Source organism: Gorilla gorilla, chromosome 6, assembly GCF_029281585.2.
Source record: "Gorilla gorilla gorilla isolate KB3781 chromosome 6, NHGRI_mGorGor1-v2.1_pri, whole genome shotgun sequence".
In the NCBI taxonomy this organism is placed as follows: domain Eukaryota; kingdom Metazoa; phylum Chordata; class Mammalia; order Primates; family Hominidae; genus Gorilla; species Gorilla gorilla.
This window is the reverse complement of record NC_073230.2, coordinates 38,086,134-38,146,732: the sequence shown is the minus strand read 5'-3', so window position 1 is coordinate 38,146,732 and position 60,599 is coordinate 38,086,134. Positions and strand designations below refer to the sequence as shown.

Genomic DNA, 60,599 nt, shown 5'->3' with positions numbered 1-60,599 from the left:
CGTTGCTGGGCAGGGTTTCTTCTACCACCAGCAGCCTCAGAAAGTGAAAGGCTGTCTAGAGGAAACCCTGCAGGCTCAAGTTTTTTGTTTTTTTATTGTTGTTGTTTGTTGTTAACACCTTCCATTTAGAGGGATCAAGTCCAGACTTCTTTGACCATTTAGGCTCCCTTAGATGGGGTTCCCCAAAGGTGAGGATTCCTGTGCAGGGATGTGTAAAGAAAATGTTCCCAGGAGTGACTGGTAAGAGACGAGGCAAGGCAGGACAGAGAATGGAAAAGATCCCAGGCAGAGTCCCGGCCTCTGCCTGGTTCCACAAGGAGTTCTAGAATGTCCATTACACTTCAGAGTTCCTTCCACCTCCAGGCAAAGGAACACCAATCACTCAATGCTAAGGATGCCCTTAGGGGGTTGGGAGGATATAAATTCCTGGGTACTGTGTGCAAAAAGTGGTTCTCATTGCCCCAGGAGAGTTCTAAGAAAGTTCTAGGTTGTGAAAGGGGACCTATTTAGAAGCACAAGGAAAGCCAGGGGAATGGCACTGACATGGATTGAATCTGTGTGCCCCCACCCCCCAGATTCCCAAGTTGAAGCTTTAACCCTTGATGTGATGCTATTTGGGAGGTAATTAGGGTTTAGGGTTAGGTGAGGTCATGAGGGCAGAACCCCCATGATGGAATTAGTGCCTTTAGAAGAAGAGGAAGAGACAAGAGTCCAACGTCTCTGCCATGTGAGGAAACAGCAAGAAGACGCCACCTACAGACCCAAGAGAGGGCCCTCATCAGAACCTGACCATGCTGGCACCCTGATCTTGGATATCACCGCCTCCAGAATAGACAGAAATCAATGTCTGTTGTTAAGGCCACCCAGGGTATGGTACTCTGCTACAGCAGCCCAAGCTAAGACAGGCACCCAGAACACCCCCCCAAGAGAGGAACCTGGGCTAAGCACCACAGTGCCTACTGCTACCCGGACCCTCCTAAAGCTGCAGAGAATCTGGCTTCCCTCCAGCTTGCCCCACCCAGCCAGGCTCCCAGCTGCATGAGACCTTGCTCCCTGCTTCTGCTCAGGAGACTTCCCCATTTGCAGTAAGGGTCTCCCCTTCCTCCATCTGCTTAAACCCTTCAAGGTGCTCCTGCAGTACCTTCCCAGGAAGTGCCCTCTCACTCCCCTGAGCTGGCCCAGCACCTGTGCCATGTCCCACCTCCCATCAGTTATGGATGCCAGGTCTCATGGGTTCCCCATGCCTCTCCTTCCCATGTCCCTGCACACTCTGAGGCTAGCCTCTGCTCTTGGTGCCTGCTATTAGGCTGGCCCCTGGAGACCTACAGCTGAAGGCTGCTGAAGGGAACTGTCCCAGCCATCTTTCAGAGTCTGCCCGGCTCTCAAAGTCCTTCCCAGCTTATGATGTTTTGTAGGAGGTATCCACCTTCTACAAGGAGCCCTCTCTGACCAAGCCCATCTGGCTGGGTCCAGGAAAGCCAAATCCTGCCCCAGGACTTGGGATAGGGTTTTCACCCTGCCACCTTCAAATAAATGAGGAATCTGATCAATTCTTCCTCCATTTTTCCTATAAAGATTTCCCTGTACCACTGAGACTAAGCTCTGTACAAAATAGGAGGGAAGGGAGAAGAAAAAACAAGGAGAGGAAGGTTGGGGCACATCCACATTCATCCTTATCCTCCCAGAGCTTGGAGAACAGTCCACACCAGCGAGGCAGAGCTTCAGACTCAGACCTGTGAGATTTCACAGGAGAGGGAGGTGGGAGCTGGAACAGCCAGGAAGGCTGCCTGGAGGAAGGGGCTGAGGGTGGGGAGGAAGCACTCAAGGACAGAAAAGTGTCCCATGTCTTAGATAGGGACACCGGAAGGAGCACAGAGTGTCTGAGTTACTTAAATCGGGACTGAGTTTTCCAAGGTCTCTCTCCACCATGCCTGCATCTCCAGGAGAAAGCTTGGTGCCCCACTAATCACATTCCTCACATGCTTTCCCCTCAGATCCTAACAACAAGCAAGGTGCAACTGTGGCTTAAGCTTTTAACCCCCCTGCACCAGGCCCACCTGTCAGGAACAGCTCCTAAGGAGGCTTCTGAGGCTCTGGAGGAACAGACCTCACCTCATGAGCCCTGACCCAGCCCCAGGTTGAACCTGTCCCCGCCAAGAACAGCACTGCTCAGCCACCTGATATCAGGATCCCTCGCCATTTCCTGAAATGGCACCTGGGCCCCATACAGACAGACACCTGGGCCCCATCCCAAGCTACTTCATTGGAATCTCTGGGTGAGCCCTGCCATGGCTGTATTTGCTGTCGGTTGGGGTTTTTTTTTTTTTTTTTTGAAAGCATTTTATTTTGATAGAATTTCAAAAGTACAGAAAAGTTGGAAGAATGATCCAAAGCATATCCATATATCCCTTTTCCAGATTTACCAACAATTTACATTTTGCCCCATCTGCTCTCTTGTTCTATCTATATATCTATCTGAGTTTATTTCTGAACCATTTGAAAGTATGTTGGAAACATGGTGCCCCTTTAATCCTAAATGTGTATTTTCCAAGAATGAGAACATTCTCTTACCTACCCACAGTACAGTATCAGAATCAGCAGATGTAGCATTGATACAGTACTGTCTAACCCAGCATCCACACTCCCATCTCAGTCATCCCAGTAGGCATTAGCACCTGTTAAAAGCTCCTCAGATAGGTGTTAGGCAGTGCTGGTTCAGCTGAGACCCAGGGCAGCCCAACCCTGCGCTCAAGCAGGGACCACAGCCTAGGCCCTTCCTGCCTGTCTCAATTCCTCTCTCCCACCTGGGGAGCTACAGCCCCGGGCAATGCTGGCAGCCGATAGAAGGCATTAACCCCTTCTCTGCAGGCTGGATGGAGAGCATAGCCCCTTGGCTGGCTGGGTAGCAGCAGCTGTCTGGGACCAGCTATAAATAACCTGGAGGCTGTGGGCTGTGGGGCGGGGTCACCACTGCCCTGTGGAAGAAGTGGGTGGAGAATACCTCCTCGTGCCCAAGGCCTTACCTTGGCCTCCCCTCCAGGGCCGGGTGGGGTGGGGCTGGCCAGGGTGTGACCACCGTGCCGGGCAGCAGGCTCCAGTCCCTAACCCCCAGCCACTACTGGCATGAGGGGTCCCTCAGGGCCCCCAGGCCTCCTCTACGTCCCACACCTCCTCCTCTGCCTGCTCTGCCTCCTCCCACCGCTGCTCCAATACGTAAGTGCAGGGAGTGGGAGTCCACGAGGTGGGGCGCCAGGAGCACGGAGCTCCCAGCTTTCATGACTGGGGCGGGGGCCTCAGGGCCTGGTGGCTGGGCTGGATCGGGGATCCTTGTGTCTGATGATGAACTGGAGATCCCGTGCCTGGGTGAGGGGGCAGGGGAAGGGAAGATGAAACTGTGAGGCTGGCCAGGATGAGACTGGGAGACCCCTGTGGATAAGCAGAGGGTTCTGGGGTGACATCCTAGCATCCAGAACTTGACTACCTCAGGGTCCAAGATTCCCTGTCTCCTATCCATTCTCTCCCCACCCCCATGACCCCCCTCCATCTCTCCTGCAAGATCCTTGACTTCTTTCCCCAGCCCACCCCTAGTTCTGACCCTTACCCCCAGGGACCCGCAGAGAGCCGCCTCCTGCCCCTGCTGCCTTGTCTCCATCCTTCCTCTCAGTGCCTGGCATCAGGCAGCCCCCAGTACCAGATGAGCGATGGGGACAGAGTGGGCTCTGGGAGAACCAGCCTCTCCATGGGTTTCTCAAGACTCAGAGCTTCATCCAGCCACACCCCGTGGCTTTGTCCAGAGTCAGGGGCCACCGATGGAAGGTGGAGAGAAGGGACACAGAGCGACCATCAAAAGAGAGCTGAAGAAGTGGGGGAGAGGCTGGTGGGAGTGGTCCACCTCCAGCCTTCTCCCCATTTTACAGATGGGGAAACTGAGGCTCCCAGTGGTAGGGTGACCTGTCCTAGGCCTCACAATCTGGGAAGTGGTGCCAGAGTGGAAGCTAAGAGGCCTGTCGCTGTCCTGACTCTGCCACAGACCAGCTTTGGGGACCATTCTCTGGGGCTTAGTGTCCCTATATGTATAAGGAGGATAATACATTCAACAGTAATTCAACAGATAATTGCCTACAAAACCAATCCAAATCCCTGCTTTGCTGCTTAATGTGTGACCTTGGACAGGTTACTCAAATCCTCAGTTTCCTCATTAGTAAAATGAGGATCACAACGGTGCTTACTGAACAAGCTTGCTGTGAGGAACATTGAGGTAATACAAGTAAAGCAAGCAGCATCATGCTTGGTGTGGTGTGAGCATGCAGTGAATGCCAGCTATGCTTTTGTGCCAGGCGCCACAGATACAGCATGAGGACATGAGGGTCTCTGCCTTCCTGGGGGCCTGGCCAGGTGGAGGAGAGAGGTGGGAGGCAGGTAGTATGCTGAGCTGTGGTCAGTGTCCCATAGGCAGATGGCCCCCAGACCTGCTGAGTCCTTTGAGTGACATTGCAGACTGCAATTGGGATGGGTGACGGTTGTACAGGGGGCTCACCATCCATCCCTCTGCCCCCGAGACATCTTGGGCTTTGAGCTCTCTTGCCCTCTCCCACTTGTTTTCCAGATAGGTGCCTTCCAGGAGATCCAAGTGTTGGGGCAAGGGTTGCCCCTCAGCCCGTCCCTCTGGGGTCCATGCTGCCAGCCACCCAAGCTGGTTAGACGGAGGAAGCTTCTGCTGGCTGCTCCAGAGGTGCCCTAGAATTCTCAGGGCAACACTGTGGTCTCAGCTTCCCTTGAGGTCATCCCAGGCCCTGCGCCTAGCTCTCCTGCGGATCCCGGAGTGGGACAGAGACCAGTTACTTACCCACAGCCACTCAGCATGTAAGCAGCTGGAGAGCACTTAAACCTCGGCCTTTCTGACGCCAAAGCCCAGCCTTCCCCTCACGGGGCCTTCATGGCAATGGGACTTTTTCCCGGGTCCTGAGACGATGAGACCTGGAGCAGGCAGTGGGGAGGGAAGGCAGCCCAGGAGAGTCCAGCCTTGGAGGCTTCTCAGTTATTCATCCAGTGTTTAAGGAGGACTGCCCATGGGGAGGATCCAGGGTCTGAACGCTAATCTGGTTCCTATTCTTGTGGTGTTTATAGCCCAGAAGTGGGTGTGGCAGGAAAGAAAGGAGTCTGTGTTTACAAGTTCCAGTAAATGGGCTCAGAAGAAGCATGTGTAGGTGTGAGGGCCCTTGACAGGATGGGGGAGCCTGGTGGGAGGTGGGCAGCATAGCAGGGTTGGAGATGGGTAGTCCAAGGGAAGGGATAGGGGATCAGGTTGGGGGTAAGGCCCCAGGGCCCCAACCCTGAAAAGACATTATGTGGGAGACTGCAGAGCTGTATGGGTCCTGGTGGGATCTGAGGACATGGGGGGCTCTCTGAGCAGGGGAGGGGCCTGGTCTGATCTGCAATTGTAAGGGTTCCAGCTGGTGCTTTTGAGTGAAGAGGATGCCCTGGCCCAGGGCACACTGAGGGCCTGGAGGAATCCACCCAGCCTTGACCCTGGTGCTCCCTATTCCCCGTGGAGGCCTTCGGGAAGCTGGTCCGGAGGCAGGTGGTAATCTAGCAGCTGTTAAGTGGTGTTAGGCGCCTTACTCAAACACCGGGAAGGTGGGACCACTTATTTACAGACAGGAAACAAGTTTAAAGAGGCTCAGCAATGCCACTTGCCTCCCACTCTGTGAAGATCGCAGGAGCCTCTCAGCCCCTGCTGACTAAGTCCAGCTCCTTGGAGCTTTGGACAGCGAGACACCCCCCAGGGTCTCAGGATGGTGCCTCTGTGACCTCTTGCCCCGGGTCCTGGCTTCTGGTGGGCCCATCTGCCCCAAGAAGGCTCAACAAAGAGAACAGAACACAGAGAAGTCCCTGGCAGTCCCTGGACCCTCCCTGACCTGTCCGGCTCACACCAAAGACCGAGTCCACAGTGTCCCCTAACACACACACACTGAGGGTCTGCAGAGCCGGGGCTCCAGGGCCATTTGCCAGCAGCTAATGCATTGAATGACTTTTCCCAAAAATTCAACTCCTTTCTGAGCGTTTTCTAGCCTCACTAGCTAATTTAGTCTCTAGTTTTGCCATTTTGTTGGTGTTTCAGTATTTTTTTTTAAATCTGTCTGAGGGCAATGCCTACTTAATTTTGTATTCCTCCTAAGTCTCAAATTTGCAGCACTTTAAGAATTATGGGACTACTCTTTATCGTCTTAGCTGTCATATTCTACCATTAATTCTACCATTAATTTAAACCATTTTATCTACAGCTAGTTTATCTACAGTCACTTTTCCCAAAATTCTAACTTTTTAAATTTTAATTTTAATTATTTTCTTTTATTTTTTTGAGATGGAGTCTCGCTCTGTTGCCCAGGCTGGAGTGCAGTGGCACAATCTCGGCTCACTGCAACCTCTGCCTCCTGGGTTCAAGCGATTCTTCTGCCTCAGCCTCCTGAGTAGCTAGGACTATAGGCGCCTGCCACCATACCCAGCTAATTTTTTTTGTACTTTTAGTAGAGATTGGGTTTCACCATGTTGGCCAGGATGCTCTCGATCTCCTGACCTCGTGATCCACCCACCTCGGCCTCCCAAAGTGCTGGGATTACAGGTGTGAACCACCGCGCCTGGCCTTAATTTTTATTTTTAATTTTTGTGGGTACATAGTAGGTATATATATTTATGGGATACATGAGATATTTTGATACAGGCATGCAATGTGTAAAAATCACATCATGTAAAATGGGGTATCCATCCCCTCAAGAATTTATCCTTTGTGTTACAGACAATCCAATTATACTTTTAGTTATTTTTAAATGTACAATTAAATTATTGACTACAGTCACCCTGTTGTACTATGAAATACTACGTCGTATTCATTCAATTTTTTTTTGGTACCTGTTAGCCCATCCCCTACTACCCTTCCCAGCCTCCGCTAACCATTCTTCTACTCTCTATCTCTATGCGATTGTTTTGAATTTTAAATCCCACAAATAAGTGATAACATGCGATGTTTGTCTTTCTCAACATTCTAATTTTTAGTCATTGCAAACCCATGGAGGACAGATTATTCAATAAGCTTATTTTATTTTACTTAGCAGCCCTACAGGGCCTATCATGGGCACTGATGCACCTCACCTATTTTTAGCTTCACACCAACACCCTGAGTTAAAACCATCCTATCCCCATTTTGCAGATGAGGAAGTGAGGTGAGCTCATGTGCCCAGGGCCGCTCAGCTGGTATGTGGCAGGACCAGGATTCCGGCCCACAGCCTGACTCCAGATTCCTTTCCTTTAACAAAATTTTAATTTTAATCTTATTTAATTTTAATGTCAAGTTATTTTTAGGACATTCAGACAGACTCCAAAACAAATCAGAAGAGATGTGACTTTTATGCAAACTGGACATTAGATGTGTTGATAATTAAGGAGATAGCTTTAGGCCAAGTGGTCTGTTACGGGACCTCCTGCTGGCCAGTTCCTGCCCCTATGTTGGGCCAAGTCACCTCTCCCTCCCCTCCCCTTTCCCCTCCTACTCCAGTCAGTGTTCAGGGCCCAGGGCTCGGCACAGGTGAGACAAGCAGGACTGAGGGGAGAGGGATTCATGGGCGTTCAGAGAGAAGAGAGAACAGCAGAATGAGAGGCCTAAAGCCTCCCAGGGGAGCTGGAGGGGAACTGGGAAGGAAGAGTGGGGCATCCTAGGAAGACGAACTTGGCCGAGCACAGACTCAGGAACAAGAAAGCCGCTGGGAGCTGCCCAGGAGGCCAAGGGGATCCTCACTCAACATCCAACACCCTACAAGTTAGAACTGAGTATCTAAAGTCTCCTCTTCCAAGGAGCCTGCCTGGACACGCCAGAAAACAATGACCCACTTCCCTCATCTGACACCCCACCCCTCACCCTCCCCTCGGCCAGTCTCAGCTCCCATTACTGCCCCCTATGTCTGTGCAGGGCCTGACTGCCTCCTCCTCCCCCTCCTTCCTCATGTCCACCTTCCTCCCCTCTTCCCCCTCCTCCCCGTTTCTGCATCCTTCCTTCCTCCCCCACCTCCTCCCCTTTCTCTTCCCAGTCTCCTCCACCTCCTTCCCCCATACTCCTCTTCCTCCCCTTCCTTCCTTCTCTCCTCCCCATTCTCCCCCTCTCCCTTTTCTGACCCCTTCTTCTCTCCTCCTTATCATCCCCTCTCCTCCCCGCTCCTCCTTCCCCCTTTCTTCCCTTCCCTCTTCCTACTCCTCTGCACTCCTCCTGCCCTCTTTTCCAGTCTTCTCCTCCAAGCCTTCTCCTTCTCTTCCCTCTCCTCTTGCTCCTTCCTCTAACTCTGTGCTCCCTAAGGGGCAGGGCCTGAGCTCAGGCTCAATGAAATCCACTGAATGAAAGCAAACATGGGGTGGAATCCTGCCCCTCCCAGCTGAGTCCTTCTCTGACCTTGGGGAGCAGAGGGAGAAAGCAGGGAGGGAGCTCACCCCATTCCCCTCCGGTCCCTGGCAGCCTGGGCCCAGGACACGTGGTCCTGTAAATCTCCCCAGCTTATACCATGGGCTAAATTTAGACAGAAGCTTTGTCGCCAGGCCCTGGAGGGAACACTAGACTGGGCCAGACCCCCAGGCTCCAGGGAGGTGATACCTTTGAGGCCTGTTGGGGCCCCGGGCACAGGTTCTGTTTGGATAGGACCCAAGGTGGAAGAAGAGCAGCTGGAGTCTTGGCTCTCACTCCTGCATCCTTCCCCAGCCAGGGCCTCTCCTTTGCCTCTTCTAAGGTGAGGGCCTCCCATGCCAGGCACTGAGAGGCGGGAACCAGGACCTGGGCCCTCACACAGGCTAGGCTCAGAGCAAAGTTCAGAGAGAAGGAAATATAACAAGCAGGAAAAGCCCAGAACCTGGTCTCCCGGGATTAGGGGTGGGGATGTAGCTCTACCTAGCTGAGGGGGCCATGGTTTCATTAATCCATCCAAGCAGTCAGTCAGTCAACAAACATTTATTGAGCACCTGCTGTGTGCCAGGCTCTGAACTAGGGACTGGGGACACAGATGTGGACCCTGTGCTCCCACAGCCTACAGTCAGTCTCATGGGCTGGGGTGTGCATGGTGGAGAGCTCTCTGCCCTAGAACAGCCAAGAGCTAATCAGCACAGGTGTCCAAGATGTTCCCCTCAGAAGAAAGAAAAATGGAAACAGGAAAACATTCCATTTCTTCTCTACACTCTTACACACCTCTGACACCAAAAGTGTGGATTTTCTGCCCCAAGCAATTCTCCACTTCTCTGGGGACCCCAACTGGGTGTCCTCCAATTCAATTCAATTCTGATGCTATCTTCCTGGAGTTGGCATCAGCCCCCACAGGTAAAGCCTCAGTCCCACAATACTGCCCCCAATTCAGATGCCAGTCGCAAGACAGGGCTTCTCATTCTCCCAACCGACAGGCTATATAAATCAAGAGTTCCCATGACCCTCTCTTTGGGTTCAATAATGTGCTATAACATTTTGCAAAACTCAAGGAAACATTTCTATTTACAGGTTTATTTTAAAGTCTATCACAAAGGATATAGCTGAACAGCCAGATGGAGAGGCATGCAGGCCAAGCTGTGGGGAGGGCGCAGAGCACCGTGCCCTCACTGGATGCCACCCTCCCAGCACCACCAGGTGGTCACCAACCAGAAGCCCCCAATCCCACCTTTGAGGGGTTTCACGGAGGCTCCATTACAGAGGCATATTAACCCAATCTCCAGCCCCTCTCTCTTCCCCAAGGTGTAGGAAGGTGCTGAAAGCTCCAACCTTCTAACCATGGCTTGGTCTCTCTGGTAACCAGCTGCATTTGGCAGCCCACCAGAGTCACCTCATTAGAACTAACGACACTCCTGTCACCCAGGAAATTCCAAAGGTTTTAGGGATTCTGTGTCAGGAACTGGGGGCTAAGACCTAATATTTATAATTCCTCATCTCTCTTGGGCAAGGTCCTGCCCACTGGCTGGGTCTGCCTCCTGTGACCCAGGTCTCTGCCTCCAAGGCCCCTGTTCCTCTGTGGCAAGAGAGGGGCTTCTCACTTGAGCGGCCTCCTGAGCCCCACAGCCACCCATTCTGGGGCTGGGGTCCTCTCAGCATCCGTGACCCACAGGTCTTCACTTCCTCACCCAGGATCAGCTCTTCCCATGGGTACCTGACCAAGCCATAACCTACCAACTGACTGGGCTTGAATCTTGCCTCTGCCCCTTACCTGAAGCGGGACCTTTGGTGGGTGACTTCGCTGCCCTGGGCCTCAGCAGCCTCATCTGTGAAATGGGGTTATTTGCAGCTACCTCAGAGATTGCTGTGAGGATTAAATCCGCTGTCTTCTATAGGGCATTTAGAGGTAGGTCTAGCACTAGAGTAAGTGCTGACTTCACGTGAAAGAAGCCTCCCCTTCCTGCCTGTCTCCCCTCTTCTTCTCTTGGCACCTCCATACCAGATGGTGCAGTTTCCTGTGTGGGCCCTGGGCTCACCTGCCTCTGAGGCTTTGCTTTCTCAGCTTCTACCTGGGTCACTTTCTCCTCTTCTTACTGCTGTTCCTACGGCCCAAGTCCTTCCATCCTTTTAGATTCTGCTCCAATGTCCAGTTCGCCGAACGGCCTTCGGTTTCCTCAATGAGCATTCACTGAGCACCGCTGAGGGGCGAGCTCAGTGGGGGAGGTGGAGGCTGCACCTTCAGGGGCCCATTGTCCAAGGGAAAGCTGCTGAGGGCAAACGGAGTCCCACACTGACTGGAGAGCTGGGGAAGGGGGGCACAGGGTTTCCAGGAAGCTTTTCTGGGCAGGAAGAGCTTGAGCTGGGCCTTGGGAGTCCCGATGAGGGGACTCGTCCTCCCATCACTGAGCTCTCTAACTAGCCCCCTCCTAAAGTCCTTGCCAAGAGTCACCATTCAGCATGCGCATTGTACGTGCCAGGCTCTTGACCTACAGTAATTTGTTGAATGCACACAAAATCCTGTGGGATTTGTATTATCCCCATTTTAAAGATGAGGAGATCAAGGCTCAGAGAACTTAAGTGGCTTGCCAAGGCCACACAGCTAAGCCCAGCATCCCCAGAACTCTGCACGCAGGGATGTGTGCACTCTACCCACTCTGACAGCTCTTCTCAAGTCCTTGGAATGGGATTATCCAAGATGTGTCTGTCCCTGACTTTCCTGGACCATGTGTTTTCTGAGGACAGCAGCCTCTCTCTCCTCCTCCTCCCTGCCCACCCATCACCACCACCACCAGGGGCTCTGCCCAAAATTGACACCTGCATGGTAGATTACGACTTCGGACTGAGTCAAATCCACCCAAACAAGCCCCTTGAAGAGAATGAGTATCTTTGGCTGTGTCAGCTTTTGGGGCCAGCAGAGAAGTTATAGGAGATGAAGCCAGGATCCGGGATTACTCCAAAAATTACTTCTGATATGCCTGTACCAAATTTTGCCCAGACCCAAAGAGCAAGCATCAGTTGCAGAGTATGGTAACCCTGTGCCCACTCCCCACAAAGTGCTTGCTCAGCCAGAAGATGACCACAGCCTGAGACCACAGAATCCAAGGCAAGGACCATCCCACATTGCCTGAGTCCTGGGGGAGGCTGCCCTGACCCCACCATGGGTTCAAAGCACGTGTCAGAAACCCCGGTAAAGTCAAACAGGAGATCACCTCAGTGATGGGGCTACAAATGTCACAGCTCAGGGGCTTTGAGAGAAGGCACTAACATCTGAGATGGAATGGCTGCGTCTGCCTAAGGGCGCACCGTGGACACTGCATGCGTCTGGGTTGCCCGTACCCTGACATCCAGAGGCTGGGATTCACTGGGAACCCTCCCACAGAGGGCATTACTAGCTGCTTCTCAAACAAGGGCGATGGGCGCCATAAAGAGGGTGATGGGTCAGACCTAGAGCCCTCACTGTCCCCAGACCCAGCCAAAAGTATGGCCTGAGAATTCTTCCTGGAAGGTCTCAGTGTCTGGAGTGTTCCCTCCCCTTCCCAGCCCCCCAACCCCTGGCAGTGGCTCACTGGGTCAGCAAGGTCTTCCTGATGCCCGAGAAGCTGGAGCTGAGGAACTCTCAGCAGCTCCCTTGATATGTGGACAGCAAGACCATGGCCCCCAGTGTTTGTCCTGCAGGCCAAGAGGCCAGAACTCCTGGCTGACAGCTCAGGAGGCCCCCACAGTGCCGAGACACACACACAACACACACACCTGCTCCCCTGCATTTCCCTCTCTACCTCACATCGTGGGGTGGGAGTTTGGCAGAACACAGGTGCAGTGAGTGCCTCCAAGTGGTGTCTGCCTCACCCTAGGCTTCCGGGAGGGGTGCAGGGGGCAGCATTCTCCTGTCTGAGCAGGTGGGATCATTCATTAGAAGCTCCAGGCTGACGTGGTGAGGCTGAGCATGCAGCTTCCAGTCCCAGCACAGGAAATGGACTGAGCCCAATGTGGAGAACGTGATGTTTGAGGGCTTTTGGGCTCTGGCCCCTGGGGACATCCTGGGGCAAACATTGACCCAGCTGCCAGGAAGAGTACATCTGACAGGCAGCAGGAAGAGAAGGGGCTGCACACTGATGGAGCAGTGTCTTCTGGAATCCCAGAATCAGGAATATCAGGGTTGGGGGGGGCACAAAAGTCACACACGTGTGTGCATGTACTCACACACACACGCTGACCATAGAGCAAGAAAAGGAGTGGTCTTGGGAGGAATGGGGCCAAGGGTTAGAATTTAGAGTGAATTGGTCTCGTTCAGTCATACACCATGCATTTTCCAGCCTCTCTACCTTTGCACATGCTGTGCTCTCTACCTAGAATGCCCTTCCTGGCCTGATCAGCTTGGCAAGCTCCTACTCACCCTTCGAAACCCACATTAGCATGACCTCTTCTGTGATGCTACCCCTGCCCTCCTCAGTAAATCGTACATGCTGTAAAACTGTACATCCTATCCATCTTTCCCACCAGAAGATGGTCCCTTCACGGGTGCACATGCCCACATCTACTTTATCCGTGCACATCCAGCACCCACTCTGATGATTTTTTAGGAGATGGGATCCTGGGTGCTTTTCTATCTTTTGGATGGAATTGCCATTATTGCAACAATCACATCTCTTCCCTAGTGAGTGCCTAAGCTGGCCCTATGGTCCCTTCTTTTGTCCCTACTCATCTTTCTGGTTGCCCCAAAATGCTACCTCTCCCAATAAGCCTTCCCTGTCTTCCTGAATCCAGGTTAGGCACCTCTCTCATGTATTAACCTAATGCTCTTCGTTGCAAGTGCCTGCTTACCTGTGTGACAGGGAAACAAAGTTAAATCATGCATTTGCCTCCTCTTCCTTCCGCACTTTCTAAGTCTAGAGGATCCCTACCTGTCCTGGGACTACCTGAAGGACGCCCATCAGGTCCCCCAGCCAGGGCCTGACACACAGTAGGTGTTCTGCAAATATTTGTTGGTTGAATGAACAACTAATGGAACCCACCTCCCACCCGGCTTTGCTGACAGAAGGACACAAGCCCCATGACAGTGACACATCCCAGCCTGAGGAGGAGACAGCCTTGGGAGCTGAGGGATGGACAGAGCAGACCCCTGCCTAGGAGGCAACACTGCACTGGGCCACTTCTGAGGCCTTTCTTCGGTCCAGCCCAGGCCAGACTGCTGCTGCTCCATGTGGCCATGGGCATCTCCCTCCTTGTTCTCCCTCTCTGTACTAAGAGGAGTAAGGGATGAGTGATAGGATAGGATGGGGGCAGACAGGCACTGTCAATGGCTAGCCTGGGCCTGATCTTTGACCCTCATCATTGCTGTCCCCTAGGCAGCCGGGCAGAGCCAGGTGCCCAAAGACCAGCCCCTGTGGGCACTTCTGGAGCAGTACTGCCACACCATCATGACCCTCACCAACCTCTCAGGTAGGTACCCTCTGCCACCACCCTGCAGCAGCCCCTGGAGATGTGGGTGGGCCCTGGGGGAGGAAGAGGCTTTCCTGGGGCCAGCCCAGGTTCAGCAGGGTGGTAGGTGGGGTGCTGGTTTCCAGTCCTGGTTTGATTTCTGCCTTGCTGAGGGCCCTCAGGCAGGCCCCTTCCCCATTCTAGGCTCAGGCTTGCCACTGATAATGAAGGGCTTGGCTGGGAGGCCACTCCCCATTCCCAGCTCCCACGATGGAAGTCAGCTGGGCTGGCATTCAGGAGTCCAAGAAGGGGATGACCCCTCAGCTTTCCAACTCCAGGGAAACTGGCAGAAGGTGCTAAACGTTCTCTGGTTGCCGTGGCTACAGGTGTGACTTCCTGGTAAGGACTTGCAAAGCAGCAGCCCGGCCCTGAGTTCTGGCCCCTCAGAGGTTTCCAGTGGCTGATTCACGGGGTCAGGGCCAGCCACTGCAGAGCTGCACAGAGCCCTGGATTCTGCTGGGTTCCAGAGAGATGTCTCCAGTGTCCCACCCTGTATCCTGGCCTTCCCAGGTCTGCATCCACAGGATGGGAGTGGGGGTGACCCTTGCTCGGGCCTGGGGCCACTGCCAGGGCACAAGGAGACAAGGGTGCTGGCCAGCACCCAGACCCAGCCTACAGGCACTGCCCAAGCCAGGTGTCAAAGAGAAAGTCTTGCTGCCTATTCTCCTTCCACTGGGGCAGTCAATAGCTCCGGTGTTGGGATCAGGTAGATCCAAGTCTGGATCCTAGCTCTTCCACCCAGCGGCCTCGCCCAGCCCCTGGAAACTCACCTAACCCATCTGTGTTAGTGTCCTGGGGCCACTGGAACAAAGCACCACAGACTGGGGACTTGAGCAGAAGCTGATTTCGTCACCATTCTGGAGGCTGGTAGGCCAAGATCAAGCTGTGGGCAGGGTTGGTTCCTCCTGAGGCCTCCCTACTTGGCTTGCAGATGGCCATCTTCTCCCTATGTCTTCATATGGTCTCTCCTCTGCATGTCTGTGTCCCAATCTCTTCTTCTTCTAAGAACACCAGTCCTATCGGATTAAAGCCCACTTACCTTACTTTACTTTAATCACCTCATCGAAGACCCTAAATCCAAACAAGGCCACATTCTGAGGTACTGGGAGTTAGGACTTCAACATACGAATTTTGGAGCAACACAGTTCAGCCTGTGACACCATCTGAAGCTAGTTTCCTCATCTGTTTAGCAATGGATCTAAGTCCACCTCGGAGGCTCACAGTGAAGGCTGAATGAGAGCCCACAGGGACACCCAGCACAGGCCATGCCAGCATCAGACAGGAAATGGAGGCCCCTCCCTTCAGGAAAGCCCAACCTTCCCTCACCCTCAGAGGCAGCGTGGGTTTGTCAGCAGACCCATAGCCTTCTCCCTGCCTTCCTCTGCCCTCCCTCCAGCAGGTGGCACAGACCCTTTCCTGTCTCCCTTGGTGGATGGTCCCCCCTCTGAGTGCAGCGGATAGGGTCCCAGCTTCTCCAAACATACAGCCTTGCCTGTTCAGCTTCTAACAGCATTCATCCATTTGCAAAAGGGATCCACATGATTTCTATAAAATTGGGCACAAAAAAATTTAACTCAAAGGAGAAGACAATAAGTACTCATTCGCCCACAACCCAGGAATTTTTATAATGCCTCATATCCCTCAAGAATTTATGCATTCATAGAGCCTCATGTTCAATTGTTTTTTTATTTTCTTTTTCTTTTCTTTTTTTTTAATGGGATAATAGTGTGTCCATAGTTTCATCGCCTGCTTTTTCCTCTTATAACTCAGAGTGAACATTTCCCCATGTCATTAAATATTCAACCACCGCATCGCTTGTGACGCTGCCTAGCAGCCACTCTGGGGATGCATCACCCCACATGAACCATGACCGGATGGTGGATGTAGAGGCTGCTAGGGAGCCCCTCGAGCTTCGGGAATCATTTCTCAAGTCCCCAAATTGATAATGACCTTCTTTTCAGTGTCCACTGCTTGGGGAAATGCATCATGACTAATGCAGAGTTCAAAACCAAGTAAAACCAAACACTATATCTTTTAGATGTACATACCTGTGAGAAAACTGAAAAAAAATATGAGCCAGAGGATGACAAATGCAATAGTCAAGGGAATGTTCCCTCTGGGGAAGGAGAATAGAAATAAATAGATAAGTGACTGGTAATGATGTAGTTTCCAGTTGGGTGGTAGGCTTATTATATTGTCTACTACATACAATAAAAAGGCTAAATAAAATAAAGATTAAAAAATAAAGTTAAGCCATGCATGGGCTAATGCACAGACTAATAATGACAAAGGGTTATGAATCTATGATCAATTCAATTGTATGCCCCTGAAAAAGGAAACGCATGCAAAATCACAGAGCAATTATGATTTCAGGCAGGCTTTAAATAGATTATTTCTATTTTATTCATCACAGAGGCAGCTACATATATTTGAAAAATATTAGGGCATATATTATGAGGCATATTATTTATCCTATCCACAGATGATATAAAAATCCAAATGGACTATTTATTTATTTTTTATTATTTTTTGTAGGCTGGTCTTGAATTCCTGTGCTCAAGCAATCTGCCTACCTTGGCTTCCCCAAGTGCTGAGATTATGGGTGTGAGCCACTGCACCTGGCCAAGAATCCGAATGGATTCAAAGATACCTTGAAATAATTCCTCAATGCAACACACACACATATGCCAGGGTTGGTCAAATGGGAAGAGAGCCTTGGCCTGAAGACAGGGACCTGGGCTTTCCTCAGCTCTTCTGCCAAGGTATCTGTTCTTTCTTAGTGACTCACTGGGCTGAAGTCTAGAGCATTCCAATGGGTGCTGGGGATGGGTTAGTGAACAGGACCAGCCCTGCCCTTGGGGAGGCATGGGCTGGTAGATGAGACAATGAATAAAAAGCAACCTGGATGTGACATAGGCCAGCACCCAGCAGATGGGGTCACCAAGGACCTGCATATCTGAAGGATGAGTGTGGAGCTGTAAGGCCATTTCCAGTGCAGAAATACAAAGAAGGAACAGAGATAGCGAATGGTTTATGGTAGTGACACATTGTTCTGGAGGGCCTTTCAAATGAAGCAGGAGGGTGAGGATGGGGGACAATGATCATGAAGAACCTTCTTTGCAATACCAAAGATGGTTCCCAGGAATGACATGTTCTGGAGGGCCTTTCAAATGGAGCAGAAGGGTGAGGATGATGGATAGATGATTACGAAGGACCTTCTTTGCAATACCAAAGAGGTGGTCTCCATCTCAAGGGCAACGGGTTGGCGGCACTCCTATGAGGAAGAGTGACAGGATCGTAATTATAAAACATCGTTTTATCTGCCATGAGGAGACAGGGAGCCCATTTGGGCTGCTGCAGAGATGAGGATGGCCTGGGAGAAGTAAGGGAGGGAAACCTCTTTTCCTTGTCTAGGAATCCTATTGTCCATCTGTAAAACAAGAATGTGGGATTGGATGTCACTGAGAGTCCTTTCTGTCCCCACAGCTTAGTCCCATGGTTTGACATGAAGACACCAGGCCAATTCCTCTGTCCTGCAGTGGAGTAGGATAGGGTGACGAGGGGGTGCCTGGCCTGGGACCCCTGTCTCCAGTGCTACAGGGCAAAAGTGCAGCACCTTCAGGCCCCTCTGGAACCTCTGTGCCCTCAGCAACCCCGTCGTAATTCCCAGGAAGCACCACGACTATTCCAGCTGTGCCTGAATAGACTCCCTCTCTATGTAGTCTAACCAAGGACAGTCCCTTAGAGAAGCAAAGATGCATCCTGTCCCTTTAAATCCTGTTTTCCAGCTGACATTTGAGTGGTAGGGGATGAATGAGAGAGAGAATGTGTGTGCATGGTGAAGATGCATAACTGTGGCTCTGTGTGTGATTCTGTTGTGCCTACATGCCTGTTTGATGCCATGTATTAGGCTTTGCAAGTGTGTCGGAGCTGGCCTTGAACTGTCCACTGCTGCTGCAGCTGACATCAGAGGTGGGCCATGGGATGGGATGCAGGGCACCAGAGGCACCCGCCTTACTCTACTGCTCATGGTACACAGGGGTCTTCCAAAGTACCTGTCACACTTCCCTGAACCTATTTGCCAACCTGTCCCCAACAGCTTGGGGACACACAAACTGTTCCAAATACTTATCCCCTAATTCCTGGCCTCCAGCTGGGATGGGGCTGGCCTGCAGTGCTGGGAACCCATCACTATCCCAAAGCCTCTAATCTACCTCTGCTTCTTTAGTTAGCAAAAATGCCCCTGTCTTTGTTTGTACTTGGATTTAGTAAAATTGAGGGAATTTTGGGGCTCTTCCCAATTTCTTCCTCATTTGCCTATTTGCAGACACTAAAGTGAGCTGTAAAATCAATTTGTTCCCAAACTGCTACCTTTTCTAGTTTTCCCTCTGTCACATCTAGAATGACAACTGTGCCTATAATAATAAGATCCATGAAGAAATGGCCCCACATCCAGGGGACCTTGGGTCTGTGGGTCTGTGGGTATGTGCTCAGACCCCAACTGCTCATTCAGGATGCAGAACAGCCTTTGACTCTGCCACTGAAATGGTCACTTCCCAGAAGAATCTTTGGTATGTGAGCTCTCCCAGTTAAGAGCAATCCAGTTCACCCAGGCCAACCATCTGTTATGAGCTCTCCCAGTTAAGAGCGATCCAGTTCACCCAGGCCAACCCTCCGTTCTGCCGAAATCTGCATGAGATGAGAAGTCCCTGGCCTCTGGTCATTGGGAGCACACCACCTCTTGACATAGCTGCATCTATAGGTGCTTTAGGCACCACCTAGGTGGTGGCTTCAGTAACGAACAAGGATAATAACTTAAGCTTGGCTTAGGATTTCTCCCTTCCTCCATGCTGCACTGTGCTGTGTGAAGGGCTATCCCTTGTATATGAGGGACACTATTGCCCTGTGAATACATGGGCTGACCTGGCCAGCCACACTCTGGCCTGTGTGGGACCCTGGGTAACAGGGCTCAGTCTAGGAGCGGAGGGTAGGACTCTGCCTAGGTCCTCCCCTGCTCCTGGCACTGGATAACATGAAGACCAAGGAACCTCTACCTCTGCAGCTGCCCAGAGCTGAGCCTGGGCTCTCACTGTCCATTCAGGAGGCAGAGATAGACCTGGCTGGCTGCTCAGCATCTTGTACCTGCCAGTCAGCAGGCCCTGGAGAGATTCCAGGGCTCAGCCCTGGTCTTAGTGTGGTCTCACTCGCTCTGCCTGGGCAGTGTCAGCACCATTAATATGGAGGCTGGTGAGAGCAGAGCACACAAAAGCAGCCTGCCTGCTGCTTCGCCTCTCTCTGCCCAGGGCATGGTGCTAGTTCATGGTGGTTTCAGCCTTTCCTAGCAGCTTAGGTTTATGTGGAGGATGGCAGGGGAACAGGACTGGTTTCTGAGACTAGGTTCCAGCTCTCCTTGCCCTCTAAAGATAGAAACAAACAACACACAACACATGTATGTCTTCCCCAGACTCTCCGTCTCATAACTCAGAACCAGAGAGTCTCAGAGCTGAGAGGGGCCTCAGGGAAGATTTCACTGATGGAGAAAGCCCCAGAAGAGAGGGCAAGCATCCTGCCTGGGGTACCGTAGCAGGGAGAGCAGAGTCAGAGGCTGGACCAAAATGAAGCCTGAGTGGAAGCATGCCTTACCCCAGGCCCTGCTTCCCGAGCCCAATGCCCCACTCAGGTGGCAGACACAGCAGGCCCGCCCTGGGCACTCTGAGGATGCAGCCACAGCAGATCACCAAGGAGGCATTCTGGGCCAGGGTGGGGTGGGGGGCCTGGGCAAGTTCTCTGGGAAGGTTTCCAGCTCCTCCACACCTGCTGTAGGGCCTGATTCTCCCCGCCCCTGCCCCGCTACTGGTGTGGAAACCAGGGTCAGGTGAAGCCCTGCCCAAGCCTCGAGGAAGAGAGACACATTCTCACTTCTTCCTTTATTCTTTCTGGTGCCCAAGGCACTAACAACTGGGTGTATAAAGCCTTCCAGATAATTTCAGCCAATTTCTCCCCTAGACTTACTCCATCTGATTAAATGGCCACCCAGTCACTCAAGCAGGAGACCTGATGTTATCCCTGCCTCTGGGCTCCTACTTAAAACCAGCCAACCACTCCAGTTCCTCCTCACCAGGTCTGGCTGCCCCTCCGAAATCTCTCTCCATTCCAGCTTCCACGGTCTGATCCAAGGACTTCAACCCACTCGGGCCACTTGATCTCATTAGACTCCTGGGTGTCTCCCTGCTTCCCTCCAGGCCTCCTCGATACATTTCCTTCCCAGAGGCTATGGAGGCTTTTGGAGGATGCAGATCTGCCCATGGGCTCTCCGTCCCTCCCTCCCTCCAGTGTCCTCGCTCAGGGAGGGGAAGCTCAGGCGGAGAGCTGCCGAACTTTGGGTCGCGGCTGTCCCTCGGTTAGCAGAGCTGCGGTGTTCTCCTCGGGCAGGCGGGCAGGTGGGCGCGCTTTGCTGCCCCCTGCAGCTCGGGGGCCTGCGATCCCCGCACAGGGCATTCCGTCACCCCAGGCCCACGCTCTCCAGCCCACCGCCCTCCTCTGGACGCCGCGAGTGGAAGAGAGCTGCGAACTGAGAAGCCGTACTTTGGGCAGGGTGGAGGGCCCGGGGGCTGGAGACTGAGCCCCTCCGAGAGGAGCCGCCCGGCCCCGCCCCCCGGCGCAGCCATTGGCCGCGGCGGAGCGGCTGTACCCGCAGCTCCGTGCACTCGGCGGCTCCTCTCCGGGAAGGTCCCCACTTGACAGCTCTGGGCGACCGGAGGTGGCGCCCAGAGGCTGCCCGGGAGATCGGGGCTGGGCTGGCGGGGGCCAGGACCCCGCGCCCTCTCGGCCGCTCACTCGCGTCCACTCCCTCGCAGCCACGCCGGGCGCGCACTCCCACTCCCTCTCCGCACGCGGCTGCCGGGCGCGATGGACGCGGCACTGCTCCACAGCCTGCTGGAGGCCAACTGCAGCCTGGCGCTGGCTGAAGAGCTGCTCTTGGACGTCTGGGGGCCACCCCTGGACCCCGAGGGTAGGCGGGAGGCGAGCGGTCGGAGGCTGCGCTGGCTCCTTCTCTCGCGCGCTGGGTGCGCCCCTGACCGCGCGCTCCGAAAGCCCCGCGTCCCTGCGGGCCCCTCTGAGCCCTACTGCGCTCTCTCCCGCCGCCAGGTCCCTACTCCTACTGCAACACGACCTTGGACCAGATCGGAACGTGCTGGCCCCGCAGCGCTGCCGGAGCCCTCGTGGAGAGGCCGTGCCCCGAGTACTTCAACGGCGTCAAGTACAACACGACCCGTGAGTGCCCCCGGCCCTCGCTGCCTGCTCTACACCGGCCTCCTGAGAAGGCGGTTTAGGGAGTAAAGAGGATTCCGGACCCAGCGGCACAAAGCTGCTGACTGCCGCGGTACCGCAGACCGCTGGCGTTAAGGACCCCTTACAGTGTTGGGGGCGCGCCTTCTGTTTCTACCCCCAATACAGCGTCTAATCTCAGTAAGCCAGTGATTTGCCCACAATTCCCGTGCTCCATGCGGTGACAGCCCAAAAAGGGGAGAAGGAAATACTTCCTCCTCTTGGAGTGTAAACCTCCTTCCCTCATTGTAGGTTCCCGTTGCCTGAAGTTCCCCATTAGGGCTTCATTGTTTAGACAATGCTTCCCCTGCCCAGGAGGGGGACCTATCCCAGGAGGGCGGATATGCTAAGTCCCAAATCACCCAGAGTGAGTGCAGTGACCAGACCCTACTACCAGAGAGGAGGAGGAGGGTAGGAGGCAGGAGGGCTGGGGCGAGCGCATGTTTCGTGGAGAGGACATGCAGGCGTAGGTTCTGCTAAGCCGGAGGGTGCGGGGTGTTGCATCTTCCCTAATCCGAGGTCCCAGGACTGACCTGCTGGGCTGAGTCAGGGGCTGTGGGCAGCATTATTCCTGCGCCCCCATAATGAGTGGTGTCTGAATCAGCACCCCAACACCATCTCTCAAGGAGAACAACCTGTGCCTGCCTGTCTCCTGGCAAATCATGGACTGGCTTGAGGCTCTGGGGAAAAGGGCAGTAGAGGTTGCTGGAGTTACACAGCCTCCAGGTGGGGTCGTTCAGTGTGGGTTCTGGGTGTGTGCGTGTGGGTAGGTGCCTGTCTGTGCCCTGTGGAACATGGGATGGGAGCCAGGTGTGTGGTCTGCGGGAGGCTGTGGGGGCAGCAATCACTGCCCCACCTAGAACCCCCCTGACATCTCCAGCCGGACCCCAGTTGTCAAGCACGCTGAGACCCTATCTGGATTGTTTGTCTGAAGCCTCTCATCCTGGAAACATCCTCAGAAGTCGTCTCAGAGTGTCTGTGTCTGAGTGGTGGCTCAGCTCCACCTCCACCACACATACACACACACACACACACACACGCTTTCAGAAGCTGAGGCTGAGGGCTTTGCCATGAGAGATGGTTAGAAGGCAAGAGAGATGTACCCGCACCTGATGCCAAGCCGCACTCTCCTGGCTGCACCAGCTGAGGGCTCTGGTGGGCCCAGGGAGCACATGCTTCCCATCCATGATTAAAACAGATCTCCCTAGAAGGAAGTAAGATCCCCAAGCTAGGAGGTGTGCAAGCAGAAGGAATGATTTCCCTGTGCCTTCCTAGTCCTGACCTTATAAAACTGTATTTTTAGGAATCCGTGAGCTGTGTGGGTTGGGGCAATGGAGATCAGCATGCCTGATTCAGACTGGGCCCAGAGATTAAGGGCCATCCAGGGTAAAGTGGGGTGATGGAGCATCTCAGCCCACAGCCTGTGAACCTCAGGGAGCTCTGCTTTCGTTCTTACCCCAGCCTGGGCTATGCCTTGTTCTCCCCGACCAGCCTGGAGGCCCCCCTTTCCCAGGGCAGGGCCTGGGTCTCTTTTTCATAGCCAAGCTGAATACAGTAATACTCAGTCAATTTGTGGAATACCCACTATGTGCCAGCCACTGCACGGGCACTGTATTGAGGCTCTCACTCACAATTGCAACAGACAAAAAGAACAGAATGATGAATGCCCTAATTAGGGGGGAAGCACAAGGTCTATGGGATTGGGGTGTGGGGGCGGGGTGACAAGGAAGACTTCCCAAAGGTGCTGCAGACAGCACATATCAGGCCATTCATATCAATTAAGTCTAATGAGAAGCTGATAAAAGGTTGGGGCACCACCCAGGCTGGTAAAAGTAGGGCCAGTTAGCCCCTGATATCTAATGAACAATTTTCTTCATTTAGACCAAAGTGCTGCCTGCACTGCAACTGCTGGAGAATGAGAGGAGCTTGAGGAGGGTGGGGAGCACTTCCCACTAACCAGCACCTGGGGTGTGAGGTCAGCCTAGGTGGGAAGAGCAGAGGCTGCTAATGGCTGTGGAAATGCATGATTGATTTCCCTCCTCCCCTTTCTTCACATCAGTGCTGCTTCCTTCTTCTCTGTTTGCCTTTTCCATGGGATCCTTCCTTTAAAAAGAATGACAGAGGGAGAAACCTCCATGAGCAGCCTAGGGGAAGAACAGGAGCATTCAGGCTCCACTTCCTGCCCCAATTTTGTTATGCTATAGCCAAACCCGCATTGAAGCCTCATTCCTTAGAGAGCAGGAATCGCCCGGGTGGGGATAGCAGTTTAGATATTAGTCTCTGCGATTTTTCACCTCAGCTGAGCACAGAGAATCTGCCACAAAGCTATCAAGTGTTGATCATTTTCCAGGTGCCAGCTACCACTGAGAGAGCTTTGTATCCATATCTCAGGCATCCATAATCCCACTCGCCCACACTCCCTCTGAGATACGTACTGCTTTTATGCCCATATTGCAGGCAAGAACACTGAGTCTCAGACACATGAAGTAACTTATTCAAAGTCCTAATCAGCTCCTATGCACCAATGCAGGCAGGTGAATCCACAGGCCTCACTATTAACCATGGGGCAGTACTGCCTCCACAAGAGGCATTCGGTTTGCGAGGAGAGCTTAGAGGTTTGGAAAGAAGACTCATACCTCCGGCCTGGAGGATCAGGGAGGACTTAGCCCTCTGAGCTGGACTTCTGGGGACAGGTTGGATTTTAGCAGGTGAGTGTAATAGGCACAGGAGAGGCCCTCTAGGCTGAGGGGACTGAGCAAAGGCAAGGAGACAGGCTGGGCTTTGTGCCTTGGGAGGAGTGTGTTGTATGGAGAACAGGGAGTAGGAGAAAGAAACAATGAGGCTGGGGAGGGGCATGGAGGTCAGGTGATGCAGGGCATTCTACAGGGCTTCACCATCTGGAGAGGGAGCCTGGGTGAGCTTGTGAGCAGAGAAGCTCAATTTTGGGAGCACACTGTCCTCTGGAGGGAAAGGAGAAGTAAGGGGATTTCTGCACAGACCCAGGTAGACCGCAGGCTGTAGGAGCAAATGAGGTTGAAGACGCCAGCAACCTTGGGCATTTGAAATTGACAAGATATGGTGAGAGATGGCAAGGTAAAGGTTGGGCACACAGGAAACAGCTGAGCACAGGTGGGGATGTGTTGACTTTGAGGAGCTGGAGGGACAGCTGAGTGGAGATGTTCATGAAGCAGCTGGTTGGGTGCTCAAGAGAGCACCAAGAGTGGAGATAAGGCATTTAGAAGTCCTCAGGATGTGGGGTTAGCAAATAGCTACAGTGTGTGAGTTTGGGAGGCTGGGTCAGAGCCTTGAGCCATCTTACCCAGAGTTATTTCCAGGTGCAGCAGGGCCAAGGGAAGGGAAGGGACTAGTGCATGGCCACATATGTTAGTCAGTGGCAGAGCCAAGTTAAGCACACGAGTCTCCTTGGGTGTCCTCTACACAACCTGTGCTGGCGCTTCAGTGGCTGAGCTTCCACGTGTTTGTACTGTGGTTTAACTCATTTAATCCTTGCACCATCGAGTGACAGAGACATGGCATTATCCTCATTTTACACATGGGGAAACTGAGGTGTGGAGCAATTAAGTCACTTGTAACAGAACAAGGATTCAAACCCAGGTTCTGCTGCCTCTCAAAAAGCAACTCTGCTAGGTTAAGCAGAGAAGAAATTTTTAAAAAAGATATTGGGGAGCTTATGGAATCACTGAGTGGGCTAGAGAACCAGATTTGGGGCCCCAAGCCAAGAACACAGCGTAGAGCTGGCCCTGTGAGGGGACCTCCCTCTCCCTGAAAGGCCCTGCCAACACCACCAGCCCTGGCCACCACTAGTGGCGTGATCAAAGATCACTGCAATCTCAAACTCCTGTGCCCAAGCGATCCTCCTGCCTCAGCCTCCCGAGTAGCTGAGACTGCAGGCACATGCCACCACACCTGGCTAATTTTTAAATTTTTTGTAGAGGTGGGATCTTGCCATTTTGCCAGAGCTGGTCTTGAACTCCCAGACTCAAGCGATCCTCCTGTCTCTGGCTCCCAAAGTGCTGGGAGTATAGGCGTGAGCCACTGCACCTGGCCAACCTGGAGTCTTAAGCTTCCTGCAGTTATCTCTGGAGAGGCTTTCTCCCTGTCTCCATCTGGGGGCCTCCAGTTCACTAATTCCCTCGGGTAGGTGCATCTGATGGGTGGGGGAATATGTGGAGCCCCAAATCCCATGCCAAAGCTCTGGCTACAAGGGATCCTGGGAAGTAAGGATCTGGCATTTTAGCTCTAGGCGGGGAGGTAGCCTCGGTCTTACCCCAGGATTCCCCGAACCCAGGTTCAAATCCTGGGTGGCTAGAAACAATCCTAAATGTCCATATACAATTTAATTGGGGCAAGTCTCATCCCTTTTGTGGGTCTGTCTCCCTATCTGTAGGCAGAAAGGAAGTGGATTAGCATGGAAGTGGTTTGGCCAGAAGTGGGGCACTTATATTCCATTTTCCTCCCACCTCTCCCCATTCCACACGGACTCCTCTGAGCCCATCTCTGTGTGTACATCTCTGTCTCTGTGTCTCTCTCATTGTCTCCCTGTCTGTTTCTGTTTTTCTCTATGTGTGGTTCTGTTTCTGGGTGTATGTTTCTGTCTTTCTCAGATTCTCTCATTTTCTACCTCTCTCTCTCTTTCTCCACCTCTCCCTACTGCCTTCTTCATCCCCCGACTCCATCTCCAAACCCACTGTCTCCCCACTCCCATCCCTCCTTCTATCTGCCCTCCTCCTGCACCTCATTTTGCCTGTCCCTACGGTCCTTTTGGCTGCAAAGGAGGGTCTTGCCACCTCCCTCCTGGCCATGGTCTGTTTTCCTTCTGTGGAACCACTAAGTGCAGCTTGGCTCAGCCTCAGCCTCAGCCTCCTTGACCTCAAGCTCCGCAATGTCCTACTGGGAATGGCTGGGGTCATCTGTACTGAGGCATCTGCCAGGACAGGGGAAGAAGGGGCATCCCATCTAACCTAGCCACATGGGGAGGTTAGGGGTCCCCACTTCCCAGAACCCCATTCTAGAGACATGCTGAAGCACTGGTTGTGTTACAATGGAAACACATAAGCTGAGTGGTCTCCAGCCAGAAGGGTCTCTCCCATTGGGTCTGCCTGCTTACGCAGGAATCCATTCTTCAGCCCTAAGAGTCAGAGGTGATAAGAAAGGCTGAGACCTGCCCTCAGGAAGCCCCAGGCTGCTTATCAACGAGGCTTGTGCAAATCAACAGTCAGAGATCGGGAAGATGGGCTTGGTGGACACTGGGACATTCCTGGGAGGCTTTCTGGAGGGAGTGGGGGTAAACTTTAAAGGTCTTGGAGCAGTTGGGATGCCACATTTGTTAAGGACAGGCACAGTGCAGGGGTGCAAGCCTCAGGAGGACCCCAGATAGACCCTGCCTTCTGGGTTGAAGAAGTAGAAGCTGTAAATCCGGAAACTCAGGTCTGCATTCTCAGACTCCAGCGAGACCTGATCCCCCCCTGACTCTATTCCATTCTCCAAGGGCCACAAGTTACTCCATGTGTGAGAACAACTTCCCTGCTGGGAGAGAGGGAAGGTGGGACAGGCATGGCCATCACAGAGGTTTAGCTAAGAAAAGAAGGAAGGAAGAGAAATAGAGCAGAAGTGGATGCCCTTGTGGCCATCCAGACACCCCAGAGCTGCCCGGCTGCAGAGCGCTCTATGTTCTGAGTCCAGCCTTCCCCTCCCCACTTAAGGGTAGGAAATGACTGGCCAGGAGAGGGAAACACAGCTGCTCAGAGTTCTACAGCAAGTCTGGGCCCTGATAGGCCTCTGCTGGCTCTGGGAACTCCTGGCTTCTGCTCTAGCTTCTACCCACCTCAGCATGCATCTTGATCTTTCCTGTCTCCTGCTCTCCCCAGGAATCCTCCGGCCACCTAATCGTCTTGCTCAGGCTCACCCCTTATTGGGGTTCTGAGTATTTTACCCTTTCCCCCAGAAAGAATTGAGGAGCCTAGAGACAAGCTTTTCAAAGATGCATAAGACCTGAGCCTGCCTTCCAGGGGCTCCTGTTCTAGAAAGAGTGACAGACAGGCAGACTCTCAAAGAGAACTTTTTGATATAGGCTCCCAAGTAAAATAGCACAGTGAAGACAGTCAGAGCACATGGAAGGGAGTTATTCCAAGAGGAAGGGAGAGTAAATTTGGAAGACTTCATGGAGGAAGTGTTGTTGAACAGTGCCTTGAAAAATTGAGCTAATGATGTGTCAGATGGAAGGGAGGGTGGGAGCAGAAGTGGAAGAGGAGGGAGGGAAGAAGAAGCCAGATCATGGAGGCCTCAAATGTTGGACCAGGGCATGGGCCTCGATTCTGCTGGCTTTAGAGACAGCGGCTGCTTATCCGTAGCCCTATGGTACAGGACCAGAATACTCTGGAAGGATGCTGCTTGATTTTCAAAATATGCCATCTAAATCTCAATCAAGGGCTGGCTGGGGACCTGGGCCTTGGCCCTTTCCTCTCCTCCCTCCTGCTCCTTAAGTCAGAGGTCCCAGCATCCTTCCCTGTGCACTCCTTACCACCAGTGCCACAGCAGAGCCTGGAGCCCTGAAGACGGGCTGAAGGAGGAGCCCCATCTCAGTGATCCTCAGGGAGCTCCCCACAGGGCTTCTTGGCTGGGCCCCAGGTACAGGCATTTGGGCCCCTCTGACTGCCCACCCTCACCAGGTGCTTCAGAGTCAGGCAGGCAGTCCCTTTCACACACAGCACCTGCCAGGAGAGCAGCTAGGGCAAGGGACAGTGGGAGGAACCTGGGCTCAGATTTAGCAGGGCTGGATCTAAGTCCTGGGTTTGCCATGACTCACCGAGGGACTGGCAGGCCCTCCTTGTCCAAGTCCCAGGTTTCTTATCTGTGTGAAGGGGACAGAGAACATGCTGACCTCGTGGAGCCATGGCACATAGGGGAGATGATGCTGCTTGGGGCTCCCTGTAGACAGCTAAGGCATTGTCAGCAAGGAGAGGGGAGTTGAAGGTGGCCTGGGGCCTGGAAGGAGGGGCCATCATGTCCTTGGGTAGGGGAAATCCCACTCACACCAAGAATGGCTATCCTCATTCTGGGGTGGTGGTCTCCTGCTATCTCTGAGAGCCCCCAGAACTCTGTGGCTTCTGGGGATGTCCTGGGAGGGAGAATTCTGTCTATCTAAATTGAGAAGGTCTGGTCCCTAAAAGCCTGTAGAGAAAGGCAGCCCCTTGCCCCCCTGGAGGGATGCTGCTGGCATCCTGCCAGCCAGCTGTCTTCTCCCTGCATTACTTCACAGGAACTATGAACTGAGAGCCAGATCTAATTCTGGCCATCCTACTGACTGCTTTTCTCACTTTGGGCAGGTTGTCTCCCCTCTTCAGACCTCAGTTTATCTGCACCAGGTGGGTGGAGGGCTTGATGAGTTCTAGTGATGTTTCTCAGTTCCAAAGCAGCTTCTGCCACAGGGGCCCTCTGTTCGTCCTCTCCCCACTTTCCTCCACAGGCCGGCGTCATGGCGACGAGCCCACTGAATGTTGCTAGGATGGCTGGAAGGAGGGAGCCCTGTACAGTAGAGGCGGGAGCATGAGGTAGGGGCCTCCTCCTACTGCCCCTCTCTGGGGAGGGCAGAGCTTACACAGTGAGCTGGGTTCCACTCCCCCTTCCCTTTTTCATAGACCCAGTATGGTCTCCATTAAACTGCTCAGTGCCTCTATGACTCAGTTTCCCCACTGTCTCCTGTAAGTGTGCTTACAGGTCCTGCTTAAGGACGGCAGGGCACCATGAGTGAAAAGTCCTGTGGAAATAGGGAGCTGAGGGTCTCTGAAGGTCCAGAACAGGCAGTCGAGGCTCAGAGAGCTGTGTCCATATAACACTAAGAAATGGAATCCAAGCTCCCTGGCCTGAATCCCAGACATCACCAGCAAAGGGCCCTGGGGATGCCTTTCCCACCCAGTGGCTGGGGTTGGCAATAGTAGACTCCCAAACTCAATCTAGCACTTCTACGTCAGTCTGGGTCTGAGCTTGGGTGAACATCACCAGCTGCCTGTTCCCCTCTGACCACCAATTTGCTGTGATCGGATCAAGACAGAAATATGCAAGGTGGGCCTCAAAGTTGGTCAGTCCTCCTTAACCTGCAGTGGCCTCCAAGCAATGCAGGATGCTGACTCAAGGAGATGCACCTCATTTGGGAAGCTCAGGAAAACCATGCTGTTCGTACTAGGACTGTACGTCTGACCACCCCAGCTCTGTCCACCTTCCCCAAAAGTCTCTTAACTGGGGATGAAAAGCAATCCAGTCCAGGAAGTGGAGGCCAAGCTGGGAGGAGACATTGGTTGAGAGGTTTTTCCCACAGAAAGCAAGAAAGATGGCCAGGCATGGTGGCTCATGCCTGCAATCCCAACATTTTGGGAGGCTGAGGCAGGAGGATCACTTGAGGCCAGGAGTTTGAGACCAGCCAAAACCACGTAGTGAGACCCTGTTTCTACAAAACAAACAAAAAAATTAACAAATGATCATGGCATGGTGGCACATGCCTGTAGTCCCATTACTCAGGAGGCTGAGGCAGGAGGATCACTTGAGTATAGGAGTTCAAGGCTGCAGTGAGCTAAGATCACACCACTGCCCCCCAACCTGGGTGACAGAGTGAGACCCCATCTCAAAAAAAAAAAAAAGTAGGTAAGAAAGGTGACTCAAAGTCATGGTCAAAGATTTCTCAACTAGGCCCCAAGCCAGACAAGAAGATGGCTGGATCTGGAGTGGCCCAACTACAGGCAGTAAAGGGAACTGAGGGTGGGATATCTGGCCCCTAAGGTATTATCTTCTGGGGATCTGGACACCAAGTGGCAATGACACTGAAGAGGTGGCATAACTGGCTGCACCTGCTGAAACACCGGGTCACAGGGAGAGCCTGTCTTTCCTAGGTACACCGACTCCAGGGTCTCCCGTGAGGAAGCATGTCCCAGGGGAGAGAGATCTTCTGCCTCTTCATGGTTGAGTGACCCCAGATGTGTCAGTTTCTCTCTTCTGGTCCCACCAGACCAAATGCAGAAGTTGTCTTCCTTCCTAATTCCCAAGGAGATGCCTGATAACTCAGTTTCCAACTTGCTTCCCTTGGAACAGTCAAAGCTTTCATGGTAGGAACCTGGAGAATGCTGCCCACAGGTTTGCTGTTTGAGACTGACACCCCTCCCCCATGTGGGGTTGGACTGCAATGTCTGCAGTTTTGGCAGCTGGGCCAGCCTACCCATGGTGTCTTGGTGTGAGACCTGGCTTCCTCCTGCATGTATGTGTGACTGTTTTGTATTTGCCATGCATCTTGGTGAAGCATGGGCATACAAGGTGGCAGACTGTCCTCCTGGCCCACTCTGAGCCTCCTACCTTCAATGAGTTCCCAAGTAACCTAGGAAACAGCATCAGCCTTGGTCCATCCTGAGATCCTGTGTGCTCAGCTCTGTGCAGTGCTTAAGAAAAGGCCAGAGATGACAGCAACCCAGGACATGCCTTTAGGGGCTCTCAGCCTTGTACAAAATAAGGTAAACTTCTGCTCCAGAGAACCTGGGCTGGTTAGGAAAGTACAACACCTTTACAGGGGTCAGTGAAAGAACAATCCCAGCCTAGCATGAGCCAGGCAGTCACAAGCAGCTGGACCCTTGGGGAGCTGGAACAGTCATGGAAACTACCTGGAGGAGCTGGGGCTGGAGCTGGGCCTTGAAAAGGGGCATGAATTAGCTTGACCTCAATGGGCTGGGCCCATGGCCAAGGTCGGAATATCGGGTGGGAAGGCTGGTTCTTAGGAGCTCTCCGAGGTCCCCAACGTTAGAGATAGGCAGGGATGAAGAATGGAGTTGTGCTGTCCGCGGTGCTGAAAGTTCCGATTCCCATGTGGTGACTTCATTCCTTCTGTAAATATTGCTTCTGGCCCTCCCCACCTCAATGTCATCACCTTCTCTCCCTCACCACTACTACTACTACTAGTACTACCTCTTCTTCTTCTCCTCCTCCTCCTCCTCCTCTTCATCCTCCTTCTTCTTCTATCATCATCATCATCATCATCACAGGGTCTCACTCTGTCACCCAGGCTGGAGTGCAGTGGCACAATCTCAGCTCACCGCAACCTCTGCCTCCCAGCCTCAAGCAATTCTCTCACTTCAGCCTTCTGAATAGCTGAGACTACAGGTGCACACCACCAGGCCTGGCTAATTTTTTTTTTTTTTTTTTTTTTTTTAGAGATGGGGTTTCATCATGTTGCTCAGGCTGGTTTCAAACTCTTGGGCTCAAGCAATTCACCTGCCTTGGTCTCCCAAAATGTTGGGATTACAGGCATGAGCCACCATATCCAGCCTCTCCCTCACTTCCTGTCCTTTTCTTTGCAAATAGCCAATGACCCCATTGTTGTGCCTTACCACAGTCCCATTAACTCTTTTCCCCATGCCTACCCCTATTCCTTGTACTCCTTCCCCCAAAACTACCACCAAAAATAGTCTCTCATTGTTCCTGTCTCCTATGGTCCATGTCTTTCCAGAAGGTATCAGAGATAGAAGTGCCAACCATTTGATGGAGATGTCAGGATGCTTGGAGTTGTCACAATAGCTTGAGGGTGCTAACTGGCATTTAGTAGACTGGGGAGTCTCACATAACATCTAATTGATCCACCTGAGATGCCAATAACATCATAGAGAATCAATTTACTGTAATTTTTCTAAGAGGCAAAACTGAGACCAAGAGGGAAGGGGCTTAGTCATGGTCACCTAGCTATCCAGAGACAAAACTACAGCTAGAATATAGGGTCTCATGTCCCAGCCAGGCTTCAGGACCACCCCAGGTAACTGCCTGAACCAGGAACTCTTTGCAAAGTGTCAGCATCTGAAACGGGGAGAGCCCATTGTAATGGGGGTTTTTGGCAGGCCTGGGCCACTCTGGGCATGGAAACCAGGCCTCCCAGACTACAGAGTCCTGCAAGAGAAGACCCTGCCTGCATCATTCAGACCCTAATGCCCCTGGAAGCCCACACTCCACATCATCAGCACTGATCCTCAGCAGAGGCACCTGTGTTGCTATGGTAATGGGCACCCACCTCTCTGCATCCAGCCCCACAATTCTAGCCTTGCCATCAGCCCTCAGAGTGTGTGCCCATCCGTCTACATTTCCCACGGGGTGGATGGGATTCTTTCTGTCTTACTCCCTCCTGTCCGAGGCTGTGCCTGAGGGCCCAGTGCCCTCATTGGCCACAGCAGACAGCTCACCTGAAGAGTGGGGCACATCTGTCCTCCAGTCCTTTGATACCCAGTGTCTGTAACCAGAAGCTCATCTGCAGGCAGGGCTGGGCTGCCAGAGACGGAAGTCCCCTCCCGCTTCTGCATCCCACCTGCTTTCCCAGGGGTCAGCAGGTCTGAGTCAATTCTGTTCAGCTGACATTTCCTCAATGGCTCTGTCCTGAGAGAGATCTGGTGGCTCCAATATGGCTTCTACTTACTTGTCTATCCCCAAGGAGCTCAAGTCCAGTAGCAAAGAAAAGAAGGATTAGGTCCAAAGAGATGAAGTTCATAGTGAATTATGGCAAATGCACTAAAACAGAATTTGTGTTTTTCAAACTATGGATTGTGACACAAGAGTGGACTGAGGAGTCAATTTAGTGGGTCATGATCAGTGTGTGTGAAATGAATAGAAGACATTAGAATAGGCTGGAAAGGAAAATAGTACAGCTGGATTCTGTGTTTGTGTGTGTGTGTGTGTGTGTGTGTGTACTGGATTATAACATAAAATGTATGTGTTATTGTGGTTCAAGGGCAATAAAGTGGAAAAACTATGTTACAAGAGAAGGGAAGGGATAGAGGAGGAAACAAAGAAAGGACTGCTTCAGACCTAAGGGTGTTGGGGATGGCTCCATGCAGGAGGTGGCATTTGAGTGTGGGGTTAAAGATGGGTAGGAGTTCATGCGTGAGCAGTGGGTAAGAAGGAGGAAGTGCTTTAAGTGGTGGATCCACACAAAGAGGGTATGTGCCAAACCTATTTGTGCCAATGCCAGTGGCCATGTAGAATGCTGGAGATGGGTCAGGACAGTTAGGCTGGGACCTGGGTGTCAAGGGCCTTGACTATCATGCTAAGAAATTGGACTTTATTCTTGAGCACAATAAAGAGCCACTGATGGCTTTAAGCAGAAATCAACATGGTCAAGGTGGCAAGAAAAGAAGCAGGAGGCAAGAGGAGAGGAGGCTGTTGTAGCAGTCCAGGCAAGAAGACTAGAGAGCATATGGAGGGATGGGAAGGAGGGGAGTTGACTCTGGAAAAAGAAAAGGAGGAGACAGAATCCATGGAACTTGGGACCCCATGGGCATTGGTGTGAGGGAGAGGAAAGGTCTCTGATTTGCAGCATTTCTATCCTGACCCCCTCCCACCTGCAAGCCCACCCCATGATCAGTGCCACCATGAGATATCATATTCGGGAAACAAGTGTTCCAAGGCCCTGTCCTCAGGGAGCCCCCACACTGATCAGAGTGATCAGACTCACTCATCTAGACAGCTCCGGGCTGGTCATGGGGCAAGGGCTGGAGTGTGGGGCTCAGGCGGTCAGGACTGGAGGTGATCAGGAGAGAGAGAGCTATAGAGTGGAAGCAATCAAGGAGGTCTTCCTGAAGGAAGAGGCCTAGCACTGAGCTTCAGGAAAGCTGGATAATATCTATGAACATATAGAAGATAAATTTTTCTGCCCTTTGAAGCACAGGCAGGATCCTGGTCTGCCTCACCTCACATAGACTGTTCAGAGGCACTGTAAACCCCCATCAGGGAGGGACTGTTCATTTCACAAAAGAACTTACCCTCCTTACATACTTTTGCTTTTTTAGTTCAGTGACATCACCATCACTGACCCTCACAAGTTGAGGTAGCCTCTCTCTTTCATGAGCACGAATGTTGGTAAGGAAAGATAGTGCTAGGTATCAAATTAGAGCCCACCTGGGGAGTTGGGCGCCATGGCTAGGGGTGGGGAGCAGGCTTCCTCTTCCTGAGAGTCAGAATCAGCATCAAACCAGGGCATTCCCTGACTCACTTGGCAGGGGGACAGCAGGGCCCTGCCAGGGATGGGCCTTGGCCCAGGAGGAAGGAATAGGCCAGTCACGTCCCTGGGTTTGAAGAATGGATGAGCTCCAGGCACCAAACTAAAAAACAATTAAGCTAATAGAATCTTCCCCATTGATTTTGCTCTTCGGCAAGTGCTCCTTCCCAATTTCATTGCTTCCAACTCATCGGGCTCAACGGAAGTGGGTTTTTAAGTAACTTAATTATTTCAGAACACACTGCTTCCAAAAACAACCTAAGGTTCCCCCTCCAGCTCTGCAACTCTGTGCTCTGCAAGCTATTTATTTTAATTAGCTTTACATTGTACATCTAACATATGCTAGAAAGAAAAATTCACAGACAACTGCCCATTAGTCAGAGAGCTGAACCCTGGTACAAATCACCCCCAAACAATGGAACGTTCAGCATTTGTAACCCACCCGGTAGGTCAGAAACACACTAATGATGAAGGCCAAGCAGAGGCAGGCTTTGAGATCTCCGGGCCTTCTCAGGTGGGAGGGCTTCCTCCTGATTGGAGCTGGTGTATGGAGGGGGTGGCTTAGGAGCCAGACCTTGACAGTTGGAGCTGAGATAGAGAGAAAGGCAAATGTCAGCATTTTTCAACTTTCCTACCTTCCCCCTTGACAAAACCTGCACTTTTGTGCACAGGACATTGCTGCTTGAAACGTCTTTTCACACTTAAATCATGTTCCAACTTAAATACAGAGGCTGGTTCTTGAACATTTAGAAACATCTCGTGGTAGCCTCCCAGGCAGCAGCAGCCCGAGGGCAGTGGCCCAGCCCTGAGTCCCCAGCATTCACTCATTCCTGTTTGCCACTACTTGACATGGCCTAAAGGTTAAGAACAGAAGACCCGAAGCCAGAACTTCTGGGTTTGAATCCTCTTGTCATCTTTGTATCCTTGGCCAGTAGCTTAATCTCTTTATGTCTCAGTTTCCTCCTCTTTGAAATGCGTTCATATTAATGCCTACTTCATGGGATGGTTGTGGAGATTGAATTGACATGTGTATGCATAGCAGTTAGAAGAGGAAGTGGTACATGGGAAACATATGCTATATAAATGGTAGCTATTATTAAAATGGAAGTGCTGATATTGGTGAAGTATGGATCTCATAAATATAAAACAATTGAGACAAGGATGTAAATTATGTGGCATGCTGAAAGCAGTGAATCTTCAGGCACAACCCACTCCTCACAGTTGGATTCAGTTTTGAAGCAAATGAACAAAGTGAAAGTGTACAAAATGCTAGTCAAAGATTGTGTCTAAAATGGGTTTTAGCATGGCTTTAGCTATTTTGTAAGATGAGCCTTTTGTGCTATTTTCACATAAGTGACTTACATGTAAACTTTCAGATGCACATTGTATTTGCTGCCCTAGGAGAGCTGAGGTGTGTACACCTTATCCTGTGGGCACCAGGGAGCCAGGGAGGGTTCTTGAGGAGGGGAGTGACCTGACTCTTGGCAGTTGGCATTTTTTGTAGGGAATGCCTATCGAGAATGCCTGGAGAATGGGACGTGGGCCTCAAAGATCAACTACTCACAGTGTGAGCCCATTTTGGATGACAAGGTGAGTGGCCCTTACCTGCTGTGACCCCAGGCCTCACACAGGTATTTGGACTCAGGTTGAGCAGAGAAGATCCCAAGGGTGGCAGACCAGTCCTTTTGTCACCCAGTCACTCCCTTCTGTACCTCCTGCCCCTGCCCCCAGTGTCCTGCCCTGTGCTCAGTGACACTGTAGGGGAGTAGAGAGGGGGGACATGGAGTCCTACCTTCAAGAGAGCTTGGGCTGCTAGAGGACAAAGCCAAGGTGGCATGTGACACAAAAAGGGAATAACCGTGTAATCAATGCTCCTAACATCTTAGGGGTTGTGTGACTGCAAACCTTCCTCTCCCTCTGGGCCTCAGTTTCCCCATCTGGCATTCTGATTCTGTGACTCCACATGGAAACAAATGCAGCCCCCCAAGGGCTGTCCCCATGAGAAGCTGGGTCCTGCTCTGCTTCTCTGGAGCCCTGCTCCAGCTCTCGCTCTGGAATTCAATTCGGTGCTGCTGAGGCACCGAACTCCTCTCCTTGAGGCTACGCCTCATTCCTGACCTGAAAGGATACATCTCAGCTCCATCCCCTCCTCATTACCCAGCACAGCCCTCAGTGGGGCTGGGACTTTGCCCCAAATGAAGTCCAAATTGAGAGGAAAAAACATTCACCCGCCCTGAGAAAGTGATTCTGCAAAATGTGAGCCACAGGGGTTCTGCAGGGAGGCCACTCAATGGGCAGGGGGGCCTCCAGCGCTTGGTCCTCACCTCCACTCTCTCTGCCCCTCCAGCAGTGGAGAATCAACACAGGGGTTGGGTAGGGTGGAGGGGTGGCTCTCCCTGGCAGGAAGGAGTATTTCATCACTAACTTTGTTTCAAATTGCCAACACTTGGTGATAATTAAAAGTCAACTGACTTTTATTCAGTTTGAATAGAATTTCTAAATTCTCTATAGACAGTGCACCCCCTCGTGTGGTCTCCAGGGCAGACTAATCTCAGTGCACCCCTCCCCAGGCCTCCCATAGGCCATTGCTTCTGAGGTAGGATGGCAGGTTGGCCCCATTGTATAGACATCAAAACTGAGGTCCAGAGATAAAAATCGACTCACCCTCAGTCACTCAGCCAGCTGGGATCCGGGCTGAGACTAAACTCAGGAGAAGCATTCTAGAGCCTAGAATTTTTAAAAAGAATCTGCACCCATACCTCTCAAAATGTGCCCCCAAAAATGCATGTTGGTGCCAGGCACAGTGGCACATGTCTGTAGTCCCAGCTACTTCAGAGGCTGAGGTGGGAGGATTGTTTGAGGCCTGCAGATCAAGGCTGCGGTGCACTGTGATCACACCTGTGAATAGCCACTGGACCCCAGCCTGGGCAACAGAGTGATACCCCATCTCTAAAAAAATAAAAATAAATGCATGTTGGAAGGCCTGACCACAGCCATTTATAACAACAAGAGCCACCCAGGGCCAACAGGAACGAACCCTAAGAGCCAGGCATGGCAATGACACCTGGAGCACTTCTGCCCCCAAGGTCAGGACACAGAGGTGGCCATGGCTGGAATACCCAGCCCCACCCCCACGTGCCCATGCCTCCATCTGCCCTGCCCATGTCTGTCTGTCCAGCAGAGGAAGTATGACCTGCACTACCGTGTCGCCCTTGTCGTCAACTACCTGGGCCACTGCATATCTGTGGCAGCCCTGGTGGCCGCCTTCCTGCTTTTCCTGGCCCTGCGGTGAGTCTGCCCTTCCGCCTTGCTTTCTCCTCATCCCTCCTCCTACAGCACCCCCTTCACCTCTCCCAGACATTCTCACCTCCATTCTGGAGCCCAGCAGATAAAAGGGCCCATGGAGAAAGTGGGGTTTGGGTGGGGTGCCAGGGCATGAATCACCAGCAGGCATGTGGGGTGCAGAGTGGGAGCTGGACTCAGAGGCCCAACTGTGGCCACCATGGGTGGGAAGTGGCTCCTAGTGCAGCCCTGCCCTCATCCCAGGCTGAGTCTCTACCTGGCCTCAGGGGGAACCCAGTCCCGGTTGACCCCTGAACCTGGCTGACCCCTGACCTGCACCTCCCACAGGAGCATCCGCTGTCTGCGGAATGTGATTCACTGGAACCTCATCACCACCTTTATCCTGCGAAATGTCACGTGGTTCCTGCTGCAGCTCGTTGACCATGAAGTGCACGAGAGCAATGAGGTCATTGCTCGGGGAGACTCAGGGCTAGACCTGGGGGGCTCTGGGCTCCGGGGGCACCCATCTGTCTGTCTGGTCTCTGCTTGGACCCCTCCTTTGACAGGAAGCTCACTACCTGCTAAAGCAGCCCTCTTCTTCTTGAGCAGCTTTTACTCTTACAAGCTCTTCCTAATGTTGAGCTTCTGCAACTCCACCCCATTCTTGCCCCCACTCTGAGAACAGATCCCCTCTGCTCTCTCCAGGCTCTGAGACAGACCCCTTGGAGATTTGCACACAGAGACTGATGTTCACCAGTCCCTGCTACTCTCAGCTGGTGACACCTGACTTTCTGGCTGCTCCTTGGCTGACCCATGGCCAGAATGCTGTCATCTGGGCTGTGGCTCAGGTGCAAAACCAGACCTGAGCTCACCTCCACCCTAGCCATTGTCCCAACAGAGCCGGGCTGGGAGGAGCAGGAAGCTGCCAGGCTGGGAGCTTCACAAAGCTGACTCTAGACACATTTATCCTAGTCCACTCCTCATCTTGTGGATTCAGGTGCCCTCGAAGACCCCTTTGAGAAAAGGAAGCTAGAACTAACCTCTGTTGAGCTTTCTCTCACTTAATCCTAATGAGACCAGCAGGGATCATTTTCCCCATTACATAGACATGGAAACTGAGACTCACAGAGGTTAAGTGACTCGCCAAGGTCACATGCAGTGATGATACCTCTACATAAGGGGCTATCCCACATGCTAACTGTCCACTCTGGATTTCTGTCCATTGCTGTGTACTGTGTCCAAGCTATTGTAAAACTGTAGACTAGTCTTGGGCCATCACAGAGCCCTGTGGCACACCGACAGAGACTTCTCAGTACATTTCTTTTGGGTGGCCTGTGCCTGAGCAGACACCAGCCTGGTGTGATCCTTAACATGGTCCCACATAGAACACTGCCTCAGAATCAAACAGGTTCACTCAAGTTGAGGGTGCCTTCTAGCTCCAACGTGGGCTTGTGCTAATAGAACATCATCAACCATGGATGAAAAGTAGGGTTGGGAGGAGGGGCTCGGTAGCTTCCCACCTCAGCAGGACTTTCTCAGAAAAAAGACACAGAAAAAGCCTTTCTCAGACAGCCACAGGGACTGTACAGGGAAGCCCAGAAGCAGCCAACAGCTCAGCACAGGAGGGTTATCTGAGAACTGGGGCTGTCAGAGCCAGACAGAGAGGATGGGCTGTGTGCAGAAGCACAGCCCCTGACACACAGCTCCCCGGACCTTGAGCTGGCTCCATCATTCCCCATGTCCCAGCCTTGGCTCTCAGGGTGCCCTGGGGATGAGCCTGTGGGGAAGATGACCAGGTGGGGTCTGTTGAGAGGAGCTCTGGCCTGGAAGCCCAATGCCTAGACCCTGGCCCTGCCGTGGCCCACTGCGTGGCTCTAAAGGGGCAGGGTCTTCCCCTCCCTGCCTCCTTTGGGAAGGTAGCCTTGGTGCTTGGGGAAGGGTAGCCTTGCTCAGAGGGACAGGGACACATTCCCCTCTGCTGGGAAGGCACGGAACCACAGCAGGCACAACCACAGCCCCAACACAGCTACCCTCATGCCTGTCTTTGCCATCCTCTGTCTCCTTCAACCACCCTGGAAGGCAGGGTTACTTTTTGAGGTTCAGAGAGGTGCAGTGACTTGCCGGGGGCCGTGTACTTTGCAAGTCTCCCTCCAGGGCTAGTAATGATTGTGCCAAGTCCAGAAGTTCCCAAACCCAGAGTCTTTGGAGAATCCCCTCCCTGGCCGCAGCCCCACTTCATACACCCTTGACTCACTTTACTCACTTTTACTTTTTCATTTTTTTCTAAATGAAATTCCATATCCCATCCCCAAAACGAAGTGGGTCTGACTTGCTATGGATTGAAAATGACTCAAAAAAACTAAAATGAAAACACAACAAGATGGTTGAATTCCAGCCTCTGCCTACAGAAAGCTCAGAGCCAGACTCTCGCTCTCTTTACTAGAACAAAAAATTAGAAAGAGTTAGAGAGAAGTTAAAAAAACACACTGGCCCCAGTGGAGAATGGCACCTTAACTTAATCTGAAAGTGTGAAAGAGCACTGGAGAAGGATGAAGCTTTTCAGAGTGAGGTTCGCTGGTATTTGATGGCATGTCCACGAACCCCCTTTGGGAAGCCCTGTGTCTTGTTGCCCTACCTGGGGATGGGTATGTCCTACCTGGGCCCCAAGCTCCCTCCTGACAGCCTCTCTGCCCTGCACACAGGTTTGGTGCCGCTGCATCACCACCATCTTCAACTACTTCGTGGTGACCAACTTCTTCTGGATGTTTGTGGAAGGCTGCTACCTGCACACGGCCATCGTCATGACCTACTCCACTGAGCGCCTGCGCAAGTGCCTCTTCCTCTTCATCGGATGGTGTGAGGGTCCCAGGGGCAGCAGGGCCTAGTTGGGGGGAGGACTTCTCACCAGGCCATTTCCCTTCGTCTTGGGTCCAAGGACCAGAGCCTGGCCCTGCCCTCCACCCCCAGCGCAGTCCGGTGGATGCAGCTACTTCCCTCCATGCTGGTGAGGAACAAGCAAAGGATCCCTCCAAAGGATATTCCTCAAATAGCTCTTCTCCCCCTGCCAGGAAGGACCTGTCCAAAGGCCTTTGTCTCTGGCTCAGAAACTGGCTGGCTCTACTTCTCTATCACAAAATCACGCAGCCCTGCTTGGAGAGAGGGGCAGGGGCATGGGCCAGGGGTCGAGGGACAGGGCACCCCTGGGGTTATGGGTGGCCTGCTGTTGGAAGAGTAAAAACATGATCCTAGCACTGTTGTGGTACCCCACGGTATGTCCTACAAGAAAGTCCCTGTCCATCTGTCCCCTGCAGCCCAAGTCTGTCCTTCTTTCAGGCATCCCCTTCCCCATCATCGTCGCCTGGGCCATCGGCAAGCTCTACTATGAGAATGAACAGTAAGTGGATGGGCCAGCCATGGGGGGTCATGGGGAAGGGAATGGGGGTGTTAGGACAGGTCAGCCTTGGGCTCTGGCCAAGCCGTGGAGCAGGAATTGTAGCCACACCTAGACAGATCCACATTCCTGTTGTCCTTAAATTGAAAAAAATAGTCCTGCTGCACTCAGAGGTACTCACGTGGTAGGGCTCAAGGAACTTTGCTGAATTAAGTTAGGAATTGTGGTTCCTTGAAGTGCCCCCCGACCCAACGCATGACCCCTTTGGTCTTTGTAAGGCCTCCTCAGACTTGGAAGTGGCAGCTCTGGCCCGGGGTATGTGGAAGGGGCCAAGGCCGCACATGACATCCAGAGCTGTCCATGAGCATTTAAAGAGTCCATGAGCATTTAACAGAGCTTGTTTTTTTTTTTCTGAAGTCTCAGTCTCTGCCTGGGTGCAGTGTCCCATCCTGAGGTTCTCCCTATGCCAGAGGCTGTGATATGCTGAGCCACAGCCCAAATGACAGCAACTCTGGCCATGGGTCAGCCAAGGAGCAGCCAGAAAGTCAGGTGTCACCAGCTGAGAGCAGCGGGGACCAGGGAACATTAGCCTGTATGCAAATCTCCAAGGGGTCTGTCTCAGAGCCTGGAGAGAGCAGAGGGGATCTGTTCTCAGAGTGGGGGCAAGAATGGAGTAGAGTTCCAGGAGCTCAACATTAGGAAGAGCTTGTAAGAGTAAAAGCTGCCCAAGAAGAAGAGGGCTGCCTTGGTAGGTGGTGAGCTTCCTGTCAAAGGAGGGGTCCAAGCAGAGACCAGAAACCCTGGGAGACAGGGAGAATCCTATCTGAGGCAGGTCTGCACTGGATGACCTCCAAGATTTCAGAGGAATGAGTTCCCCAAAGTTGATGGCCCCTCCCTGTGGTCCAGTAGTTGCTGGCCGACCCAGACCCTAAAGCATTTCCCCTGACCAGCATCCCCAGAGAATGAATTAAGCCTCTGGCAGCCAGTGAGGCCAGCCAGGCAGCAGCTCCCCTCACTGGGTGCACAAGCATTGGCTCAAAGACGCAAAATCCCAGGCTGGAGGTAGGAAGGCTCCACTTCCACATCGGCTGCTTTGTGTGGCCGAGTGAGTGCCTGGCACACGGAACAGCGGGTTTCAAGCAATATGGGAACAGGTGGCCTAAGGCAATTGGCCCTGGGCCAGCAAGGGGGAGCCCAGCTCTCCCTTTATTCCTGTGCCTCCTGCATGCCCAGTCCTATGCCTAGCAGTCTGCAATGGGACAGGCGAAAGAGGAGGAGAAAGAGACCCATGGCCTGTCCTCAGTCGGGCTGGGGAGATCAGACCTACCATGTAGAGCAAAAGACAGCCTGGTGGGTAAGGGTGGTCAGTGGAGCTGGTATTTCCACCAAGGCTTTCTGGGAAGGGGCAGTCCTGGAGATTGGGTCTCAGGAAGGGTAAAGCTGCAGGACCCTGGGCCCAAGTCTGGGGGGGTCCCCAAGTTCCAGCTCAGGAGGCCCCCTACAGCCACCCCATCTTCACAGGTGCTGGTTTGGCAAGGAGCCTGGTGACCTGGTGGACTACATCTACCAAGGCCCCATCATTCTCGTGCTCCTGGTAAGCCCTCAGCGGTCGCTGGGATGGGGCTGGGTGCCAAGAGGACAGAAGAGGGCCCACCCAGGCAGAGATGCTGGGAAAGATGTGGCATGGGCAGCCCTGCGCACACACTCTATATGCCACCCCCGTACCCTGTCCATGCCACCCTGTGCCCCAGCACCACCTGGCCTTCCCTTCCTCATGCTCGATGCCCTGGCGCAGCCCTGCACCACTCTGGTGACCTCAGGGCTCTTTCTCTGGGAGGAGAAAGGATCTGATGGGTAGACTTCCTGTGCCCTCCCGGTCTGACACTGTACAATGCTGAGAAAGCCAGGTGAGCAGGCAGCTGGTGACAAGAGAAGAATGTGCGGGCTTCTGTTCATTCCAGACCTACGTTCCCCTCAGCCCCCAGTGACCCTCTCCAGGTCCAGCCCACCATCCCCAGCCTGAAGCGGTGAATACTGGGATGAAGCATAATGAGCAATTGTTCCTTGTCCAGCTCCCCGCCCTTTGCCAAATGTACTTGCATCTAAGGTATAATTGCCACACATCTTTAATCCACAATGAGCTTTAATTAAGAGAGAATTCAAGTAGAGGCTGCATTCTGCAAAAGGAACCCATTATATATCATACCTTTAAAAAAAAGAGAGAGAGATAAAGAAAGAAAGACATACAAAAAAGCCCCGTAAGAAATTGGCATTTACGTAAGACTTATTTCAGGCTCAGTAATTTCAGGCTCCTGTATGTACCAGCTTCCTTAAAGGGCCACAGTTCCTTCTGGGCGACTCAGCGAGAGTGCCATCTCCTCCTGCACACAGAAGGTGCCTGGTGGGGCTTTCTTTTGTCTACCTTGGAGACAATTATTATTTATCTCTTTTATTTTCTTACTTTCCTTTTTCTGTGACTTCAGGTTTCATTTGACCTCCATCTTTGGAGTGTCCTTCATATATGTGAACTGATGATGACTAGGAAGGTTTTTCACCCACTGCTGGAAATTCCACTGTCAGGGCTTGGTTTGCTTCAGAGGCAGAAGCCAGGTTTTGTCAGCAGCTAGTAGGATTGTCCTTGGACTCCCAGCTGCAGTGAGTCACTCACCCCTCAGTGTGTACGGAAACCCCATGAGATCCTTTCCCTCCCAACCAGCTGCCGAGGGCCATCCTGGAGGAATAAGGCTTTTGATGAGCCTGGAACTGAGCCAAGGAAGGCTGGCCTGGATGGGGGACCAATGGTGGCAAAGAGTAAGCCCCAACTGTAAAGATGTTGGACGGGTGGTGAGGAAATGCCAAGAGAAAGGGAGGCGAGGAATGCAAGAGCTCAGTGTCAAGACCCAGCTCCGTGCTTCCTCTTCCAGACCCCTTCTCTGGCTGCACACCTGCGTCTGTGCTCACGAGCCCTTTCCTTCTTTCCTTTGGGCCCAGCTCTTTGCACCAACAGGGGCTTCCACATTCCAAGCTGAGCCCTTCCAGAAGCTCTATCTACATCATTTCCAACCCTTGCATGCTCAAGTCCTAAAAGAAGTAGGGTTATGCTCTCCATTTTACAGAGGAAGAAGCCGAGAGAGATGAAGTGGCTCGCCCAAGGTCACCACTAATAGCTAGCAGAGCAGAGGCTCAAAGGCAGGTCTCCTGCTTTGTCCCCACCGTCTGCCTGTTGTCCTCAAGGTTGGACACGTGTTTGGTGTTCCTGCCATCCCTACACTCCCCAGCAGCTCACAGCTGCATTTCTGCTGCTAAGAGACACTCACTTATTTCTGGTTCTGAGAAGTGAATCAGGTGGTTGAATCTGCAGGAAGCCTGACTTCTTGCTGGTGTTGTCGTTGTTGGTGTCATGGGAAAGGATTGGCAGTCACTAGGCCAGACACAGGTCTTAGTGCTCTCTGTGACTATTTCAGCCTGTGCTGATCTTCTAAGGCAAGCTCTGTGGTTAGCCCCCTCGGGGGCAGACAAGGAAGCAGGAGCTCATGAGGTTAAGCAACTTACCCAAGGCCACACAACTGCAAATTGGAACAGTCAAAATTTGAGCCATGAGACTAGGACTTGGTGCTTCAGTTCATTTGGGAGGGGGACCTCATCTTCAGTTCTTAGCCCATCTGCCATTTCTCCAGGTCTTTTTGACACCTTAGGAAAGATGTCATCTCCCCCACCCCCAACCCCTCCAGGCCCCCAGCTAGGCCACAAGCCCTCTGCAAGCAGGGGCTGTGACTGCCTGTCCACTTCGCCATCGCTGATGCCTGGCTCAGAGCCTGACACATGGTCCATTGATTCATTGAATGAATGAACAATTAAATAAAACCAGAAACAGGCTGAACGAGGGCAGGGTACAATAGACAGTTCTTACTAAAGAACTGGAGTGTGTTTTTAGCGGGGAGGTAGAGTCCAAGAATGGAAAGCCGGAGAGCTCAGTGTGGGCAGGGTGACCAGAAGGCTCCCTGGAGAGAGAGGAAGGTACCTGTGGTGGTGTGAAGGGGGAGGCTGGGAAACAGGCTCAAAGGAAAGAAGGATTTTCAGGTTACATAGACCCAAGCTGAGATGAGTGGGGCCACATAACTAAACGCCTGCCAAGTGTAAGGATGGAGACAAGGCCTTGGTTGCTAGGTAGATGAATGAATGGATGGATGGGCCAGAGGATGGGCAGATAAAAGAGTAGGTGGGTAACTGAATGGATTGGTTATTGGGTAGGTAGATGGATGGGTAGATGGATGGGTATGTGGATGGATAGATAAAAGAGTAGGTGGATAATTGAATGAATTGGTTGTTGGGTAGATGGATGGATGGATGGATGGAAGAAAGGATGAATGGATGGATGGATGGATGGATGGATGGATGGATGGATGGATGGACGGATGGATAAAAGTAGGTGGGTAATTGAATGAACTGGTTGGTAGGTAAGTGGATAGATGGATGGATGAATAAAAGTGGGTGGATAATTGAATTGATTAGTGGGTTGATGGATGTTGGAAGATTAATATTGAATTCAAGAAAATGTGGCAGAAATGAGAATATATTTTGATTCCAACAGTTTCTACTCTCAGGGAAGTCAGGAAGAATCAGAAAAGGTCAAATACTTTGTATTACTTGTATGAGAAAATTAGGATTCACTTATATGTTAAGGTGACTTGTGTCCCATGATCCAGGGGAATATGCCAGAGACCCAGGAGCTGGAAATTAGGTGAGCCCTAGGAGAAAGCTGGGGGTATCAGGTCATGGCAGCCCCGCTGAAGGCTTTCCATCCCCAGCCCTCCCTGGGACCCCCAGGCCATACCACTATGTGGTAAGAGAGCAGTAGGCAGTGGCTGAGGTGGGGTGTGAGCTCTCCCTGCCCCTAGGGCTACCCGAAAGCTTGTGGGGAGCATCCAGAGGCTACAGGTTGACAGTCTCAGGATATCTGTCTGTATCCTGTGTCCCTCCTCTCCCAGCCAGGATTCAGAACTTGGGAGGGTCAGAAGGGCCCAGCCCAAGCTTAAGAAGCAATGGATTTTCTTGACAGAGTGTCAGAGGTGTGTGTGTGTGTGTGTGAGTGGGTGTGTGCACGCGAGCCAGCAGACACCCCTGGGCTAACATGTGTCTCCCTCTGGCCCACGAGCACTTTGTCAGGAAACAGCCCCACTGTGTCAGGCCGACACACACTCCCTCGCCTGCCTGCCTGCCTATGCTCGGAGGCAGGTGAAGAGAAACGCAGATGTGCCCCGGCTCCAGATCCATGCTCACGCATGCACACGCTCTGTGAGGCAAACACACTTGCACAAGTTCTTAAAGGATAGACCCACAGACCCACACTGCAGCTCCCAGGGGACAACACAGTCATAGTCACAGCCAATACAGATGAACAGACACTCGCAGGCCCATGGGGACCCACACCCAGCAGGGAGCGGCTGGGGAGCCACACAGGCCAGTTCCAGGGCCAGGGGCTGGGTGGGGAGGCTCTGGTGCTGAGGGAAAACTCAGAATGAAGATAAATGAGGCCCTTCCTGGGGCCTCAGAGCCAGCCCCACAGCCCATCCATCTTCCCTGTCTAGGGTGCCTATGAAGGCTCTGGAGTTCCTGGGCACAGGGGCGGGATGCTGGCAGATTAATCACTCATTCGGCAACTGAGTTCTTAATCCCTCCATCTGGCCTTGTCCGCCCCACCATGGCAGTGCTGTCCTCAGTCAGAAGGACCTCAGGCCGACCTAGAGCCAGTGACAGTGCAAGGGACTCAGAGAGCCCCGCAGTCAACAAGTAGGGACCCCGTGGTAGAGAGGGGAAGGGGGCTCCCGTAGGGTCCCTATGCTGGGGAGAGGGTTGGGGGCTTTCTCAGCCTCAGAGGGCATGCCCCGTGCTCTCGGTCACGACCCACAGAGGCTGCCGCCTTTCCTCCTCAGTCCTGGGCTGGAGACACAGGCCCTGGAAAATGGGGCTGTCTCCCCATCCTGGCGAGGGAGGAGCACAGGCCCTGGGATGCTGGCAGGTGCTAGGGGGACAGGTAGGATAGGTGTGTGCGTGGGACATCGGTTTCCAGGGGTCTGCGGGGAAGGGGGCTGCCTCTCAGCTCATCTCAAACATGTGCTCCTTCCTCTTCCCTCTTTCCCATGCCCGCCCTCCCTCCAGATCAATTTCGTATTTCTGTTCAACATCGTCAGGATCCTAATGACAAAGTTACGCGCGTCCACCACATCCGAGACAATCCAGTACAGGTATGTGAGGGGGTCCCTTGACCCCACAATGGGGACAGGAGGAGGTCATCGGGCCGTCCCCCTGCTTCCTGGCAGAGCCCTCTGCCCCAGGCCTCACCCAGGGAGCTCGCTCAAGCTCCCGGAAGAAACACCACCACTGTCTCCCGCCGTCCCACCGGGTGAGGCCCTGCCTGCCACATGGGCTCAGACCTGTGTCCACCTCTCGCCCCCAGGAAGGCAGTGAAGGCCACCCTGGTGCTCCTGCCCCTCCTGGGCATCACCTACATGCTCTTCTTCGTCAATCCCGGGGAGGACGACCAGTCACAGATCGTGTTCATCTATTTCAACTCCTTCCTGCAGTCGTTCCAGGTGGGGCCTGTGACCAGATGGGGGCCCCACAGTGAGCTTTCCTGAGGCTGCTCTGGCAGCCATGCCCTCACTAAGGGGGTCCCGTGGGACTGGCACACCCATGGCTCAGTTACATCCACAGAGTTAGAAGCCCGTACATGCTCAGCCTGAGCCTGGCCAGTTATCCCCATCCCAGCCTGGGTCTTCATCCTACCAGCCCGCACCTACTGTCCCAGCACCTGTTCTGAGGATGCAGGCAGCCCAGCCAAATGCCCTGGGACAGGTCACACAATATTGAGGAGACTGGAGTCTGCCTGGCTCCAGGCCTGTGACCACTGCTCACTCAGACTGGACCGTGGAATATCTGCACCCTGAGGCTAGGACCCCACCCAGCTCTGACTCCAGGGGTTCCTGGGTCAAATTGTCCTCCCCCCACCATCTTGTCCCCAATGCCACCCCACCAGGCAGAACAGCTCCGCAGGCAGGTCACTGACCACTCCCTCCTTTCCCTCCTTTCCAGGGTTTCTTCGTGTCTGTCTTCTACTGCTTCTTCAATGGAGAGGTATGAAGCTGGGCCCTCGGGGTGGCCTGGGATATCCAGGTCCTCAGACCCCACTCCAGGGCAGCTCCATTGGTGCTGCCCGGCCTTGCTGGAGTGCCAGGGAGAGGAAGCCTTGAGATACCACCCGGCCTTAGGGGAACAGGAATCCTTCTCACAGGGGCTGGAGCCAGTTTAGAAGGTTAACTATGCAGCCCCGAAATAACATGCCAGCACCCCACACGTGCACTCAGAGAGCTGGGTGAGCAAGGAAGCCCAGGCCGCAGGGCCTCATGGAAGAGAGAAGCCAGAGCAGAGGTGGTGACAGAAGGAAGCTTCCAGAAAGAGATGTGTGCCAAGCAATCAGGTCTGTATGGACTCAGGGAGCAGAAGAGAGACCAGCACATTCCCCCGCTACCTGCCACAGAAAAGCCCACACACCAAGAGCAGGCTCTGGGGAGTCAGGCGGCCGTGAAGCTTGGCATGTGCAAGCCAATCATGAGGCCCAGAGCCCCAGTGCAGCTGACGCAGGGAAGAAGCGCACTCGTACCTGGGCAGGGGTGGATGAGGACATGGAGCAAAGAGCAGACACAGCCCCTAGGGCCTGGGAGCTTCCGAACACTCCAGAGGAATACACTTGCCTGTCTCTGCACAGGGCACTGGCAAGGTGTCTGCAGGCCTGTGTCTCTGTGGATGATAGCACATTCCACTTGCAAAGTCCATTAGCAGAGACGGGTCCTGTGGGCTGGATGAGAAGAAGAGAGGGGGCCAATAAGGCAAACAAACAAGGGATGTTTATGGAGCATTTATTCTGTTCGAACCATGTGCAAGCTAGGATGTGAGAGACACCATCCAATTTCCAAAAAAAGTCTTCAATTACCAAACAAATGAAGCTTAAATGGCACCGGGTACAGCCAACTTTAGAAATGACCAGGACAGAGAGCTTTCCCTTTCAGGCAGTAAATGCCATGGTTAGTCAGGCAGAGGAGTCTAGCAGGAGGTAGAGAAGGTGCAGGGGTGCAGAGGGGATGGTCTTCAGGAGGGAGGAGGAGGCACACCAGGTGTGTGAGCTGGGCACACACCACCAACGCCCTGCAAGGAGCAGGGGCCCAAGAAGGCTGAGGGGGCCAAGTCTCCTAGCTGCGCTCTCTGGTCCCAAGATGCTAATTTTGAGGTGGCAGAGTGAGTCAGGGAAGGGAAGGCAGTGTGTCCAGAGGAAACTGGATGATCTGGGAGGACAGTGTGGAGTAAAGGAGGTGTGGAGTCAAGCTTCTCCAGGAGAAGGAGAAGGAAGGGGCCCCTGGAGAGAGGCAACAGCATCAGGGAAGGACCTCAGTTTTGGAAGCAGACAGTTCCTTGTCATGAGGGTGGCAGTCGACCCATGAGAGCAGAGAGCAGAGGAGGGGATGGTCCCAGAAGCCCAGGGTTGGTCCCTGGGAGCCAGCTGAGCCTCTGCCTTCCCCACAGGTGCGCTCAGCCGTGAGGAAGAGGTGGCACCACTGGCAGGACCATCACTCCCTTCGAGTCCCTGTGGCCCGGGCCATGTCCATCCCTACATCACCCACGCGGATCAGCTTCCACAGCATCAAGCAGACGGCCGCTGTGTGACCCCTCGGTCGCCCACCTGCACAGCTCCCCTGTCCTCCTCCACCTTCTTCCTCTGGGTTCTCTGTGCTTGGCAGGCTCTCGTGGGGCAGGAGATGGGAGGGGAGAGACCAGCTCTCCAGCCTGGCAGGAAAGAGGGAGTGCGGCAGCCAAGGGGGACTGCAAGGGACAGGGATGAGTGGGGGCCACCAGGATCAGCGCAAGAGGGAGCAGAGGGAATTCACAGGACCCCCTGAGAAGAGCCAATCAGATGTCTGCAGGCATTTGCCCATCCCAGCCTCTCTGGCCAGGGCCTTACTGGGCCCAGAGCAGAGAAGGGCCTGTCCAACACACACAGCTATTTATAGTAGCAGACACAGGGCTCCCCTGCCCTACTCATGGAGCCAGCAGCCAGGCGATGGTGTGGCCCTGCACTGGCCCTTGGCCTCCACACTCAGTGGTGCCCCTGCAGTTGGGTGGGGTATGCCAGCAAAGGATCAGTTTGGCTGCCTTATCCCAGGGGCTGTCACCTAGAGAGGCTCACTTGTACCGCATCCTTGTTCCTCTGTCCCCTCCCCAGCCATCCTCCCACCTTGGGGGCTCCATGAAGGATGCGGGCTTCCAGGCCTGGCTTCCTCTCTTGGGAGACCCCTTCTCTGCCTAGTCCACAGATTAGGGAATCGAGGAAGACGCCATCAGGGCAGCCACATCCTTAGGTCAACCAGTTGCATCGTGCGGGGCAAAATGAGGAGCAGAGGCATGGAGGAGGGAGGCGTGGGATGGGAATAGCAGAGACCAACCATGTCTTCGGTGATTGAAACTCATACCCCATTGCCCTTTGCCCTCCAGTCTCCCCTTCAGAAACATCTCTGCTCTCTGTGAAATAAACCATGCCTCTTGGAAGTGGCCTCCCCTCAGGTCAAGTCACCCAGGCACCCAAAGAGCGGTGTGGGCCGAGGATCGTGGCTGGGTCTGAGGGGCCACATCCATCTTCCTTAGTGGACTCGGGCCCTGGCCTCGGGCCAGTTCTCTCTCTGACCTCTGGTAGGTTTGGAGTCTTTATGGTCAAAGCACCTGCAGGTGGGTCTGTCCCTTATCACTCCAACCAGGCTAATACCTGGCCCCAGCCCCCAACCAAGGGCAGTTTGATTCAGCCTGGAGGAGGTGTGGAGCTCATCCAGCAAGCCAGGGCCTGTCCCAAAGGCCAAGGCTCTGGAATCTGGTGGGCAGGGTATACATGGCCCCTCAGTTGACCACCAGGGCAGCTTCCAGGCTTGGCTTCCGTCCCTGTGTCCCTCCAGCGGAGCCGCAGGAGTCAGGGAGAGAGAAGCATCAGGCCATTGCTTCCAAAAGGAACCAATGCTCTAGGTACCCCCTACAAAAATAAGTTTTGAAAAATCATGTATCCCATCTTGCACATTTTTAAGTTGACATGTAGTATTTTTTACTTAAGTTTTAAATCCTTCAAAGGTGTGATTTCTGCCATTTTGTAAATATTTACATTTTTAAATAAAACTGCTGCAACAATTTAAAATACATCAAATGAATTCTGATCACCATGGTGATTTAACACCCACCCTCATCTATTTTAAAAACACCTGACCCAGCTCTCCTTCTTCTTCTTTTTTTTTTTTTTTTTGAGACAGGGTCTCACTCTATCACCCAGGCTAGGGTGCAGTGGCAAGATCTCAGTTCACTGCAACCTCCACTTCCCGGGCTCAGGTGATTTTCCCAACCCAGCCTCCCGAATAGCTGGGACTACAGGCACGCACCACCATGCTGGGCTAATTTTTGTATTTTTTGTAGAGACAGGGTCTGGTCATGTTGCTCAGGCTGGCCAGCTCCGCTTTAATTGTGGGAAATGTTACATTGCTTCCTTCTTCTTTAATGTGTAGCTTCATTCCATTGCCCTATAGAATTTTATACTAATGCATTACTTTTATGGCTGAAAGTGTTTTATTGCTCACTTTGTCATACTTCTCTGCCACACAATATATGTATGAATGAAAATTAAAATATTTCATTTTCTATGACCAAAGTTTCAAGGGATTTTAAAATAATCTTCTGGGTTGAATTATTACAATTATTTTTTGAGACAAAATACAGTAAGCCACTGATTAAAACAACATAGATACCTAAAGTTTTTATAAGTAACTAGTTAAACCTAAAAAGGAAAATTTATTGAAAACACAACTTAATGAAATGGATAGGAAGTTAATGGCTCATGAATCTACAGGTGAATATTTATTGCTAGAATAAATCAGGACTCAGCATCAATTCTTTTCTTTTCTAATATTTTCTTGTTTATAGTGGGGTATGCTGAGAAGCCTTTTCAATTCAGTAGATGATCTGGCACTCCAGATAGTCAATTCTCTATACTCCTGCTGAGAGTACAGTCAAAACTGCATAGTGATCTGTCACCAAAAATGACCTATCAGCTGGCTGTTTAATTAAGTGTCCTTTCAATTTGGCTGAAAAAGATGAACTGAACGTTATCTGACTTGCAGTAGGCTTTGGGTGCCCATGTCATCAGCTCATTCCATTTTTCACCACCAGCTGTGTGGGAATGCACTGCAGGTTAAGTGTGAGCCCTGCTTCTCTTGTCAAGAGGGCAGGGAGGTTGGGGCACCCTGATTTTATGTTCTCAAGTGACAGAACTCAGAACTCAGGGTATCTTAGAAAGTCTTACTGCATACCCAGTGGCAGCATGATGGCCGCATCCATTAGCATCATCAGGGCTCTTGTAGAACAAGGAGCCGCAAATGGTTTGGCCCCCAAGAGGCCACTTGGAGATTTCTGTGGCCAGATGAGGCTGTGAACAAGCGCTTATCGGAGCAGACGCTGCAGAGCCTGGCACCAAGTCCCAGGCATTCATCACTGCTTCTTAATGCAGCCCCCGGCTCATTACGCCAACAGTCCTTTGCTCCCTGGAGGGACCAAGGGCCTGTGATCCCTGCTGGGAGGCCAGGCCTGCCAAGGCCAACACCAAGAAGAGCATCAAAGTTGCTAACCTTTGTTCAGCAGGCACTTCGATATGCTCTCTCTCCAGTTCAGAGGAGGCTCCTCCTTGATCCCACCCCAGCCCTGAATCCCTCATTACTCGGTCTCCTGGTTATGGCTCCCACTGAGCTCTGCCCTTAAAATGCCACCAGAGCCATTAGGCCATCTCTCTGGGTCCCCACTTGTTAAGCTCGTTAGGCACCTGTTCCTCAAGCCAAGCCAGTCCTCATTAGCATCTGCTTCGGCGCTGGCAGCACCTCGTGGAGCTGGCCTTCCTGGAAAGTGGCCTCATTAGCAGACTCCTTCTCCGTAGCAGGCAAGTTCCAGCACCCAGATCCTGGAGGCCCTTAGGGTCCCTGTTTAACCCTTTCACCCACCCTGATTTACACAACTGGGGAAGACCTGAACCAGCCGCAGGTCCTCACACCAGCCTCTTGGCCCCACTCCAAGAGAGAGTAACAGGCAGAGCCCTGACCCCAGCACAGCTCCAAGTCCCTGGGTCATCATCAAAGTGCGGCTCAAAAGTACCTGCTGGGGTACAAGCTGGTAAATGACACACGGCGGCAGGAGTGGCGGGTGGTGGAACATCTGTGGGGCAGGAGGTGAATGGCAGGGATGGCATTTCTCTCCCAGTCCCCTGCTGGGAGTGCCCATGGGGGAGGTGCTACCCGAGGGCCTGAAGCCTCAAGACCTGTGGGGGATGGCACTCGCAGAAAGTCCCTTCAGCATATAGACTTCCCTAGAGATGGAGGCCGACATTCCTGTGGCCACAGAGAGGGAGGCCCAGATGGAAATGACACAAGGGCAGGAACACAGAGAGACTTGTAGGAACACACGCACAGACCCAGAGAGGGAGGCGCACGCACCTTCCTCCATCATTTCCCATTCACAGAACACCAGGGTGTGCCAGGTATGGAAGTAACAGAAAGACAGGTTTCCTGTTTCAAGAAACTCATAATCTGGTTGAGAACAGCACAAGGAAAAGGCAGGCAAAAGACACATCGGCTCCTGCAGCCTGCACCTGTCCCCAGCCCCCTGCCCTGTCCATCTCCTAGTCCATGCCCACAGTGGCCCCAAGCCAGCTGGCTTCTAGGCACAAGGACCTCAGCTGCCCTCCCCACTTCTTTCCCCTTCACCCCCATGCAGGCCCGGATCTCCAGATGCCCCATAAACAGAATAGGGAAAGAGGCCCAACCGTGCCGCTTGTGCTTTCCCCAGCATCTTCAGAAGCCCTCGGCAGGTGAGGGACGTGTGCTGACGCAGCTGGACGGGAAGGGAGCTGTCCTATGAGGGACAGGTGAAGGGACTAGAAAATGGCACGCTCAGGAGAACAAAGTATCCCCTGCACATGTCATGAGGCATGGAGGCAGGCCTAGGGCTGGGAGGCCCAATGGGAGTTCTTCCCTAGAGTGACATTTCAGCCAGGGTCGGGGAGGGTTTGGTGGTAAACAGCTGTGCCTCAGGTGGAACCAGTGGCTGGGGTGGCCGAGAGCATAGGAGGGGCTTGAAGCGGGGGGACCCCTTCAGCCAGGGAGCCCAGCCCACTGTTCTGAGAGCACACCTGGAAGCAACCGGGTGGCATGTTGCACAGCAGGCTTCAGAAGTCATACTTGGTGGGGTCTAGGAATCCACACGCTTCACAAGCCCCCGGGTGATTCTGACAGCTGGGGTGTGGGCCAGCAAAGAAAGACACATCCCTTGTCTCTTCTTCCCAACACACACAGGTGCTGTAGAAAGCAACAGCGATGCCAGGAGTGGTGGCTCACGCCTGTAATCCCAGCACTTTGGGAGGCCATGGTGGGCAGATCACCTGAGGTCAGGAGTTCGAGACCAGCCTGGTCAACATGGTGAAACCCCCATATCTACTAAAAATACAAAAATTAGCCAGGTATGGTGGCACGTGTCTATAATCTCAGGTATTTGGGAGGCTAAGGCAAGAGAATCGCTTGAACCCGGGAGGCGGAGGTTGCAGTGAGCTGAGATCACACCACTGCACTCCAGCCTAGGTGCAGGGTGAGGTTCAGTCTCAAAAAAAAAAAAAGAAAAGAAAGAAAACATGTGAATCCACTCATCAATATGCCCAGGATGGCTTCCAGGCTCTGCCTCAAAGGTGCCGTTAATTTTCCTGCAGGGGCTGTGCCACTTAGACATGTTAATTAGCAGGAGGAATGGGCAGAGGTCATCACTGCCCTGTGTTGACTGAGTTTCTGCCAGATTTTCCTCTGAGGGATTTCTTTGTTTAGGCCTCGGGGCCCTCCCACACAGCGCTGCAGCAGGCCTCCCTCGTCACAGAACCATCACCTGGCAAAACCTATGCATTAGTCAGAAATGTCCCCTCTAGGGGCTCCTTCAGCAGTCTCCACAGACTCCACTGCTGGGCTGGTCATTCCAGGGGGCATGTGCTGTTTCTTAGGCCCACAGCAAGAGTTCTGCACTCAGGAGAAACCCTAGAAACATTCATTAAATAAACCAGCCTTTCCTATTTGTCCCACCCAGAGTTGGTTAACCCACAAGAATGACCAAAGGCACAAAGAAGTCCCAGAGATCTATTGGCTTTGCACAGCGGGAGAAATCTGTCTGTGGCTCCATACCCTACACTTACCAGAGCCCAGAGGCCAGTCCCAGACAGAGGGCATCACCTCTTCTCTACTTCACATGAGTGACAGCAGATGGGAGCTGGAGGGCCTCTATCACACCCTGCAGACTCTCCTGCAGCTGTCTCCAGATTAACCTCACCCCAAGGGGCCCCAGGCCTCAGTGGCTCTCGACTTCCCACTGGCATTGGACGCAGGCTGCCCTTCAGCAGTTCTCTAAGCTGGGATGAGGCATGGTTTGCCCCCGTTAGTCCAGGATGATTCCTGTGACCTCATGTAATTAATAGCACACCTTTCACTCTCACGAATCCTGGTCTGGACAATGAATTATATGATCACCCTACTTAAACCCCACATTTGTCTGCATACACAGCAGGGGCCACAGACGCTACTTGGATAAATGAATGATGAAAGCCAGATCCATAGGAAATTCTGAACGTTAGCTACCGCACTTTGGAAGGAGAACCTGAGTAGAAAGGATTTTCTGAGGTGATGTCCTGAGTTCCATCTCAGTGTCTGCTTGGTGGACAAGTGATTGAGCAGGGGCAAGTAGGAGTTTATGATTCCGGTTCCAGAAAAAAACTGTCCTTCAGCTTCTGCTGTGAATATGACGAAGTAATTAATTGTGCTTCTTAATTAGCTCTGTAGAGTGCCAAGTAAGGCCCCCTCTAGCTCTCTAAGGCCCAACCATGATAAACAATCCAGCATCACGAATCCCCACAGAGGCCCTTCCACCCAGGAAGGTGGAGAAATTCTAAGACTCGTCATTTCTTCCTTCAACCCCAGTTCCAGTCCGGTGTTCTCTGGGGAAGGCCAGTGGGGGGCCCGTGAGCGATCATGCAGCCACCTCTTTTCCTTGTGCTTCCTGCTCAGCCCAAATGCTGTACCTGCAATTACAAGGGAATCCGTACTCCCTCTGGCCATTCAGGGACTTTCCACATGTGCTCTATGGAGGCCCCCAATTCCTAAGCAAATTAACACCTCAGCCTGGTGTCTCCAGATCCATCTCACCCTTCAGCTTGAAAGATTCTGGGCCACCCCCCTCCCCCTTCATTGCAGACTTGAATGTGAAGGTCTTTGCATCTGAAGAAATGAGATGCCAATGCTGGTGGGGTTCCCCATAAAGGAGCTCAATCTGGAAAGAGGCCCCCATGACCTGCAATCAGACCTGGACTTCATTTGGGCAGCTGACCCCTTGGAGATGGGATAGATCCATTCCCCTAGAAAAACACAGTTGGGTATAAATAGAGCATGACACCTCTACAGAAATCCTTGAAGGAACTACAGACCCAAGTTTATAAACCCCTAACATCAAGATAAAATTAAAACACTCTAATTTAGCTAGCAAGAATTCCCTAAGTCGGTGGTGCTTAGGCCTGGCTGTGTTTCAGATGCCCCACCCCAGGCCCTGAAACACATCTTGGGAGGCACGGACCCACATGTGAACAGGCTGCAGGAGTGCTTACGAGGCCCTGCGCTCGCCGTGTGTCCCACAGGACCCACCTCACCACTGCACGGGGCGACGGCACCTTTCTAGGCCCAGGGCCAAGCCTCCTCCATGGCTACCCTCACTGTATGTGAGGTTAGGCCTCACCGTCAGGTTGTAAAGGGCTTGAAGGCAGGGCCACATCGGGTCCAACCCCGAAATGCCAATACCAGTTACCCAGTGATACTGTTCCTTTCAGGGTGCCTTGACCAGCTCAGGAACTCTTGTCCCTAAAAGACCTTGAAGTCTTGTAGTTTCTCTGCATGGAACCTCTTCTCAGAGTCCACCAGTGTTATAAAGATTTTTAAATTTACTTTTATTTTAGTGATAATCTTTAAAAATGCTTACCAGTTACCTCTTTTTTGGTGTCAAATGGAAGATGGTCTTAGGGTAAATATACAACATTAGCTAAAGTTTCTCAACATGGGGACTCCTAGTGTACTACAGAGGCTTTTGATGTCTTGTTTCCTTCAAAAAGGGCACCACTCTATTAAGTTTGGAAACCTGCCTTCGTGCCCAACCATTCAGTGGCTGCAGGCCTTTTGCAGAGTACAGACGTGGGGCTTGAGCCAAGGGGTGAGTTGTGTGTGAGTAGCCATTTCTAACTAAGCCAATTTTTATACCAAAATACAGAATGTAGAGCTGCCCTGCAGGGAAAGATTCATTCGTTCATTAAGTCATTCATATATTTACTGAGGACTTACTAAGTGCTAGGCACTTCCCTAGGCAATGAGGATACAGCCAAGAACAAAACAGACCCAAATCCTTGTCCTCGTGGAACTTACATTCTAATGTGGAGACCAAAAATTAAACAAAATAAAAAAGTAAAATACTTTAAAGTGTTTAGTACTCAAGAGGAAAAAGAAAACAAGGAAGGTGATATGAAAGGGATGTGTCTGAATGTGGGGGTTGTGGCGCACATTGAAACTTCAGATGAAGCAGCTGAGAAAGGCCTCACTGAGGCAACTGCTGAATGACATCCCGAGATGAGGGAGTGGTTGTGGGAACCCTATCTTTGGAGGAAGCACTGCAGGCAGACAGAATATCACTGAGTACCAAGGTCCTGTCCTGGGCATGCTGGGCCACTGGAAAAGGGCCAGCATGGGGGTGGTTGGCACGGTGGTGGCGTAGATCTACGCTATTCTTGCAGGACAAGAAAAGCTGGACCAGTGAGGTGGCTCATACCTGTAATCACAGCACTTTGGGAGGCCGAGGTGGTGGATCACCTGAGGTCAGGCTCTCTCTTCCTAGCCTCAAGTTCCTGAAACTATCATTAAGTTCAGACACTAGAAGAGTCAGGACAAGAAGCCAGCTTACTTTATTTCTGGCCCAGAGCTCACAGCACCCCTCTGCTCTTTGGCACCACTACCCTCATCCAGCAAGAATAAGGTTCCCTAAAATTCCCCGGGAAAACAGAAATCCTACTGCTCACTTCCCCACTCTCACATCTACTTCTCTAATTGTCTCACTGGATACAATGTCCTACACATTCATATTCTCAGAGGAAACCCCTTTTGAGAAAGCAACAGGTCCAGCCTTTCACACAGCTAGAAAGTTCACAAGGTGCAACAGTGGTAGTGGTGCTTCTCCTAAGAGACTTAATATACTGATGCCCAGGCTCCACCCTCAACTCATTAAATTGGTTTAAGGAGGAGCCCAGACATGAGTTTTTTTTTTAAAGCTCAAGTTACTTTAATGTGCAGCCAGGGTTGAGAACCACTGCCCCAACATCTTTTACTAAGGCAACATATTTTCAAAGGTGTGTCCTTCAACACGCAAGGAAGATAGCCCATCCAGCAAGACGGGGGCATGTCGCCAGCAAGAGTGAAGGGGCTCTTAGCCAAGAGGGCGAAGCTGCAGGCTGCGCCTCTCAGGCAACCCCTGGTGATACTCCCAAATCACATCCCAATTTCTAGGGGAGACAGTCCTCCAGATATCCACACAGCCTTAACACAATTACTGCTTAGAGGCAGCTCAATAACCAAGAATTATTGAACAGGCAACAACAGGCGAACATTGAGGCACAGCAAAATTAGTCGTCCACTTACTTACTGAATCTTCAACTAAATTTCACTTTGGTGTTGGCCAAATGCCACAAACACCTGCCTTAAACATTGTCAGACTATCAGCAAAGATGCCGGTGCAAGCAATGCTCTCAAAGCCTCTCCATCCTAGCCCAGCCCAAGAGATACAGATAATAGTTTTCCTTTGGGAAAGAAGGTTCATTTCAGGGCAACTATAACCAGAGATAATCTGGATTTATCTCTAGGGCATCCAGCCCTCTCAAGAAATAGACTCCAATGACTAAGACAGTTGCTGCCATTACCCTGCAATTACACTGGTTAAGGGAGTAGTAAATAAAGGTCTAGAATGAATCTACTTCATGTGACTTATAATGAAAACAACGATTTTGCAAGTTCTTATCACAAAGAACTTGAGACGTCTGACATCTTTAGTACCAGCTCATGAAAACAGTAAGATTATTTCCATGTTCTTTAGACTTGGTGATGAATTCCGTTTCTGGAACACCATCTATATCCACTATTTTGCTATTATGAGCTGTTGGGCAATATTAAGGTGGTGGACTCCTGCAGAAGCCAGGCAGATAGCCTCTCTGAAGTAACTCCACATTGCATTTGACTGAATGCCTGAATTCCAACCTAAGTATTAAAAATCTAATTCCTCTGTTCTTACATAACAGTCCATGGAAATTAGTTAGAATCTGACCTTCCCGGAGGAGCCAAGATGGCCGAATAGGAACAGCTCCGGTCTACAGCTCCCAGCGTCGCTGAGCGACGCAAAGACGGTGATTTCTGCATTTCCATCTGAGGTACCGGGTTCATCTCACTAGGGAGTGCCAGACAGTGGGCGCAGGTCAGCGGGTGCGCGCACCGTGCGCGAGCCGAAGCAGGGCGAGGCATTGCGTCACTTGGGAAGCGCAAGGGGTCAGGGAGTTCCCTTTCCTAGTCAAAGAAAGGGGTGACAGACGGCACCTGGAAAATCGGGTCACTCCCACCCGAATACTGCGCTTTTCCGACAGGCTTAAAAAAAGGCGCATCACGAGATTATATCCCGCACCTGGCTCGGAGGGTCCTACGCCCACGGAGTCTCGCTGATTGCTAGCACAGCAGTCTGAGATCAAACTGCAAGGCGGCGGCGAGGCTGGGGGAGGGGCGCCCGCCATTGCCCAGGCTTGATTAGGTAAACAAAGCAGCTGGGAAGCTCGAACTGGGTGGAGCCCACCACAGCTCAAGGAGGCCTGCCTGCCTCTGTAGGCTCCACCTCTGGGGGCAGGGCACAGACAAACAAGACAGCAGTAACCTCTGCAGACTTAAATGTCCCTGTCTGACAGCTTTGAAGAGAGTAGTGGTTCTCCCAGCACGCAGCTGGAGATCTGAGAACGGGCAGACTGCCTCCTCAAGTGGGTCCCTGACCCCTGACCCCCGAGCAGCCTAACTGGGAGGCACCCCCCAGCAGGGGCACACTGACACCTCACACGGCAGGGTATTCCAACAGACCTGCAGCTGAGGGTCCTGTCTGTTAGAAGGAAAACTAATAAACAGAAAGGACATCCACACCAAAAACCCATCTGTACATCACCATCATCAAAGACCAAAAGTAGATAAAACCACAAAGATGGGGAAAAAACAGAACAGAAAAACTGGAAACTCTAAAAAGCAGAGCACCTCTCCTCCTCCAAAGGAACGCAGTTCCTCACCAGCAACAGAACAAAGCTGGATGGAGAATGACTTTGACGAGCTGAGAGAAGAAGGCTTCAGACGATCAAATTACTCTGAGCTACGGGAGGACATTCAAACCAAAGGCAAAGAAGTTGAAAACGTTGAAAAAAATTTAGAAGAATG

General features: G+C 52.5%; 1 protein-coding gene across 5 annotated transcripts; it reads left to right on the top strand.

Annotated features, from left to right (window-relative positions):
- Positions 1 to 3,123: 3,123 nt before the first annotated feature.
- On the top strand, positions 3,124 to 51,306 carry CRHR2 (corticotropin releasing hormone receptor 2). Of its 5 annotated transcripts, XM_055347290.2 has the most exons (13): positions 3,124 to 3,213; positions 13,795 to 13,888; positions 21,077 to 21,202; positions 35,794 to 35,879; positions 37,468 to 37,577; positions 37,920 to 38,037; positions 40,274 to 40,427; positions 40,905 to 40,965; positions 42,484 to 42,556; positions 47,122 to 47,207; positions 47,420 to 47,555; positions 48,055 to 48,096; positions 49,540 to 51,306. In XM_055347290.2, exons 1-13 carry the CDS (start codon positions 3,124 to 3,126, stop codon positions 49,678 to 49,680), a joined length of 1,317 nt encoding a protein of 438 aa, XP_055203265.1. In that variant the 3' UTR covers positions 49,681 to 51,306. The 5 variants fall into 5 exon arrangements, with proteins under 5 accessions (XP_055203265.1, XP_063564512.1, XP_055203264.1 ...); XM_063708442.1 differs by lacking the exons at positions 3,124 to 3,213; positions 13,795 to 13,888 and adding an exon at positions 16,629 to 16,689; XM_055347289.2 differs by lacking the exons at positions 3,124 to 3,213; positions 13,795 to 13,888 and adding an exon at positions 20,177 to 20,939 and having other exon boundaries at positions 37,471 to 37,577.
- Positions 51,307 to 60,599: the final 9,293 nt, after the last annotated feature.

Coding starts and splice junctions, on each gene's coding strand:
- CRHR2 (XM_055347290.2), top strand. CDS start 3,124: ATGAGGGGTCCCTCAGGGCCCCCAGGCCTCCTCTACGTCCCACACCTC. Junction 35,880..37,467: donor AGCCCATTTTGGATGACAAG/GTGAGTGGCCCT, acceptor CTGTCTGTCCAG/CAGAGGAAGTATGACCTGCA. Junction 47,208..47,419: donor TCCGAGACAATCCAGTACAG/GTATGTGAGGGG, acceptor TCTCGCCCCCAG/GAAGGCAGTGAAGGCCACCC.